The sequence below is a fragment of the Cryptomeria japonica genome, chromosome 1, assembly GCF_030272615.1.
Source record: "Cryptomeria japonica chromosome 1, Sugi_1.0, whole genome shotgun sequence".
Lineage (NCBI taxonomy): Eukaryota > Viridiplantae > Streptophyta > Pinopsida > Cupressales > Cupressaceae > Cryptomeria > Cryptomeria japonica.
In genome coordinates, this window is record NC_081405.1 from 49,977,441 (window position 1) to 50,049,529 (window position 72,089).

Sequence of the window (72,089 nt, forward strand, 5' to 3'; positions counted from 1 at the left end):
CTTTGATGCTCCATCTTTTGTTCCATAGGTCTCACCTTCCTCATATTCAAAGAAACCAAGTCCATTGGTATTCTTTACCGGTTTAGCTGATTCAAGCTTTTGCTCTAGCTTAACAGAACTCTTATTGAATTTGGCAAGTATTTCCTTTGACTCAATAAGTTCTTTGGTAATAGCAGCATTAGATTCCTTCAAGGTTGCATTCTCAGAAATAGCCATGTTTATTTCACCTTGCATTTCTTCCTTTTCCATTTATTTTCATGAAGATGAGCGGCAAGTGTACTGATCTCTTGCTTCAACTTGGAAATCTCATGATCTTTGTCTTTTACTAGATCTTCAGCTTTCCTTCGGTTCTCATGCTCTTGACACATTCTGATAGTTAGTCCTTCAAGTTCCCTTGTTAGGTTGGCATTGGACTCATTCAGTTTTTCAACTTCTTGAACTAGGGCTTCCATGTCTGCTTCATCAGAAGAACTGTTTTCAGTTAGCTCAATCAGTTTTTCAGCATGCTCTCTTCTTTTTGCCTGAGAAGCCTTATATTTGACTTTAAGTTCATCATAGGCTTGCTCAGTCTGAGTGAGCCGATTAGTAAGTTCCCTCACAGTGTATTCCCCCATATCTCTTTCCAAGTGGTTAGACTTATATAAAGGTTGGCTCTAATACCAATTGATTAATACTAAGAGGGGGGGGTGAATTAGTATACCAAAAAATACTGAACTTAAACACTTTATCCGTCTAGCAACAAACCGGTATAACAGTTTAACTAACAAACCGGTTAACACAAATGCAAACCAAACAGCAAGTAAGGCATTCACCCACAAAAGCACAATCACCATAACACAAGAGATTTTGATGTGGAAACCCAAATGGGAAAAACCATGGTGAGATGAAACTCACAAGTAACTATCTGCAGAATAGTAACCAGACCGGTTAAGGTCATACAATGTTCTTTACCAGAACAGATCTTGTTAGGAATCTCAATCTCTATTAGGAGATAAGTTCGATTAAATACTACCTTGTGAGAGGATTTCAGATCCACAGATGTGAATCACCTTGTTAGAGGATTTACAAAGGCTTTTCTGGGCCTACCCGGTTAAGGGTTTCTGACTTGTCAAAGATGTGAGTAATCAACAAGTGAATAATCTAGCAAATAGCACAGTCTGCTTGGTTAGATCTATGATAGCTCATTGCTAATGCATTTCAGCATTACTCCAATCTTCAGTAAATCCACACTCTATTACAACACACAGACTTGATCTTCTCTGTTAAGATCGTACAAAACAAGAACTTATCAACCACCACAAACCCTAACAGCTACACACATGCTAAAACCCTAGACATGATGTCCTTAAAAGGAATATGATTTCATGTTGGTCCAATAGGATTACATTGCAAGTTCCTAGGTTCATTGTATCTAGACACATTTGGTAACACGACATAAAATCACCGTCAAAGTGTCGGTGGATGGTAACTCATCACAAAAATATACTAGTTGGCAACTCATCACAGAGTATTACTAGTTTATACAACTTTACCAATTACTGGTTGGTAACTCAGAGTAATACCGGTTTAACTATTAAATAGATTACCGGTTGACAAAAATGAAGACTGGGAAAATGATAACTGCCGCTTCCAGTTCCTTTGCTCCGTTTCACTTGAGGTCCTCATGCCGCTTGAGATCGGTAAACACTTTTTGCAAGATACCGATAGTCTAAAGACTATAACATAATACCGGTTTGAAACAAATACTGATTGAGCATAACTCATACATACAAAAAGCGATCTCATAGCAAGTGTGTGTCCATCAATGACAATCACAACATAATCATCAAAAATGCCAACATTTTGAGCATTCTTGTCATCCCATTTTAGTGCCTTCAGAGGCTGCTCATCAAGTATTTTCATAGTTGTTTGGATTTTCTTTATTTAATTTGGCATATCATAATTCAAATAGCTCGATAGATGAGCAGTCTTCCATGGCTCACATCATGAGACTATTCCTTCCATCTCGCTTCATGGAGTTGCTTTTACCTTGGCGACTTGATTTATTTCTTCCTAAGGGAAGGAACATGGTTTGCCACTATTGGATCTTCACAAGAATTCGTCCTCGAGCATTCATCTTCAACATTGGAGCTTCTTTCTTATGGGTGAGATACATTGTCTCTTCTTTTCTCTCTTGTGGGGGGATATTGATTGTACTTACGTAATATATTTAGTACTTGGGGGGACATCTTGAGTCCCTCGTGCTTATCACATTTAATTTATTTTTATCTTTTGGAGAGGAGTTTTCTCTCACTGGTTTATCCTCCTTTTCTTTGGTTGTGAGAATTGCATTGCTTTGTACTAGTTTGTACATGAGTACCTAATCAGACCTAGTTGTCGAGACTCACTCATACATACATTTTGCATTCATCATTATCTCTTTAGCTTTTTTCTAAGCTAATCTTAAAGGGGGTGGGAGGGGGGTGACAAGCGATGTTGGAGTATTTAGGACATTTATCTTATTATTTATTAATTAGATCCTTTAATTGATTTTTCACTTAAGATAAACTTAGGGTGCTTTTTATTTTCTAGAATTTGTTTTTCTAGCATTAGTTCTAGTTGTAGTTGAGCTTAATTTACTTCCTACTTTACATTTCTTTAGTTCTCCTAATTCTAGCATTAGGGTTTCATTCATCCTTAATAAGGATTCGTTCATTCATTGTAATTGTATCTCCAATCAATCAAACTGTGCAATATTACAAAATTCTCAGGTTGTTATTGAGCATATAATCTCTTGCTTGATCTCTTTTGTGTGATAGGTGTTTTGCTTGTAGATGGATATTAACTCATGTGGTTGTATCATCAACTTATACATTTACTAGGCAATTAATGTTATTTTATCATCAAACCCCTATTGCCAATTTAACTATTTTGTGAAAAGGGATTGAAAACTATACTCAACAAACTTGACTCACCACTATTGTGCATACATCAAAGATGGTGGGCACATGCATTACTTATATATGACTTGCTTATGGATGCATCATTATGCTTTTGGAGTCTCTAAAAGTCCACCCTCTGCACATGGAAAAGGTACCCTCAATGTGGCAATGATATTTACTTGAGGGAAAATTCTTGCATCTATGGGATTTCTCTCTTTAAGAGGAGAGAGTTCCTTATGAATGATAGTGTTGTGTATACATTGATTGTGTTAACTTCTATTATCAAAGTGTAATGATATTGATGAACATTCTCTATAGCAATGGCTAGTCAAATTGTTCCAAGTTCTAATAGAGTTTCTTGACATTCTCATTCAATGACTAGGATGCATTTGTTTTGTTGTCCAATTCTTTTTAAAACCTCTTCTTGTTTGAAAATGTGTATAAGAACTAGTGCTTGTTTTCTTACTTCTCTCAAGGTAATATTTACCCAATCCGTTTCCACTTGTGGAGACATGTAGGCATGAAATGTCAAAGTGCGTGTAAGAGTGACAACAAGCAAACTTGAGTTCTCTTGATAATGTGCATTTGTTTTTTAATCTTGTTTTCAAGTTGAGAAATTTGTTTGTGATGACTATTTTGCATGTGAAACTCTTTAAAAGCCTTGAGGCTTAAATGCCAAGAGGGCCTAACATTTTTGTCTTTTTTATTTTTATTATCTTTTGTCAATTTTTTGTTTTTTTTAATCTTATGGGTGTATGCAAATGTTGAGATAAAGAAAACTAAAGTACATATGTGAAAAATAAAGTAACCTAAAATGACATTGATTTTTGTCACTTTTTATTAAAACAATCTATGAGAATGTAACTAGCATACACGCAAATGAAATGCAAGGGGAAAAAGCATGAAGTTGTGTTGCACTTGGGGCTAATTGGGGGTAGTCCAACCGGACTACCACCCCGTCACGTAGCACCCCATGTTGCTGGTGTGGCACCTAAATGGCACCAAGAGTTCGGTCAAACTATTGACTACATTATCCCAATTTGTGAGCACTTGAGCTTAGAATTTTTCAAAAAAATTCAAAATAGTTCGGTCGAACTCAGTTCGACCGGACTCACCTATGTGGCAAGTGATGTGGCAGCCAAATCACCTATTTTATTTGTATTTCTGAAACTTTTCACTTTTGCTCAATTTTTCTTTAGGCTGATTTTTTTTTACAAAAATAAAAAAAATACCCTTTTGTAGAGCTCAAAGTCACAAATCTAGAAATATATTTTTTTTAGTATTTTGATTAATTTTAATATAGTTTTTTTAGTTAAACATTACGAGTAGGTTTTTTAAGTTAATTAAAAAGCTGATTAGAAATTAAAAAAATATTAAATGATATTAAAAACAATTAAAATATATATATTTCACTAGATGAGAGAATCTTCTCCAAAAGGGTATAATTTTTTTTTTGATAATCATAAATTTAGTAGACAAAGGGTGATGTTGAATGAAAACTACCAAATTCAACTATGTTGGACTTTAAAATATGATGCAGAGCATCTTGCACATGGAGGAGAATAATTTTTCAAATTTTTATTTTCTGCAAAGATTCTTCTATATTGGAGTAGCGGAGTCATGTTTGACTCTAATTTTAGGCAATTTAAGTGGAATTAAAAGTAATTTACAAAGAAGGCCTAACATCTTTTCCTTTTTTTGGTTCTTCTTTTGGAAGAGTTTATTTTTGGGTGGTGTGAGAGGGATTTTGCAGGAATACTGTCGTAGCTTTCAATGGCAACAGGTTTTGTGTAATTAGGACATTTATCTTATTATTTATTAATTAGGACATTTATCTTATTATTGGGGAAGGGACAAGCGATGTTGGAGTAATTAGGACATTTATCTTATTATTTATTAATTAGATCCTTTAATTGATTTTTCACTTAAGATAAACTTAGGGTGCTTTTTATTTTCTAGAGTTTGTTTTTCTAGCATTAGTTCTAGTTGTAGTTGAGCTTAATTTACTTCTTACTTTACATTTCTTTAGTTCTCCTAATTCTAGCATTAGGGTTTCATTCATCCTTAATAAGGATTCGTTCATTCATTGTAATTGTATCTCCAATCAATCAAACTGTGCAATATTACAAAATTCTCAGGTTGTTATTGAGCATATAATCTCTTGCTTGATCTCTTTTGTGTGATAGGTGTTTTGCTTGTAGATGGATATTAACTCATGTGGTTGTATCATCAACTTATACATTTACTAGGCAATTAATGTTATTTTATCATCAAACCCCTATTGCCAATTTAACTATTTTGTGAAAAGGGATTGAAAACTATACTCAACAAACTTGACTCACCACTATTGTGCATACATCAAAGATGGTGGGCACATGCATTACTTATATATGACTTGCTTATGGATGCATCATTATGCTTTTGGAGTCTCTAAAAGTCCACCCTCTGCACATGGAAAAGGTACCCTCAATGTGGCAATGATATTTACTTGAGGGAAAATTCTTGCATCTATGGGATTTCTCTCTTTAAGAGGAGAGAGATCCTTATAAATGATAGTGTTGTGTATACATTGATTGTGTTAACTTCTATTATCAAAGTGTAATGATATTGATGAACATTCTCTATGGCAATGGCTAGTCAAATTGTTCCAAGTTCTAATAGAGTTTCTTGACATTCTCATTCAATGACTAGGATGCATTTGTTTTGTTGTCCAATTCTTTTTAAAACCTCTTCTTGTTTGAAAATGTGTATAAGAACTAGTGCTTGTTTTCTTACTTCTCTCAAGGTAATATTTACCCAATCCGTTTCCACTTGTGGAGACATGTAGGCATGAAATGTCAAAGTGTGTGTAAGAGTGACAACAAGCAAACTTGAGTTCTCTTGATAATGTGCATTTGTTTTTTAATCTTGTTTTCAAGTTGAGAAATTTGTTTGTGATGACTATTTTGCATGTGAAACTCTTTAAAAGCCTTGAGGCTTAAATGCCAAGAGGGCCTAACATTTTTGTCTTTTTTATTTTTATTATCTTTTGTCAATTTTTTGTTTTTTTTAATCTTCTGGGTGTATGCAAATGTTGAGATAAAGAAAACTAAAGTACATATGTGAAAAATAAAGTAACCTAAAATGACATTGATTTTTGTCACTTTTTATTAAAACAATCTATGAGAATGTAACTAGCATACACGCAAATGAAATGCAAGGGGAAAAAGCATGAAGTTGTGTTGCACTTGGGGCTAATTGGGGGTAGTCCAACCGGACTACCACCCGGTCACGTAGCACCCCATGTTGCTGGTGTGGCACCTAAATGGCACCAAGAGTTCGGTCAAACTATTGACTACATTATCCCAATTTGTGAGCACTTGAGCTTAGAATTTTTCAAAAAAATTCAAAATAGTTCGGTCGAATTCAGTTCGACCGGACTCACCTATGTGGCAAGTGATGTGGCAGCCAAATCACCTATTTTATTTGTATTTCTGAAACTTTTCACTTTTGCTCAATTTTTCTTTAGGCTGATTTTTTTTTTACAAAAATAAAAAAAATACCCTTTTGTAGAGCTCAAAGTCACAAATCTAGAAATATATTTTTTTTAGTATTTTGATTAATTTTAATATAGTTTTTTTAGTTAAACATTATGAGTAGGTTTTTTAAGTTAATTAAAAAGCTGATTAGAAATTAAAAAAATATTAAATGATATTAAAAACAATTAAAATATATATATTTCACTAGATGAGAGAATCTTCTCCAAAAGGGTATAATTTTTTTTTTGATAATCATAAATTTAGTAGACAAAGGGTGATGTTGAATGAAAACTACCAAATTCAACTATGTTGGACTTTAAAATATGATGCAGAGCATCTTGCACATGGAGGAGAATAATTTTTCAAATTTTTATTTTTTGCAAAGATTCTTCTATACTGGAGTAGCGGAGTCATGTTTGACTCTAATTTTAGGCAATGTAAGTGGAATTAAAAGTAATTTACAGAGAAGGCCTAACATCTTTTCCTTTTTTTGGTTCTTCTTTTGGAAGAGTTTATTTTTGGGTGGTGTGAGAGGGATTTTGCAGGAATACTGTCATAGCTTTCAATGGCAACAGGTTTTGTGTAATTAGGACATTTATCTTATTATTTATTAATTAGGACATTTATCTTATTATTGGGGAAGGGACAAGCGATGTTGGAGTAATTAGGACATTTATCTTATTATTTATTAATTAGATCCTTTAATTGATTTTTCACTTAAGATAAACTTAGGGTGCTTTTTATTTTCTAGAGTTTGTTTTTCTAGCATTAGTTCTAGTTGTAGTTGAGCTTAATTTACTTCCTACTTTACATTTCTTTAGTTCTCCTAATTCTAGCATTAGGGTTTCATTCATCCTTAATAAGGATTCGTTCATTCATTGTAATTGTATCTCCAATCAATCAAACTGTGCAATATTACAAAATTCTCAGGTTGTTATTGAGCATATAATCTCTTGCTTGATCTCTTTTGTGTGATAGGTGTTTTTCTTGTAGATGGATATTAACTCATGTGGTTGTATCATCAACTTATACATTTACTAGGCAATTAATGTTATTTTATCATCAAACCCCTATTGCCAATTTAACTATTTTGTGAAAAGGGATTGAAAACTATACTCAACAAACTTGACTCACCACTATTGTGCATACATCAAAGATGGTGGGCACATGCATTACTTATATATGACTTGCTTATGGATGCATCATTATGCTTTTGGAGTCTCTAAAAGTCCACCCTCTGCACATGGAAAAGGTACCCTCAATGTGGCAATGATATTTACTTGAGGGAAAATTCTTGCATCTATGGGATTTCTCTCTTTAAGAGGAGAGAGTTCCTTATGAATGATAGTGTTGTGTATACATTGATTGTGTTAACTTCTATTATCAAAGTGTAATGATATTGATGAACATTCTCTATGGCAATGGCTAGTCAAATTGTTCCAAGTTCTAATAGAGTTTCTTGACATTCTCATTCAATGACTAGGATGCATTTGTTTTGTTGTCCAATTCTTTTTAAAACCTCTTCTTGTTCGAAAATGTGTATAAGAACTAGTGCTTGTTTTCTTACTTCTCTTGAGGTAATATTTACCCAATCCGTTTCCACTTGTGGAGACATGTAGGCATGAAATGTCAAAGTGTGTGTAAGAGTGACAACAAGCAAACTTGAGTTCTCTTGATAATGTGCATTTGTTTTTTAATCTTGTTTTCAAGTTGAGAAATTTGTTTGTGATGACTATTTTGCATGTGAAACTCTTTAAAAGCCTTGAGGCTTAAATGCCAAGAGGGCCTAACATTTTTGTCTTTTTTATTTTTATTATCTTTTGTCAATTTTTTGTTTTTTTTAATCTTCTGGGTGTATGCAAATGTTGAGATAAAGAAAACTAAAGTGCATATGTGAAAAATAAAGTAACCTAAAATGACATTGATTTTTGTCATTTTTTATTAAAATAATGTATGAGAATGTAACTAACATACAAGCAAATGAAATGCAAGGGGAAAAAGCATGAAGTTGTGTTGCACTTGGGGCTAATTGAGGGTAGTCCAACCAGACTACCACCCAGTCACGTGGTGCCCCCTGTCACTGGCGTGGCACATAAATGGCACCAAGAGTTCAGTCAAACTATTGACTACATTATCCCAATTTGTGAGCACTCGAGCTTAGAATTTTTCACAAAAATTCAAAATAGTTCGGTCAGACTCAATACGACCGGACTCAACTATGTGGCAAGTGATATGGTAGCCAAATCACCTATTTTGTTTGTATTTCTGAAACTTTTCACTTCTGCTCAATTTTTCTTTAGGCTGATTTTGTTTTTACAAAAATAAAAAAAATACCCTTTTGTAGAGCTCAAAGTCACAAATCTAGAAATATATTTTTTTTTAGTATTTTGATTAATTTTAATATTTTTTTTTAGGTAAAAATTGCGAGTAGGTTTTTTAAGTTAATTAAAAAGCTGAATAGAAATTAAAAAAAATATTAAATGATATTAAAAAAAATTAAAATATATATTTTTCACTAGATGAGAGAATATTCTCCAAAAGGGTATAATTTTTTTTTGATAATCATAAATTTAGTAGACAAAGGGTGATGTTGAATGAAAACTACCAAATTCAACTATGTTGGACTTTAAAATATGATGCAGAGCATCTTCCACGTGGAGGAGAATAATTTTTCAAATTTTTAATTTCTGCAAAGATTCTTTTGTACTGGAGTAGCGGAGTCATGTTTGACTCTAATTTTAGGCAATTTAAGTGGAATTAAAAGTAATTTATAGAGAAGGCCTAACATCTTTTCCTTTTTTTTGTTCTTCTTTTGGAAGAGTTTATTTTTGGGTGGTGTGAGAGGGATTTTGCAGGAATACTGTCATAGCTTTCAATGGCAATAGGTTTTGTGTTTAGTGGGGTGGTAGGAGGAGGTGATGTAGGTAGCAGGGCAATATTTTTAAAGGCAATAGTTTGTGTTTTCAAGAGTCTTTTTTTTTTTTTATGTTTTTGGTTTGGAAATATAACTTGTTGGTTGCAAGTGTAGCTTTAGGAGAGAGTTGGTGAAGGCTTGTAGAAGCCATATACTACTGTAATTTCCATTGTTGTAGGTCAATGATCAGACCCAAATTATATTGCAGAGTTGTATTGTGAAGCCAATAGGCTCACCTAGTTGTTTAGTAAAGTTGTTCATAGTTTAAATGATAATTTTTGAGTTTGCTTGCATAAATTTGGTATTAAAATACATCATATTTATTGTTATAGATCATATTGCTTGAGTGTTTTGGAGTGTGTTTTAGGTGGTTATTGAGGAGGTTTTGATCCCACTACATCAGTGGTATCAAAGCCAAAAGATTTTGAGTGTGCAGGCAGATTCGTCAGAGGGAGACAACTTGCACTAGGGTCGAGCTTGTGGGTATTGTAAAGATGTATGCAAGAAGAGCCCCACATGGCTGGGGTAGAGTTGGAACTACAAATCCTCCAAATGTCAACCACATTGATAATTTTAGAGCTCTCAGTCGACAGATTGAAGCCCTACAAGAAGATTTTAGAAGAGGATTTGCTCACAGGAGAGCACCTGAAAGTGAAGATGACGAGGTTGGAGAAACCTCAGAAGAAGAAGAAAATGTCGAAGATAAAGCAGAAAGAGAAGCTCTAAATGATCCTTTTGTTAGAGTATTGTCAAGGATCGAGAAAAGACTGAAGATTGAAGTTCCTTTCTTCAATGGGAATTTGGACCCGGAAGAATTAATAGACTAGATATATGAAATGGAAGAGTACTTTGAGTTTGAAAAAATAGAAGACCTAGACAAAGTGAAGTTTGCCAAAACCAAACTAAAAGGACATGTTAAAATCTGGTGGAAAGAAGTCCAAATAGGAAGAGGGAGAAGAGGAAAGAGTAAAATTTGCAAGTGGGATAAAATGGTGGAAATGATGAAGAGACAGTTTATTCCCGTTGATTATGAGTTAGATTTGTTGAGGAAAATGCAAAGACTGAGACAAGGAAACAAAACTATTAGAGAATATAGAGAGGAATTTCGCAAAATTCTAATCAAAACCAGCCATTTTGAAGCGGATAAGGAGAAGATAGCCTATTATCTTAATGGGTTAAAACCAAGCATTCAAGAGGAGTTAGGATTGATAAGGATTTACACCATGGAGGATGCATACCAGTTTGCATTGAAGGTGGAAGAAAGATTAAATAAAAGGTTTGAAAACAAGCAAAGAGGAAAGGGTAGATCTTGTGAAGAGAAGAATGAAGGTAATAATTAGAAAAATCAAAATGAAGATAACCCTAGAAACAACAAAAATCAGAAGTTTAATGACACTTACAATTTCAAAGAACAAAATTTCAGAGGAAGAGGAAGATCGGGTAGAGGATCCAGAAGAGGAGGCTTCCGTGGAACCTGTTTCAAGTGTGGAGAAGAGGGTCACAGAGCTTATGATTTCCCTTATGAAGAAGAAAGAACAAGAAGGTCTGAAAATCAGCCAAGAGCAACAAATGTGAATGAGGAGGATGCTAAGTCAGCACAATCGGAAGATGCAGAAAATAGAGAAATGCTTGTTGCAAGGAGAGTCTTGATGAATGCAGGAGAAGCATCAATTCAAAGGAAGAGTTTATTTCAAACTAGATGTAAGTGCAAGGGTAAGGTGTGCAATGTCATTATTAATAGGGGAAGTTCAAACAATCTTCTTTTCAGAAGAAATGGTGGGCAAGTTGCAATTAGAAACAAAAAGACATCTGCATTCATATCAAATTTCTTGGTTGCGAGATGATCAAAAGGTTTTGGTGAGTGACCAATGTTTAGTTAAATTTAAGATAGGATACTACCATGATGAGGCTTTATGTGAAATTATGTCAATGAGTGTTTGTCATATGTTATTGGGAAGACCGTGGCAGTTTGACAGGAAGGCAATGCATGATGGATATGAAAACATATACACTATGATGAAGGATGGAGTTCGACACAAATTGAAACCCTCAAGTAAGAATGATGAAAATGTATGTAAGAACATTGGTAAATGTTTGATTAATGGAGTTAAAGAATCAGTCAAAGAGGATGGAGATGAAGATTATGATTTTCTCATGCAAGTTGTAGCAATGTTGATTGCATTCCAGAAGGGCAGAATGACAGTTTCAGTGGAGAAGAAAAAAATGGTAAAATTTGATTTTTATGAGAACATTATTGAATCTGATTTGTTTAAGGATGATCATATTGGTATAGGAGAGTGTGTTGAAACAAATAACCCATTGGAAAATGAAGTTATAAATGAGAAAGAAGATGAACAAGTGAAGGGCGGGTTAATGGATGCCCTCTTGCTTGATAAAGAGATTGATGAAGATGAAAATTTTGTGACTAATAGTTTGTTGCAAGACGAGAAAGAAGAATTTATTGGTTGTTTTTTCAATATTAATGTGAAAGTAGAGGAGGAAAAGTTTGCAGCAAAACAATGTCTTTTGGAGGGCCCAAACAAAGAGGAACACGATGTTACAATAGAGAGGGATGAAGAACAAGTTTTTGAAACAATTTTAGGGGATGAGGGAATACAAGTATTTGATTGTTTAACTGAATAGAATGACATTAAAGATTTTGATTTTCCAGAGTTCCCTAGTGCATATTGATGGGAAATGGATTATACAACAAGAGGAAGAAAAAGAGGAAAAATGAAGAATGGGAGAGACATCAAATTACTAAGGAAACTAGTTAAGCATATTCAGGAAGATGAGGCAAAGAAGTGGAGGCAAAATAAACATAGAAATTATAAATGTTTATGAGTTTCAGTCATGAAACATTTCTTTCTACCTTGGGTGTTTGATGTAGAGCATCTTCCACGTGGAGGAGAATAGTTTTTCAAATTTTTAATTTCTGCAAAGATTCTTCTGTACTGGAGTTGTGGAGTCGTGTTTGACTCTAATTTTAGGCAATTTAAGTGGAATTAAAAGTGATTTACAGACGAGGTCTGACATCTTTTCCTTTTTTGGGTTCTTCTTTTGGCAGAGTTTATTTTTTGGGTGGTGTGAGAGGGATTTTGCAGGAATATTGTCATAGCTTTCAATGGCAACAGGTTTCATGTTTAGTGGGGTGGTAGGAGGAGGTGTTGTAGGTAGTAGGGCAACATTTTTAAAGGCAACAGTTTGTATTTTCAGGAGGCTTTTTTTTTTTTTTTTTATGTTTTTGGTTTGGAAATATAACTTGTTGGCTACAAGTGTAGTTTTAGGAGAGAGTTGGTGAAGGCTTGTAGAAGCCATATACTGTTGTAAGTCAATGATCAAACCCATATTATATTGCAGAGTTGTATTGTGAAGCCAATAGGTTCACCTAGTTGTTTAGTAAAGTTGTTCATAGTTTAAATGATAATTTTTGAGTTTGCTTGCATAAAAATGGTAGTAAAATCCATCATATTTGTTGTTATAGATCATATTGTTTGAGTGTTTTAGAGTGTGTTTTAGGTGGTTATTGAGACGGTTTTAATCCCACTACATCAAAATATTATTATGAGAAAAATATACATCAAATTTATTTTTTATTTTTTTAACACTGCATATATATGTCCTCTATTTGGAAAATTAAAATCAGAAAAAAAATAAGTTCATTTTTCGTTTTGTTTGGTGATGCCAACTAGAACCCCTGATTTTCAGCAATAAAAAATCTGTCTTTGAATATATAAAATAAATGTCAATTTTTATTTTTTATTTTTTAAAAAATAACAGACATAAATTTCATTAATATTTTTATATTTGATCAAATTACATAATTTTGAAACTCAATTTAGAAATGTCACTTTTATGCGGTCGAAGTTAAATAGTTTTAGTTGTGTTGCCCACTTCCTTTATAAAGGTGTGACACAACATTGTGCTTTTACCCCAAGAACACTTTATTTCTCACATTTTCAAAATGAAAGGCATCTTATATTAACAATCACGCATGGAATGAGTGACATAAAAGGAACAAACATTCTTTTTCTTCCAATACTTTTCAATGGTTTTATGTGGCTCATGCAAATGCTTCAATACAAATATTAGAAATAATGGAACTCTTTCTCTTTATTAATTTGAAGGCAAGATTACAAAAAAGGTGTGAAGAAAAAGTATGTGCATAGAAACAATCTAATTATTTTGGTAAAAACAAAAGTTCCTTGTGTGAAACTTAGTTTGGTTTTTGTTGTTTTAAATGTCAATTAATGAGGGAAATTCTTATTTTTGTTTACTATTAAAAACTAGTAATCAAAGGAGACACAAAGAAAAAAACAATTTAATTCCAGTTTAACAAAAAAAACTTTGATAATCTACAAAAAAAATCTCACAAATCACTAGTTCACATCATCTTCAAATTCCTAACGATTTAGTTGCTATAGGTGTCAAAAAGAGAAGATTTTGTTTAAAATGTTGATTTCATTGTCAAGTTTGGCCAAAAAGTGTAACCCAATATTATAACTTAACGATATTCTTTGTCTATATCAAGTGGCATCAAAGCTAGTCAACTCACCAGGTTTTTGAAGTGAGAGTCCACATTACAAAGCTCCAATTGTTTCTTTATAGGTGAGATGAACTTGTGATTGTGAAGAGTTGAATTAGAAGGCATGGCTCATAAAAGCTAACCAAGAGGTCAAAGAAATATTGATATAGCAAAAATGTTAAGAGCAATGGTAGCAAGGTTGAAAGAAATAAAGGTAGCACAAAGAATGGGTGTGCATGTTGAAGATGTTAGTGAAGATGAATACTAAGTAGAAGTGGTAGGTCAAGAAGGAAAAATGGAAGACTACGAGAATGAACCATTCTTGAGAGCTATGTCACACATAAAAAATAGATTGTAGATGGATAGTCCATGTTAAAATAGGATTTTGAGTTGTAAAGAGCTCATATAAATGACTTCTAAAATAAAAATGAATTTTGATTTGAAGTCAATATAAGACTTGAAGAAAGTTAAAATAAATAAATAATAATATTAAGTTAAAAGGTCATGCATCTTAAAGGTGGGATCATGTAGATTATAGATGGATATGCTACAAATGTTATCATTGATGTCAAGAAGGAATTTATTGTCCAAGATTATCGTCATTGATGTAAAAGGTGTATGGAAAATTGTTTGAAAATTATTGTCATTGATGTCAAAGAAGAGGAAAGAATTCGCTAAGCCTAAAGACCATAAATCACCATAAAAAAGATAGTAAAATTGATCAACTTCCTCAAATTATAACTTTTGAATTCATTCAAGATGTGGAACATTGAAATCTAAGTATTTTGTTTATTTGTAAAGTCAAAGTAAAAAATTAAAATATTATATGGTTGACCTATTTAAAGGACAACCACAATTGAATTGGCGCTTGAAAGGAGATGATGCAATATTTGTTGGAGTAGTCATCCCTTATGAGGGAATTGAAATAACAAAAATGGTCGACTCTTCCTTATATATAGTGCCACCCTTAAAAAAGATTAAACAAATTAAATACAAACATGTATTTTATGAGATGACTCCCTTAAGTTGCCTTTCTTGGAGCAGCATTGAATTTGAATGAGGCCAATCCCTCATAGTGAGTGCCTTAGATTTCAAGAGTTGCATATAAAATAGAATTCACCTCCCTTTATGAAGTCATATGTCTTTTCATGAAGTCACCCTCTCTCAAGTAGATATATAAGGAGATTATGAAGTGTGATAAAGAATAGCATGGAGAATAGAAGATTTATCATATATACACTAAAGATCCGTGTGTGAAGAAAATTGTAGATCATTCAAGGTAATATTTTATTTTTTGAAGGAGTTATAGAAAATCTAAGAGGACAATTACAGTAGATTTGTAACAGATCTTTTAAAGTGATTTATAGTAGATTTAAGGTAAATGTATATCAGACCTTTCAATTTAATTTAAGGCATATTTATACTAAACCTTCTAAGGTAATTTAAGGTAGATTTGTAGTAGACCTTTGAAGGTGAATTATAACATACGCAAGGAAAATTTAAGAAGACTCAGACTCGTTGTTTGAGAGGTAGGTGCCTTTCAATAGAAGAGATTAGTGTATCTATATAATTTAGTGCTTAGTTGCAGGATTGGTGTCTCCAATAGGTTGGTGCCTGCAAATATTAGAGAGGATTGGTGTCTCGAGTAAGTTGGTGCCTATAAAGTTTATAAGAGAATTTTTCATAGAAGCAATATTTTTTGTGGTTTTCACCCAAAATGGTTTCCACATAAATCTCATGTTATTCTTTCTTTCTCAATTGTTTATGTTGTGAAATTGATATTATTAGAGTTGTTATTTTAAAAATGTTAAAAAGCTTGCCTTATATTGATTTCTCCCCTCTTAATATAAGTGTGTTCTCATTAGGATACTCCATGTTACAATGTGAGTTTGATCTCTAAAGAGATCTTATAATAGATTTCTAAAATGAAAATGTATTTTGATTTTGAATCAATAAAAGAATTCAAGAGAGTCAAAATTTTCAATATTAAGTTGAAAGGTCATACATCTCTATAGTGGGTTCATGCATTGATGGACAAGTGAGGAAGAAAAAATGGGAAGATGCTATCATCGAATTGAATGTTTGTAAAATTGAAGGTTAAATTATTTTAATCAATGCTATGATTTTAGATTAGATTGTGTGACACAAAAACATACACACAATCTAATTCAAAAGCTTAGCACTGATTAAAATTATGGATTGTGAAAATATGATATCATTGGTTAAATTATTACTATTAGAATATTAGCTAAATATATTAAAGTGATTGTAAATTTTGAAACAAATAGAGATGAAAATCAAAGAGTACATGAAGGAATTTTACAAGCTCAATGTCTAGGCTAGTTATGTATAAGAAACTAAAGAACATATGGCAAGGTACATCAATGGACTTAAAATGGTGAATGATATCAATACAATCCTAGTAAGGACAAAGAGGAAGACGATAAAAAAATATAGAAAATATTAAATTAACATTCAAAGGGAGAAGAAGATAACAAGTTGATAATAGCAAAGAGAAACATGGAGAAGAGAATACTATAAAGGAGAAGAGAATACTTTTAGAGGAAGTGTATATTATGTTAGAGGAAAAGGTAGAAGATCTTCACTTATTATAGATATTGAAACATTGGTCATATAGTCTTTGAATATTCACAATTGTAGAAAGCAAAACTAGGAGAGATGTGGCTAGGAATCATATCACTAAAGTAGATGAAGAAAGTTTTTCTTTTACTTGAACACTTGGAGGAATGTTAACATGCTAAGAATCTTATGTTTAAAATATTTTGAAACAAGAAAAGGAGGAGAGGAGCCATTTTAAAGTAGTTTTTTCATAATGGTATGTGAGTTTGGAGGGAAATGTTGCAAAGTTATTGTTGATAGTGGAAGAACAAACGATTTGGTGTCCAAGGAAGCTAAGATAAGGAGTATTAAGTATCCTAATCTATATAAATATTCATGGTTGAAAAAGAAGCATCAACTCATTGTAATGAAGAATGTTTGGTCAATTTTTAGATTGTGCCTATAAAGATAAAATATTGTGCGATAATATGCTTATGGATGTTTGTCATGTCTTTCTAGGAAGACCATGGCAGTTTGATAAAGAGGTTGTATATGAAGGAAGGAAGATTACTAATGCTTTTATGAAGGATGGGATAAACCCTAGTATGAGTTTGTTAAAATAAAATGAAGAGTTTGGTAGTCTACCACAATATGTTTGAATTTTGGACAACCATTTTACATATTGTAACAAGAGATGAAACAAAAAATGGAATAAGTTTCATTGGTGTAGAATTTGTTTAAGAGACATAATGAATATCCTTTCAAAGAGTTGTCAGAAGGATGTATATGTAAGGAATCAAATGATAGTCATATGCAAAGAGTCACAAGGAGGTAATAAAATATTTGAAGAATCCTAAAGGCCATATACAACATGGTTTTTGAGCTAGAGGGTATGTCTTTACTAATGGAAAAAAGGAAAAAATATGTTTGGATCATGCAAGGTCTTGAAGTTCACAACATAAGACTATGAGTTAGAGCTCCCTAATAAAATACGTATCTTGTTAATTTTCAACAAGGTACATTTGCCTCCATACTATAAGGGACTATCAAGCATAATTGTTGAAAAATATTCACATTTACAAGTAGGATGGGATGAGATAGAAAATTCCTAATAGGGAAAGAAGACAAAAGGAAAATCTCTAACAAAGTATAAGGAAGTAGACAAAGACATGTTAAATCAAAAATAAACTTGGGGTCTCAATTTCAAGCTTCACAAAATGTTCGTGTCCCTCAAGCTCATGGAACAATTTTGACTTACTCAACATGTTTTATGTAGAAATATCCAAGCACATAAATGATAATGTGTCACACTAAAACAATGATCCTTCAATTTTGGCTTTGGTTCTAGTTGTGTGTTTTAGGCTCTAGAACTAAACTAGTCATGACTAGCTCTTTTACTCCACACGGTATTCCTTTCCAAACACATTGATAACTATGATTGGTGCATACATGATAGTAATTTCATCCTATGCATTAGGAAATCTTGGTTAGGACATAGGAAATATTCCTCTTGTAGTCTTTGACGCAACCTATTAAAAGTTGAACAAAAGTTACCTCTATTAGGTGTGTCAATTTATGAAACACCTTCACATTGAATATCTTTAACTATTCTTTGACAACACTTTATGACTAGGTGTTATCTAATGGGGAATGGACACTCATTATCTCTAACAAACAATTACTATAGTGGCAACTAATGCAGTGATTACTTTTTGCTTGCATTTTACTCATGCACCCATTCCTCGCTAGTGGCAACTCCTTAAAGGATGGATTATAATTTTTATAAAGGGCATAAACATATATGAAAAAGAGATATACATGTACACGAACAAAATATAAAAGGATAATGAATTGTGTGAAGAAGCTAAGAATATTTTCTTGATAGTCTAAGAATGTGATTGTGAGATTGAAGACAAAGATTTCAAATATTTTCTGAGTTAGTTGATATACCTTATGGCTAGAATATGTACAAGCAAATGACAATGTTAAAGTTTTATCTCTAATTTTTGAATTATTATTAACCCTCGCTACAAGTTATAATTTGAATTACATCCATAATTTCCATGTGATTATAGTCACTTCCATTCCATTGTTTGAAGCAGATACTATGATTGGTTTCCCTTAGGCACTTGATCTTTGTTTGTATCAATCCAACCTTACCAAATTAGACACATGTTCTCAAGGCACTTACTATCTCAAGAGTTTGCATGGAGCTTTGATAGAGATATTAATTCATGATCAACACATCAAGTACTACTTGTTTTGATTATTTGAGGCCTTCTTATGGCATATGTACATACTCTTTCCCATTGTTGGTAGTGGGCCAATGTCCCTTGTGGGGATTCGTGACATGGTTTAACTGCCTCATGTGGATTCTATAAGTGTAGTGGTTGTATCGGGCATTGATAGGTCGATATTTTGGTGTAACGACAACCCTAGCTTGTAACAAGTGGTATCAGAGCTTGTTCACAGGTTCGAATCACGCAGGCCGTGGCGAGTGACACTGGGAGGCGGATTGTTGGCAGTGGACCAATGTCCCTCGTGGGGATTCGTGACATGGTTTAACAACCTCCTGTGGATTCTATAAGTCTAGTGGTTGTATCAGGCATTGATAGGTTGATCTTTTGGTGGAACGACAACCCTAGCTTGTAACACCCATTTCTTTTATTTTGATTGGTCTATAAAATGGTTGGTTTTGTGTTGGTTCTATTGTTACAACTATACTTTAGTCTACGCTTGAGATTTGTCTAAATTGTTAGAGATTACCAATCTAAGAACCCATAAATAGATCACATTTGTTGAGCAATTTTCAATGTTGTGTTTTAAACCCATTTGAATAATTGTACATTATACTCATCCATTGAAAATTATATGTTTTGAGGTATTTTGGCCCTAGAATTTTATACCTCGTGTGCATGTGTCACAACTCTTGCATCATTACTTTGTTCTTTTAGCATTCTACTTCCTACTTATTTTGTTCCTTGTAAAAATTTAGATCACATATGCATGTTTGCAACTCTTACATCTTTGTTTCCCTACTTTGCCATTTTGTTGTTCCACTTCTTGCCTCATTTGTTCTTTGCAAAAATTTGAATCTCATGTGCATGTTTGTAACTCTTGCATCCTTTCTTCTCTACTCCATTTTGTTTTTCCACTTCCTTCTTCTCGTGTTCCTTGCGAAAATTTGGGTCTTGCATGTATGTTTGCAAGTCCTTCATCCTTGTTTCAATGCTTTGTCATTTTATTATTCCACATCCCACTTACTTTGTTTCTTACATCCTTGCTTTTTGTGTATGTTTACAAATCTTACATCCTTGCTTCCCTATTCCACCATTCTACTTCATGCTTCCTTTATTCCTTAGACAATTTTGAACCCCATGTGCATGCTTTTTATTCTTGCATCTTTCCTGGCTTCATAATTCCTCCATACACATGCCCCATTGATCTTTGACCCTTCTCTATATGTTGGCAATTGAACACCAAGTCACAACCTCCACTAGTTTTATGTTGTGCACACCCAACTTTATATACAATTTGTAAACCCTAAATGCAAGTCTAAATTGGAGTTACACCATTTGAACATTTTTCTAGTATGCCTCCTACACACCTTAGCATGTCATTAAAGCCCTCAAATGAATGTGATGCAAAATTACAAACATCCAAGTCAAGCCCAATAATTGATGGACTCTTGAAGGGTATGGCTTTAGATGCAAAGGTCATGTGCTACTAACAAAAAGGGTATTTCCTACCCCATGTAATGTCTATGCTTCAAGAGGATTTTTCCTACCCCATGGTGCTGATAGACTTATAAAGCACTGCGAGGGGGGGTGAATTAGTGATAACAAAAACAATACCAAATTTAACACAGACCGGTAAAAACAGTTAACCAGTTTACTTAAAACTATGCATGCAATCCAAAGTGATATAAAAGCATCCACAACAAGTAAAACATCCACCATAACACAAGTTTTTATACATGGAAAACCCAACTAGGAAAAACCACGGTGAGATGGGACTCACAAGTTAATTATCTGCAGTAATAGGTAACTGACCAGTTAAGGTCTACAAAGTGCTCTGCTAGGAGTGGATCCTATTAAAGATCCCAAAGCCCTGTTAGGATCTATACCCGTTTAGGAGTAACCTCAATAGAGGATTTCAAACCCAAACTAATGGATCGCCTGGTTAGAGGATTTGTGCAATGAAGCTTGTTAGAGCTTACCCGGTTACAGGATTTAACTGTTGTAGTGATTAGAAAACAATAGGTGGTATGATCTATAAATAGCACATCTTTCTTGTATAGATCCTCTTCTGCTCACTCAATACTACATCACTGACATACTCTGCAACTTCTTCAATAAATCACATCAACTCATCACTTGTTTTTCGCATCATAAAAATAGTTCATCACAATGCCATTTTATAGACATTAGAATTCATGTCAGCTTAGGAACCTTATCACAATTTCCTAGGTTCAATGTATCTAGACAATCTTACATAACACATCACATATTACCGCCAAATCTGTTGGTTAGGGATAACTCATCACACATTCAGTGAAACCGGTTGGAACACCGATACCGGTTAAGAGTTAACCACTTCCAAATCATAGATTGATTGTCCTTCATTTGCCTCTTTGTTGATCTCCGCAGTATCTCCAAACTGGTGTAAGTGAAAATGACAAAAACCAATTGTCAATCCTGCATATACCGGTTGTCTACATATACCAGTTTAGACACCTTCAAACCAGTTGGACTTCTCTATACAAATGATACCGGTTTGCAATACTAAGACTTAGGAGTAGTATCGGTTTGTCTTAACTAAGACGACTATGACAATGTGAACATATGTGTGTGTGTATATGTGCCATCAATGAAAACACATAAAGTCATCCATTACAAAAATCATCATCAAGCCAACAGGTGCTTCTCAATAAATCCAAGAGAGATTTCTTGTGCAAATGGTTATAATGAAAAATTAAATGCATTGACTACAAATGACCCTTGCAACCTTACCTAAAGGACTAAACAAAATGTAAATTAAATATGATATAAAAAAGAATTAAATATGCAAAAAAGGTTGGTCTTTGAATAATTTATTTGATTGTAAGTGTCTCAAGTTGATTTACAACATCTATTCATATAATCTAGTCTACAAGGAGAAATAACATGGTTTCTAAATCATAGGAAGGGTAGTCACTAATGTTGTATTTGTAATTGAATGTCTCCATGAAAATTGTAGCAATGAAAAGGAAGATATTTAAACCTAGTTGTTGGTTACCATTTTCTACACTTGTTGATTGTAATAGATGTTAGTAAATATGTGACAATGTTCTAATGCATTGCAAACCTATTATAATTTTTTTCTCTTGTTTCATATGGGTTGTTGCATCTTTGAAGTGGGTTATTAAGCATTTTACTATTATCTAAAATTTGTGTTTGTATGCAAGTATGGTTCCATTTATGATTTGTAAGTGTACTCCCTTCTATTAGAGTGAATAATATCTTGTACCTAGTAAATTCTTAGTAGGGACTTATTTACATGTTAATTTAGGTTCTATGTTTAATTTCTAGAAGTCTTAATTGTCTAGATAAGATCTTATCCATATCTTATCTTTTTTACTTTTAATTGCTTTTTTCCCTAGTTCATGTAATGTTTGTATCATGCTAGTTGTTCATACTACATCACACCTTGTAACACAATAAAGGTAGGGATATCCAATGAAGGACATCCCCGCCTTGCAGCCTATAACACAAAACACCATGCAAGATACTAGCAACCGGTAACACAACACAAGATATAATTGATAAATAGATAAAGAGCAACCCTAACCGATAAAAGTAACACATGATATAACCAGTAACCAAATAAATTAGTTGTTATAACCATTTAGTGAATTACATATGCCTCTAGCGGCTACACATGCTAGACCGTAGCCCAAGATTACAAAAAAATCCTTACAACTCAAAACTATGATCCACAAATCTTTTGCTCAACAAATAAGCCTCTAGAAACAGTCTGCACTGTTATTCGCTGATCCAGACCTCAGTCCTTCTGGACTTCAGTCCCCCCGAACCAGAATCTCTCTGGAAACTACATCTTCGCTTGATCTCTCCTTCCTCGGACCTCCATCCCCTAAAATGATTCTCAAAACTTCCCTTTATACCATCTGCAAGCAATAACAACTCAATCAAGTCGGCCAAAGACCAACCGGTTCATGATAAAACATGTAAACGATAACATGTTGGCCCAAATCGCCAAGAACATCTTCAAATGCATAGAACTTCATACAGACCTCTGGAAACATTGGTCAAGGCCCAAAACAACATCACTCAATGACCGTAAGTTACAGAAACCACCCACAACGTGATTCATCTTTGCTCCACACATTGCAAGACCAACCGGTAAGAACATACCAATACCGAAATAATACTAGATTCGATATCTCACTGGAATTAATTCCAAATGCCATGAATCTCAAATATGATAAAGACAACGAACTCAAGGTGATAAATCCAAATCCACAACGCTAAACTCTGAAACATGAAGAAATGCAACGATCTCCAAGCAATTCCACTGCTAACTACTCCAACCAGTTTGAACTACTCTGGTGCTTCTGCATTAGACTCTTGGGGTTAATTGAAAAGTGAGTCCCATCACTTGATCTGGTTCAATGATTTGTCAGTAGGTACTTGCAACTGCCTCAGGGGTTCGACGACATGACTACAAATTATGATTGCCTCTCCTCGGTGATCTACTGGTCCAACCTGCAGACTGCCTCAGTTCGGCGGTCTATTCAAGTCTCCACCCACTAACTACCTCAAGCTCAAGCTCTAGGTTCGGCGGTCTGCTGGAACCCTTGCACTGCCTCACATTCAACAATCTGAACAAGCTGCCTCAACTTCCTTTTCAACCAACCGGTTCACAACCAGCACTTCCTCCAACCGGTTCATAGCCAGGTCTTCTTCCATCAACAAGTTCATAACCAACTTTGATACCATTTGACGCAGTCAAGGTAGGGAGATCCAATGAAGGACATCCCAGCCTTGCAACCTATAACACAAAACACCATGCAAGATACTGGTAACCGGTAGCACAACACAAGATATAACTGGTAAACAGATAAAGAGCAACCCTAACTAGTAAAAGTAACACATGATATAACCGATAACTAGATAAATCAGTCGTTACAACCATTTAGTGAATTACATATGCCTTCAGCGGCTACACATGCTGGACTGCAGCCCAGGATTACAAAACAATCCTTACAACTCAAAACTATGATCCGCAAATCTTCTACTCAACAAATAAGCCTCTAGTAACAGTCTGCACTGTTCTACACTGATCCGGACCTCAGTCCTTCTAGACTTTAGTCCCCCCAGACCAAAATCTTTCCAAAAACTGCATCTTCACTCGATCTCTCCTTCCTCGGACCTTCATCCCCTAAAATGATTCTCAAAACTTCCCTTTATACCATCCGCAAGCAATAACAACTCGATCAAGTCTGCCAAGACCAACCGGTTCATGATGAAACATGTAAATGATAACATGTCGGCCCAAATCACCAAGAACATCTTCAAATGCATAGAACTTCATACGGACCTCCAAAAACATCAGTCAAGACCCAAAACAACATCGCTCAACGATCCATAAGTTACAAAAATCACTCGCAACCCAATTCATCTTCGCTCCACACACTACAAGACCAACCGGTAAGAACATACCAATACTGAAACAATACCAAAATTGATATCTCACCAGAATCAAATCCAAATGTCATGAATCTCGAATATGATAAAGACAACGAACTCAAGGTGATAAAATACAAATCCACAACACTAACTCTCAAACATGAAGAAATGCAACGATCTCCAAGCAGTTCCACCACTAACTGCTCCAACCAGTTTGAACTACTCCGGTGTTCCTGCATCACCTTGCCTATATAAGTGAAGCTCTAATACATCTGTAATATATCTCATATCTTAATATTCAAGCAAGCTCATTTCTTGCATACTCTCCTGTGGAGGGGACCTTTGTTTTTGTCGGTGATCTTGGAGTCTGTAGCTCCTACATGGTATCAGAGTCATGGGGCCATGAAAACCCTTCTCAAATCTAAGGGTAGAGTTATTTCCAGATGAGAGATCTAGGTAGTTTTTAGTAAAGTTGACTATGCTCTTCTCTTGCATCATACAATGACATGGAGAATTAAAAAACTTGAAAAAACATCGGTTTTGGGGTTCACCTCTTTGTGGGTTTCTATTGTAGGTTATTTTTGGCATGTGTCAGAGGAGATATAAGCTCACCATTAAGTTTGGGGCATCTGAGAAAGTCAAGATTGTCTTTTGTTTCATCTAACTATAACATTTTTGCCAAATTTACAAGGGTTTCAAGATGGAGGAGGTTACTATCTCTAGGAGGTAGCTAATTTTTCAAAGCACTTTGGGTCAAATCAAACCCTTCCATTGCATCGAGAAAGCCTAGGAATTATAGGAACGCATGTCAAATTGTTAAATTTTGACACATTCACCTCAGGGCATCAAAGGAAATTTTCGGGTAGTTGCCATGATTGATATCCCTATGGTTTGTATAGTTGTACGACTCTATATTATGTAGGCGCTAGTCGTCCTGATAAAAAATACGATTTCCATTTAGTTTATTTCAACGTTTTTAAAAATAAATATTATTTTTTAAATATTTATTGATTTGTTTTTAAACCCAAGATTTTATATTTCATGGCTTTTGTGGCTAGCACCAAGCGCCTAAGCCTAATTTGGGGGGCATGCAAGAGTTGTCACCCCGCCATTACTTTGCCTAAGTGACACTGTCTGCAACAAGAGGCATAAAATAGTTTGAATTTTTTTATCTTGTAGTCACATCATTGATTGAGACTTAGTGCCTAGGGGCTTAAATTTGGCCCTCTTCTAAGATTTTTTGAATACGGCATAACTTTTCACTTCCATATTATTTTTTTTGCAATTATTGAAAAGCTGGTTTCATCCTCTGTGTAGTGGTATAGGTTATTTTTCTAGATTCTATTGCAACTGAATTTTATTGTAGACTAAAATTGTTTTTCCCCTTTTGGACTTCCAAGCTCATAACTTTTTTCTAGATTGTCTAATTTTCGTGATTCCAACAACATTTGAAAAGTGACTAGGAGATTTATCATTATGTCTATGCACTTTTTCGATATTGAGCCCTAGGTATAATTTATTTAGTTTTGACAATTTTGACATATTCACTAATTACTTGGACATATTGTCTCCTAGATAAGTTCTTCTTATGGAGGGGGCTTCATTTTCAGTTGTGCTTCATATTTGGGAGGTCTCATATTAGTTTGTATCAGAGATTTATTTATTTCACTATGTTATGCTTGTGGCTCTAACGGTTGAATCAAAGTTTGATGTTCTTACTCCTCATAACTATCACACATGGAAGGTTGGAATGAAAAGGTGGCTTTGGTCTAAGGGTTTGTGGTATACTGTGAATGAGCAACAACCTACCATTACCAAGGAATATGAGAGATTTCTCATAAGAACAAATGTGATGAGGGTATGGGCTTGATTTGTATGCATGTTTATGAAATGGTGTTCTTCCACATTGAGGAGTGTACTACTCTCAAATAGGTATGAGATGAGTATAAGGATATGTTTCATTTAATTAGTGAGGTACATGCTATGCAACTGGAAGTAGAATCGACATCTCTTTCCATTGACATTTTCCCTGCCATTAAAGACTATTTTGTCAAATTTAAATCATTAAGATCTCAATTGGTTGGTTGTGGGAAAGATAAAATTGATAAGGAATGCATATTTATGATTTTATCCAAGTTAAAACGTTCATTTGCATACTTCTCTACTTCCTGTTATTCTACAATCGATGGATTAGGTGTTTCATTTTTTATGCCTTCTTTTGATACATTTTGTGATAAATTGACTAGAGAACAAGAAAAACTCTGTCAACTTGATGCTTCCTAAGAATCGAGATCTAATTGCATAATCATCCACAAATTGAAGGAAAGAAGAAGAACTAACCTAAGACAAGATCTAATGAACCTTCCACCTCTTCTTAAGAGAACTAGCCTAAGAAGGAGAAACCAAAATGTGGCTATTGTAATGAACATGGGCACAGTGAACAACAATGCTATAAGAAATAGTTAAAAGAAATGAAGCAGCTTCTTAAGGAAAATAATATTGCTTTGCCTTCTCAATATTCTAGTTCATCTTCATCTCAACATTCATCTTCTACACACACAAGTTGAATGGGTATTGCAAATGGGGATAATAAGATGAAAGGTAATGCTCTTATTTTAATTGATGTTGATCGATCTATTGGATTGATACTTGACTTAGGTGCTTCAGATCATATGACCGGATTACTTAACTACCTCTTGTATCTTAGGCCCTCATGGACAACTAAAATATTGATAACAAATAGTGGTTATTTTGATGTTTATGCTATAGGGGATGTTCATATAGATAACGAAAGTTTCAATGATGTTCTTTTCATTTTAGAATATTCCCCATGATCTTCTTTTAGTTTATCAAATTGCACAAAGTGGTAAGTGTATCGAATTCGGTCTAGATTCAATTTTCATTCATGATTTGAATAGTAGACAACTTGTTGCAATGGGAAGAGCTAATCACGACGCTCAAATCTACACCTTCTCCCATTTTGCTCCTGATGGTGAGTGTTCTAAGGTGGATTCTCCTAGAACTAGTGTGGGTAGTAATTTAGATGATGATATTGATTTTGTGAACCTTATCGTTATCAACTTTTTGATGAGGTTCCCACCACCTCCTTAGACTTCAATGATGACTTAGTTTTTAGATCTTCAATTGAGCAAGATATCTTTTTTTTCTAGATTTGTCTTTTCAAGATGATTTCATGGCAAGTATAGTAGATTGTTTTGTCATTCCAGTTATGTATATTTAGAGGACATGTTTGAGAGGATTTCTCTCCTCTTTGATGACTCATCTTCTTTGGAGATAGTTCTCGAGTTTCCACATCCTTTTTCTTCTCCCTTGATTGGAGTAACATCTGATTTTGTTGAGAAATATTTGGAGGCACTTGATTAGTTTTCAGAGTTTCATTTTTGGAGGCTTCTTCTTGGAGTTGGAGTTTCTTCTTCATCTGCCAATGGACTTCTTTCTTCCTAAGGGAAGACTTATTGTTCGTAGGCATTGGATTCTCTGTCTTTAGACACTTTTCAATGGCTTTGGAGATCCTTCATAATAGGGGGGCTAGGTAGTCTCCATATTTCTCTCCAATGGAGGGACTTTTGCATTGTATATTCATAATGGGTGTAGTTCTTGGGGGTATTGATGAGATCTCCATACATGATGCATTATATCACTCGAACATTATCTTTTGCATTCCCTTTTGGAGAGGGGCTTTTTCCCAAGTGGTTTTTCTCCTTTTCTATGATTATGAGAAAACACCTCTACATGGGTACCTAAAAGGCCTCATTGTCGAGACCCATTCTCGCATCTTTGCATTATTTGCATAATAGTTCCTTCTCCTTAAGAGGGTGTTAGAGTGGATAATGTCTTGTACCTAGTAAATTCCTAGTGGAGACTTACACACATGTTAACTTAGGACCTAGGTGTTATTTTTATAAGTCTTAGTTGTCTTGATAAGATCTTATCCATATCTTATCTATTTAATTCTTATTTACTTCTTGCCCTTAAGTCATTTAATGTTTGTCATATTAGTTGATCATACTATACCACTTGTCTATATAAACAAGGTCATTGTACATTTGTAAAATATCTCAAATTTCAATATTCAAGCAAACTCATTTCTTGCATGTGCTCTTGTAGAAGACATCTTTGTTTTTAGAGAGTAAGCATCAATCAAAGAGGAGATAAACCAATCAAAGAGGAGATAGACCAGATATATTCCAATCATATTTAGTGATACAAGGAATAATATATCTTATGCTATCTTTAAACAGATAAAAAAATCCTTTTTGAGGATCATGCATGTAAGAAAAGCTTAGTTGATTCACTTAATAGGGAATAGTATTGTTGTTATCTTTAGGTGCATAAGCGAGAAGGTTCTCATGCGCTTATTTAGATGTCTTAAAGGTCTAGCTATAGTTAACACTAACATGAAAACTAGTAACAAATTTTGGAGTTCATAGTGCATCGAGTATGGTTGTTAGGGCCTTGAGTTTATGCCTTCATTTCTTTTTAATTATAAGACATGAGAGAACAACCTATTGCCTAGCAAGGCCTAAAGTTAAAGAATTATCCATCCTTATCACTTTACCTATTATTGTCCATCCCCAATCATAAGCTGCAAGCCATCCACCTTAAGTTGGCATCCCTAAAATTTAAGGGATAGATTATCTTTAGGGAATTGTGTCTTAAGTTCGCTATTCACCTTAAGATTCATCCAAATTGCTAGTGGGACACTTATGAAACATGCATGCCACGCACTTAAGGCTAATCAATCTGTATGCAAGCTTTGGTGTGTGAGTTTTGACAGAGCCATGTGCTTTATGTTAAAATAAATTTCATCTTCTTTACATCAGAAAGTTTTCACATCTCATGCTAGCAAATCTTGCAATGAAAAAATTCAATTTATATCTGTGGGGCTAAATATTTCTCTTGATTACAGATAATTCAGCTGTAAGAGCCTGAACATAATCCTTCTTTTGATACTGGCATAAGTAACAGTGGGCAGAATAGGTTGCAGGTTTATTTTACTGCAAGTATTTCATATATGATGAATTGTACATGAATTATGGCTTCCCTTGATGGGCTTTTATGCAGCTTCTTTCAAGAAATCATGATGGAAAAGCCTTTATAGGATGAACAAAATGAATATTAGGGAATCTAAACAGTTGATGTTGGAAATTGATCCTAAAAGAATTTGGTAAAGAAAAGATAAAAGAGTAAGTAAAGTCCCTTAGTGATTTTGCTTTGAAAGATCAGGAAACTCTCGAGGGCTGTTACTTGACATATACCTAGGGGACAGATTTACTTTCTCCAAAGCCTTGAGACGGAGCTCCGCAGGATAGTCTGCAACACATAATATACGTGGACCAGCTCCAGTAGACCACTTTAAAGATAGCTGTTTCCCAAGCTGATATGATTGCAATGCTTTCTTCGAATTAAGTCTTCTAAGCAATAATTCCCTAGGCACTGCTATTGAATGATCTTCAAGGGCTTTGTCTGACAAGCTCCTTTTGTAGCGAACTTGCTCTTGATTATCTTGGCAATTAGTTGTTTTATCTACACCATGAGTGCCACAACCTGTTGTTTCCTTCAATGGTCCTTCTGTAAGAGGGATGCATTTTGCATAGGCTTCCTCGTATGTATCCACACACTGATCATCTGAAAGCCCACTACCAATTTCTTCTGGTTCATTGGTTTCGGCATGATGACACAAAGTACTAGCAGCAACTTTTTCTTCTAGCAAGCTATCATTGACTGTACATTCCTTCTGGGAATCTATTTTTTCTATTTTTTCACCTAAATACAACCTGTCTATCCTTGATTCCAAGTTTGGACCATTTTCAATTTTTGAGTTTTTTCCAAGGCGGAAAGATTGCTCGTCTTCATCAGCTGGGCTCCTCTGTAAAGGCCAAAAGAAGCACAACTTAGGTCAAGGGAATGCAACATAAACACTGAAAGACTAACGAATACCAATATTGCTTATACCAACCTGCACATCAGTGAGGTTAACATTGTTTTCCTCTAGAAAACTGATGAACTCATTGAAGTTTTCCTCAGTTGGAAGATAGTGTCCACTGTAAGGCCAAATAGACTGCATACAGAAAGAAAATAGAAAATTGATGAAATCACCAAAAATTACTCTGTTTTCTTATTTCCTTAAAAAGACAATGAAGAGAAATAATAGAAATAGCTTTTCACAGTAGGAACATGTTACCTTGAGAACACCTTCATCTACAACCAATCTTCCAGCTGCAGATGTTGCTCCTCCAGCCAAGAAGCTAGAATGCTGGAATGTGCCCCTCATTTTCTGAATAGTTAATTATAAAGGTATGAAGTATTAATAGTGAGTTGATGTTACTGCTAAAACTCCAGAAAATAAGGTTTTAATCGAACAATACAGAGCATTATAAACACAATTTTTAATAAAACTCAGACACGTTGATCAATCTATCTCTAGATTTAGTGACTCTGAAATACCTGACCAACATAGAGATTTTTTGATGTGCTCAAAACAAATATCCACTTTGATCCTTTCGCTGTGTCAACCAGCTGACCACTCTGCTTGTATACAAGCTTGCCGTTATTGAATATGACCTCATACTGCTCCCTTTCATTCTGCAAGACCAGTCAAGTTATACTTACATGAGATTAGAAAACAATAAAACATGTAACTAATATGTCTCTAGTTGTTAGACAATCCGAATTATAGTCAGACAGGATTCCCATCTTCACAAGATTTGGCACACAGTTATGCTTGATTGGTAATACATTTCGTTCATGATTGTGTTTTACAGTTTAATATGCACATATACAATACCGGCAAGACAGACTGAGAAATAAGACCCAATCAAAATTTAGCACCTATGAACAAGATCCAAGAACTTGAGCATAATTTTCCTATATAGTATGATTAATCCCAATAGCAGAGTAAAGTTATAAATCACGCAGTTCATAGGGTAATTCTAGAATATATAACAAAATAATAATCCAACTGAAAAAAGTCTAAAATAAGGAATGAAAAACAGAAATGCTTACAGGGCCAAGATATTTTATGCACTGTTGTTGCAACTTGCCCCTGGAGCAACAGAGAAGATTGAGATCCTTACCATCTCCAACATCTAGCCTGCATTAAATTTCTTCTTAGAGTGAGAAGAAAAGTTTTAAAAGTATACCAAATCTAGTTCATATAATATGCCCTGCTAAAGTGCTTTGTATTAATAAAGCTTCGTAATGCAATTGAAGCTTGAACTCCAATCACAAAAAAAAATAAAGTTGGACTGTTATATACTTAGATAAGTCAAGGATATTAAACTTTCATTACTCCATCCTCAATCAGGATGTTTGGATAGAAAAATATGTTACTTGCCCTGTGGATATTCAATTAGTTAGAATTACTAGAAAAGGTATCATTGGTGTTTCACAAGACAAAACGATGTCAACCAAGACAGAAATAACTAGCTAAGGGTTCTAAATCTGCAGAGGGTGATCTTAAGATTCCACTAGATATTTTATTCTGTAGAGTAATATTTGACTCTTTAGAAATGAAAGTTGAAAAATAAACTAACCAATAGAAAAAAGGTTGCACTGTATCAGTATCAAACCATGCATCATAATAGAAATGTAGATTATGTCCATAACGGTGTCGTGGGTCAATCTGCATTATAGAGAAACAAACATCACAATAACATGTGAGCAACAACCATTTTAGAAGTAATCCCCAAATATAACTTCAAAATTAAGTAAACATTTACAATTTATTTTATATTAGTCTTTAGATCATTGAAATGTTGCATGTTCTTCCTTTATTCTAGATTGCAAGAAAACAACATTGTATAGAGTAGCAATCCCCATGATGCCCCTATCCAAAAGTAGACTCTTGTAAGGCATTAGGCATCAGAAACTTACAGCCTCAAGCCAGTGCTGGAAAGCTAGTTTTCGAGCCTTGTCATCCTTAGATAAGCCCTTGCCAACCTGTGGAGGAACCATTTATGTTTATTTTCATTTCCCAAATGCAGATTTTAACGTGTTCTATTTATTTGGTAATGAATGCCAAAAAAAACTTAAACTTGAGAGTCCCTTGTAGAATTATAATGTATTAATGGAACCATGACAGGAACAGTAACAGAACCACAAAGTAGTACTACCTTTGCAGCCTTTATTCTTGCTCGTGACCAGCGAGAAATCGCAGTCTGTGGTTTCTCAATATCAAAAAATGAAACAGTACTCCGCTTAAGGGTCACAAAATCTATTGCTTGCCACCTGCATTTTGAAATCGACAGTACTGTCATTCAAATAGCTAAAGATAAATGGTAAAATATTTCATTTCTAACAAATTAAAACACGTAATTTAGGAAACTCCAATGTTTACTGTTCCTTATCAAAACTGAAGCAAGGCAAGTTTTCAATTCCAAATTATGAAAACACAATTGAAGCACTAAGATATCAAGGTCACAAATTTTGATACAAACCAGAGCTCCTCAACTACCACAGCACAATCTGCAAGATTCCGTCTTGTACGATAACTCTTATAAACTTTCTGTAGTTTCACTGCAGCCACTTCCTCTTTGAATCTAGGTAATCCCTCATAAGAAGTTTTACAAGCTATTAAATTGGAACTGTCCAAATTCCTGGAAGATGCTTCTGAATCCTTGGCCTTGGTAGAGTTTTCCAAATCTAGGCCTTTTGAACTAATGGACTCCAATGATGCTGTATCTGTTGGGCTCGCTTTGAAACTAAGGGACCGTAGACAATTTGTTTCTCTGTTGCTATCTTTGAAACTAATGGATCCAGATGCATTTCTTTCCAAAATTCTGCTTTTGATACTAAGGGATCCAGATGCATTTCTTTCCAAATTTCTGCTTTTAAAGCTAATGGATCCAGAGGCATTTCTTTCCAAATTTTTGCTTTTAAAGCTAATGGATCCAGAGGCATTTCTTTCCAAATTTCTGCTTTTAAAGCTAATGGATCCAGATGCAGTTATTCCCAAATCTCTAACTTCAAAACTTAGAGATCCAGATGCAGTTCTTTCTAAAACTCTGCTGTTGAAACTAATGGAACCCACTGCAGTTGGTCCCAACTGTTTTTCTATGCATCCATCTGATACATGGTTTCCTAATAATGTTGGGGTTTCCTCAGGCGTGGAAAATAAAATCCCCATCCAAACCAACAAACTTCTTTCTTGAGCCGCTGGGAATTGATGAGCAGTTTATAATCACTGTACAGAGACGAATTTTGATTTCTGTCAAAATGAACATATAATATATTAGACTCCACTATTCCAGGTGAAAAAAATGGAAAGAATGAAAATACGAGTCCATTACTCACTAACATGATCAGAATCAAATTTCTCTATAAACCAAGAAAGTAAATATGATAAGAATCTACTGCAATATGTTTTAAACCGGGGTCCCTATTTTCTTAGATTACTTGGAAAACAGCCATTGTATTACAAGCTCCTGCATTTCTGAACCTTAACTACAATATTTTTAGAGCAATGCAGGACTGCATCAGCATACACTAGAAAAGTTATGGCTCTCCGTAGGCATAATAGATTGGTATAAATATCAAAGATTGCTAAAAATCATGGGAGCTAATTTTTTTAAAGAAAAATACATAATGTTACAAAATGTACGCCTTAGGGAGCCAAACCTAACCACCATAACTTGGGTGTATTCACTCCTTTGCTTTCTGTGTAAGGGCCACGGTCCCATATTTCACGTCAAGCATAAGGTTCTCTCTAAATGGGTTGGAGCCTGCGAAGTGTAAAAGCTAATTCGGGCGTGCCCTAAAAAACTCTGTTGCATTGTTGCAGGGAGGGTGAGTCTATAACATGCCTCATGCCCACAATATTAGATGTATGAAAAAGGCACCCACAAAAGTTTCGAGGCATGAAAAAGAAATGCAAAGCCATGCTTGAAGGAGGATTCCTAGAAACGATGACAGGCCAACATGGTTGGTTTTGTTTTCCACTCATTGCAAACAATGCAAAGCCAGTCTGAAAAGCTCCCCTGCAAGGTCGATCATCTGGACCATGACTAGAACCATTTCGCTATTAAATGTAAATCCACACCAAAAGACCAAAATGGGTTCCTCTGTGATTCAGTTCTAACTTTTTGACTTATAGCTTCTACGCAGCAGAGATTTTATACTTGCTCCAAGTAGAACAAGCCACTACAGTATTTGAATTCAGATCATTTTACTTGTAGCAGTAAATCCAAAATACATGGAATAGTTGATAATGAACGAAAATGTGAGAATCTAAAAAGTTTAAAATTTGAAAAGTGGATGATTGCTTCTGCCTGACAACATCGATGGTGATGTTCAATTATCTCCTAAAATGAAAGGCAGAAAGGAGAAGCAAAAATGACACAGAGATAGGTAGGATATGTTTAGTTAGAAACACAGTTCGCCTACCTACAAGCGAAAAAATCTTTGGGGACATGCATGTATGCTAAAATACCAGAAAATTCTCCTGAATTCGAAAAAGAAATATCTAATTCTATTGGGCAAACAGATTCAAGGCAAATGTGCATTCTATGGGAATGCAGAGAAAAGCATAAAAAATGGGGATTCTCAATTTTGGTATTTGTCTAATGTATATCTAATGCAAGAAATTTCTGCATCACTCATATGCAGACAACCATATCATACTATTATGATCTGAGATTGAGTAACTAACTAGCAGCCATATTTAAGTATTTGAAAAAAAACCATAACCAACCCAATTGCATTACACTAAAACCATCATCATTCTCAAGTGAAAAAGGAAGCAAGAGGCGGTCACAGATTGATTCTTACCTCTCAAAAATCAGTATGGTCGAATAGAGATTTCTTCTTTGTTGCTTTTCTCTGATTCAACAAACTATAACTCTCCACATCTCAGGTTAGAAAATAATGTATTTCGGCTTATGGGCAGAGGATATAATATATACTAGTATTTATATAGCAAAACTAGCACCAACAAGTAAAATTTTGAAAAATCAAGGCCAATGGGAGGGATCGGAGGTGGCACTGGCAAGCCAGGGCACGTGGTTTCAAGATTTGTGTCTGTTCAACCACGGTAAGTAACGAAATTGGACAGTAATTGCATTTGTCCGCACTTCCTGTTTTTTGGTCCGCCTAATACAAACACGTTAAGGACAATTGAATTGAATATGAAGAAACCTGGGAAGGATTCAAAATCAGGAAAATTTCAGACTTCATGTCCAACGACTTCTTACTTTTCTTGTTATCGTGGATACACCGCTACAGTCATGGTCAAGTTCAAATCTAAAGTAGTGTAGACCACTGGAGTTTTTACGAGTTACCCTGGACTTGGAATATGGGCTGGCATTGCAGTTGAGGTTAACGTTTATTTTATTAATTGCTGATTAACTGGCAGGTCGGCTTTGATTGCTGAGAATTTCTTGTCGGTGGGCAACGTACATCACGCACGCATAGCAAGATTGAAAGGGCAATATTGGGTCGTCGTTGTATAAAGTAGTACTGCTAGTATTGGTGGCCATTTGGCAGAGCAGTTTCTTCGTGGTTCCTAACCTGCCTTAAAATAATACAACTAAAACTCAAAACTATATCTATTTATGGGTCTACAAATGACTTATAATAATATGGAATTAGGAGAAAAGTATCAATAGTGGATGGCGTTCCAATAATCAATCATTTCTTGTGCATCCAATCCCCCAAATACTAATTTTAAAGGAACAAGAAAAATTATAATGAAAAGCTCATTAATAAGTTTCACATGTACCAATAGCAGATCACTTTTTAGCTTTTTTATCCATAATTGGTCCATTTGTGCACCAACATTGAGACATTTGTCCACAAGTTATTGGAACATCTTTAAGTATGTATCGAGCGACACTTTGAAATGTGTACTTTTTGACCCTTGTGCGCAAAGCTGATCCCACATCGTGCATTGTTACTACCCAAAAGTCAGAACCTTACCTATAAGCAGTTAAGTTGCATATAGAGACAACAATAAAAAAATCGTCGAAATCTGATGTACCATTTAGGATTTGTGGGTGCACACAGTTAGCTTAACCACTACTAGTACGCTTCCCCTACTTCTTTATGGGTCTACAAATGACTTATAATAATACGGGACCACCTCATACTGCTTGCAAGATGCACACAATTGTGCTACAAACGAGACATACATAACTATCTTGTACTCTTTGCAAGATGCACGTAATTGTGCTACAAACGAGACGTACATACCTTACCCCGTGCATGATTTGAACTTGTGACCCCAGTTTCAAGAGTACAAGTTCTCCACCAATAGGCCAACTCAAATGAACAACAATATGAGATAGCATACATCTAAATCAAGAGTCGTTCTTCAATAAAGCACCCGTGTGCAAGAGAATTTTGTTTATCAAAGTCATCTAAGTGTCGAACATAGACTAAATGCACCTCTAGGAGTTTTAATCTTGGTGGATGGTTTTTTATCACATACCATCATCCTCACCAATTGTGATATTTTGACTTTTGTTGTAGGCTTTGTTAGAATTTGATATATGTATTAATAAGTATAATGATGAAATTCATGTCGATTTTTTATTTGGTTTTCGATTTATTTATGCAATTGTGTATTAATAAATGATATATTTTTTTTGTGGAGTTGGATCATTCTCTAATCTTTCACCCTTTATTTTTTATAGACATTTGTATTCATTTGGTCTAATCTCGTGTCTATTTCTGTATATGTTTTCATTCACTTAGCATTTATTGCATCCTTCATGTCTAGGTACTTATTACCCACACAATGATTATCATTCCCTTATCTTGAGTCAATCTCATGGGTGTGTGGTTGATCCTTTACTTGTGAATCTAATCCTCAGATATCAAAAATTCAAATTCAAATTCAAATTTTGTCAACTCACACCTTTTTTTTTTTTTTAATCTTTTTCATAATCTAATTTGGTACACATTTTGTAATTATTGATATATAGACTTATTTAATGATATTTGATGAGCACGCGATTATACTAAGAGGGGAGTGAACCGTTATAATACCATCTTTTAAATTTTCAAAATTACTACCACGAGCATATCAGTTGTACAATATCATCCACACAAGATACAACAATTATGCAACACGGGAAGAACACATGATTTATAAGGAAACCCTTACTAGAGAAATCCACAACAAAATATTGTTTATACAATCTTGTCTTACAAACTTTGTATGCATCAACCCACGGGAGACACCAATCCCCTCTTATATGATTTGTAGGCACCAACGCATTAGAGACACCAATCCCGACTAAGCACCAGCTTACAAAGAGACACCAAGATCTCTTTTTATGGTAGGCTCCAACCTCTTATGTTCTAAAATTCTTCACAAGTATGCTAAAATCTCTTCTCAAATTTGATCAATATCTCTTCACAAATATGCTCAAAACTCTTCTCTAATATGCTAAAAAACTCTTCACTAATTTGCTAAAAAATTCTTCACAAGTCTGCCTTGAAATCTCTCATGGATCTTCTCATAAGTCTCTCATTATCATACTAATATGTCTGATCAGATCTAGTACGCAAGTCTACTCAAATCTACCATGCATGTGCTCTAAGTTGTCTTCATAAATCTACTATAAAAGCTACTTGAAAGGTTCGCTATGAATCTACATTGAATCACCTTGAAGGTCTACCTTAAATCTATGTTAAATTGCCTTGAAGGTGTACTATAAATTTGCATTAAATAAGCCTTGAAGGTCTACCTTAAATATGTTATTAGGTCTGCTACGAATCTGCTATAAATCACCTCCAAAAGTCTTCTATTAATCTCCTTGAAAGGTCTACTACAGATCTGCTAATTGAGAATATACTTATGCTCTAAAGCTGAAAGATATTTTGTTAATTACAAAATCTCTTTACTGCAACTTCATCTTTTATTTATACCCCAATCATGCCTTTTCACTCGAGAGGTCAACCTCAAATGAAAATGATAATTTTAATTTAATTTCACCAGTGAGGTTGGCCAATTTTTGCACATAAATAAATAAAAAATTAATTCCCCAAGTATTTATTTTACCAAGGAGATAGGCTAGCTTTTTCATATAAATAAATTTATTTTATTATTAATATATAGGTCGGCCAACCCTTAAAATTCAAGTATTTATATTTGAAACTCAATGAGTATTTTCTAATCAAACCTCTTTTTACATTAATAATAAATAATCTTGACATTAATTCCCCTTTGACATCAATGACAACAATATTTCCAACAATATCCCCCTTTGTCATTAATGTCAACCTTGCAATCAAACCATTTGTGAATGAAGGACAAACTTAATGCTCTTCCTTTCTCTAATTCTCCCCTTTTCTCTAACTCTCTCCCTTTGACATCAATGACAAAGGGATTTCTAATACTCTCACAAATAATCTCCTTCTTTCTATTATACTTCTGCTTGACATTAACAATATCATTTTCCTTTTTCCAATAACTCTCCCCCCTTATGAAATCAATGACAATGAGATTCTTATTACCTTCATATAGAAAATGCATTAGTTGATTTATCTTTGAATTTTCTAATCCACAAAGCTTGTAATATCTTGTAATGATTATATCACGCTAAATTCATGCGCCTCCTCAAATTTTTGCATGAAGTGCATTTTGCACAATCATAGATTCTTCCTTCTCATTATTTTGCTATTGTTTCCTTCTATATACTTTTTTAAACTTCCTTTGTTTTATCTAGGTTCTATAAGACAATGTCTAAAAAATCTTGCTTTATGCCCATAGCTATTGTGTTTGTAGCATATGACATTATAATCTACAAATGAAACAAAAGAATTATAGTTCCCTCTTTAAAATCCATAAGGACTTCTATATTTGTTCTAGCCAAAATCCCTTGTACGAGTCCTACAATCTTTTACTCTATGACCAAAGAGATTGCATAGATAACAATAACCATAAAAGAAACTTTGGAACCTAATAAAATATCGTTGTCTTATTAGGAAGGACTTTCTAAACTTGTTCATGTTAATATTTGGAGGAGTGTTAATCGTTTTTGGATCCTGATTATTCTTCTTGCTACTTTTACTTTTGTTAGGGCATTTTAGGCTTCAATACACCTTTTTAGTTCTTCTTTATTTGACTTCTTTGGTGTATTTTTTGAGTCTTCTTTATTGGGTTTTTTTATTTTCTTTATAACCAATTCCTATCTTATTAAATGGCAACCTCTGTTAACTTAATATATCATCCAAAATATCAATTCTCTTATCAAACTTGAAGCTCTTGTTCAGCTTGGATGATGTCTTTTCTAGTTCCTTTCTCAATGAAACATTCTTGGACTCTAACCTTTCATAATATTCTTCCTTTACTTTCAATCAATATTTCGTCTCCTCTTCAACCCTTTTTGCCTCTTCTAGATGAACTTTCAGATCTACAATCAATTTTCTTGATTCTTTAATACTTTGTGTGATTTTTTCTTTAGCTCTGTTATCCTCTTGGATTCATAATCCTTGTTTCCAATTTCTTTTCTTATGTTTCCTAATCTCTCTATAAGCATAATGAATTTCTTCTTCAAGATCCACTTCCCTTCCGTCTTCACCATGCACTTTCTTTTAATCTTTTTTTTTTATATCCAGATTCTCTTCTTTTCTTTCACTCATAAAGTTATCTTCACTCAAGAATATCATCTTTCACTTTTGTTGCTATGTGTTCCATTTATCATCCTATAACTTTTTCTTGCTCCTTTGTCATCACTTGCATTTGGTTTTGTTTGTTGATTAATGCTTTTCTTATTGTGTTTTTTTATTATTTCCTTTTCTTCTTGCCATGTGTCCTCCTTGAGATTAACCTCCAAGTAGTTAAATTATTTTTTGAAGGAATCAGCTCTGATACCAATTGACAAGCACACAATTATATTAAGTGGTGGTGGGGGGAGGGGAGAATCATTATAATAGGTCATCATTTACTTTTTCAAACTTAATACCATAAGCATATCAACTGCACAATATCATTCACATAAGATCTAACAATTATGCAACACAAGAAGAATACATGATTTACATGGAAAAGCTTACGAGAGAAAACCACATGAAAACATTTCTTTGATAAACTTGTCTTACAAACTTCATAGGCACCAACCCTCATGAGACACAAATCCCCTCTTATATGATTTGTAGGCATTAACCCACTAGAGACATTGAAGGGCACACAAAATCAATATATTCCAATTTCAACTTAGTTAAACATTATTTGCCATTAATAACTTCTCCAAACATGAACGTTAAAACATCAATGCAACTCTTACAAATCTTCTTAATGATGTAGTAATTAAACAACACATTAAAACACACATCCACACAAAGAATGCCAAATATACATGGAAATCCAAGATGGAAAAAACCACAATGAGAATATCTGCTCGGATCTACTGCCCAAATTTAGCCTCACAAAGATAATACAACATGAAATGGACACCAACTTACTAGAGACACCAATCCCAATTGTGTTTGCAAGCATCAACCTATTAGAGACACCGGTCCCTAACACAAAGATATAAGCACCAACTCAATAGGTAAGCCATTAGTCCTACAAGAATACAAAGATGAGAAATGCAAACCTTCAAGACTGATAACTCATCTAGTGCTTGATCTTATCAACCTTTAGACGCTCTCCCACACTGCATGTGATTTTTTATGAAAACACACAATGATTGGAATGCAACTCACATTACACCAAATCTAACTGAAAAACAGTTATTGTAATAATTACAGTTGTTTGAAGCCCTAATTACATAGCATTCCAACAACTACTCCTTCCTAGGAGAGATCCTGGATCACTATTAATATGCATTACAATTACAATTACATTCATATGTCAGCCCAAAACATAGAAACAATATATGTAAGTTGATCACAACAAATTCCTTAACCAAACGTGTAATAAGCCATGAATGCTACTTGAGAAGAAAGAACACACTATGTGGTTCCCAATGTAGCCCTATCTAGTCTCAACAATCATCCACAATCTACCTCTGATGAGCACACACTACAAACATTTTCCACATCAAATTGATACAACAACCTACCTAATTAACTAGCACAATGCCCCTTATGCCACTTTAAACTTTTTGTGTAATGAATGTCAATTTTAGAAAAACTCTGGAATAAGATGAAACATGTGTAGACATACTCTCTTTTAAAATTGTAGGACGTAACTTACAATTGTGAAGAAATTTAGAACATAACAAGTTACCAGAGCAAGCTAGGTAAGTTACCTCATACATTCCAAATCATAATTCTAGATCACTTCCACTAACATGAATAGATGCAATATGATACTATTGATATTACTTAATTGATTCCATCACCGTAGCTAGTGATAATACTTCTACAACTCAAAATGTTATGATATGACATGACACTGTTATGCATTCTTCATTCTTTTGGATTCCATCACATTAATGATAGAATTGACCAGCACATATGACACTCTCTTGACATCAAATACAATAATGACATCAATGACAACATATGTTCAATAGACACCAATCCCCACAACTGAGTGCCAAATTAGCAAGAGACACCAATATCTTCTTATGGTAAGGACCAACATCTTTTGTTATAAACATCTTCACAAGTATAGTAAAATATCTGAACTCAAATTTGATCAAGATCTCTTAACAAATCTACTCAAAACTCTTCTCTAATATGCTAAAAAAACTCTTTTCTAATTTGCTCAAAAAATTCTTCACATTTTTATGTTGAAATATCCCATGAATCCACTCATAAGACTCTAATTATCCTACTCATATGTCTGCTCAAATCTGTTGTGTAAGTCTGCTCAAATTTTCCATATAAGTATGCTCAAATTTTCCATTTATATGATCTAAGTTATTTTCATAAACCTAATATAAAAAAACTCCTTAAAAGGTCTGTTATGAAATTTTATTAAATCACCTTGAAGATTTACCTTAAGCATGTTCTTAGGTCTCCTCCAAATTTGCTATAAACCACCTCCAGAAGATTTCTATAAATCTCCTTGAAAGGTTTGGTAAAAATCTATTAATGGAGAATATACTTTTACACTAAATTTGAAAGATATTTCATTAATTGCATGATCTCTTTACCTCGACTTCATCTTTTATATACACCCCAATCATGCCTTTTCACCCAAGAGGCCGACCTCTAATGAAAATAATAATTTTTATTTAATTTCACCAAGGAGCTCGACCAACTTTTGCACACAAATAAATTTATTTTAATCTTCCAAGTATTTATTTTACCAAGTAAGTCAGGTAACTTTTTCATATAAATAAATTTATTTTATTATTAATACACAGGTTGGCCAACCCTTAAAATTCAAGTATTTATATTTGAAACTAAACAAGTATCTCTAATTAAACCTCCTTTGACATTTGTAAGGTGTTGGAATTTAGGGATTCAACACCTTGAGGGATGATAAAGCCACTAATATCACCTTGAACAAACCTTACATTAAGGAAAGATAATTTGATTGATCCAATCCTAAATTGACTGAATTCAATTCAGATTAATCCTTTGCTTGTTAGAGTTGAAATTGAATTGTAATTAGGGTTAAGTTGTAATACTATATCTAGTGCAAATAATGGGAAACTAACAGTAACAAAATATTTTAGATATCACTTAGCTGTAAACTAGGATCTGAGGATGCAAAATTGATCGGAACCTATGTGAAAAGATTAGGTCGAATTGTAGAGACCAAGGGGAGAAGGTCACCCTGTTCCTCCAAATATTGGGGGTAGACAAACTAGATCTTTTTCAGATCAAGATGACACACAAAATCCACTGTCAAAATATCGTCAAAAATTATCGGGACCAAGGGGACCCGGTTGTCTTGGTCCTCCACTTTTCGTGCCTTCAAAGTCTGAGCCCGATTGTCATCATCTACACTACATGATTTCTCACTCACGGCTCCTGAGATAATTTTATGCACATGGAAAGAAAGAAATAGGGTTGTCGATGGGGGTTTTCCTTAGTTCAAACCCCAACTTTGGAATTAACCTTGGATTTAAATAGTAATTGAAATGCTAAAGTAAACATTGTATCATAATACCTCATATCTACAATGACTGATTGAAGTTGATGATGCAATGCTCTTTAGATGCGATCACAAATGCTAGTGCAATAAAATGACTTGATATAACAAGAACATGACCAAATCAAACACACATGATTGCATGAGAATTGATGTGATTTTCTCCATGATTCTTGAAGAATATGGTGGGATGGAATGTTGCCTTGAATGCTTGAGAATGCTTGATGATGACTGCTTGGTGATACATGAATAATGGGGTATGAAGTGATAAAGCATGGATGGAGTCTTTGATCTAAAGTGAATTGATAGGATGTCTTTATATAGGTTTCCCTAGGTAAATTACAAATTATGTTGACCTCCAATGGTCACATTGAGGCACATGGACCAAAATCCATTGGGGAGGGAAAGTGCCCTATCTTATTTAAGTTGGGCCTATTTAAGGGAGACCATGGCACCCAAGGCACCCTGAGCACCCTCGTCCTCCCAAAACAAGGCCAACAAGCAAGCAAACATGAGTGAAAGTTCCCAGGATGGGTTCTACTTAGCCATGCACCAGGGTGACATCAGATTTGGAGTAAAATGGGCCAAAACGAGCCCAGGGAAAAACTAGGATAGGACACACTCAAGTAGGGGCACAAGAATGAGGTGTGAATTATATGGATTACAATTTATGATGCTACAATGTCAATAATAAATTATCTCGACATTAATTCCCCTTTAACATCAGTGACAACAATATTTCCAACATTAATTCATATTTGAGAATCAATGACAACCATTCACATTAATGAGCATTTTTTAGAAGAATGCTTTAATTGGTGCAACAAAAGAAACAATATTTATTTTAGAATTGTCATCATATACATTTACATTCTTTCTTGTTGCTTATCAGTCTTCAACGCAATGATAAAGACAATCTCTCTATTGGGTAATTGATGACATAACATCCTCCTTAAGTCATTTTAAAGTATTTAATTCCTTGACAATAAGTGAAGAGAAAAGAAAAAGCATGGACACACATCTAATCCTATTCGATCAAGAGGCTCCATGATATATTCACACTCAGAAAATTGACCCAAACTCATAAAGTCAACCGATTACAAATTTAACATATTGTTGTAACTTTAAGATAGATTTTAGATATAAGGGAACCATTTTAAGTCCCAAGACAAGTGGAATTTTATGTAACAGAAATCTTTTCCATATGCATTGCTCCTATAGATAAGTACACTAATCCATTGCATTAAATTTCTCAAAATAGAATTTAATATACGTCTTTCTTAATTCCCAAATACAACATTAATTAATATAGACTAATTTATGTTGATGTGTATGTGCATGAATTAATTATCCCACATAAGGCTTAGGGAATTTTATTTTTCTTTATACTTTGTCGAATCTATACGATCTTATGTACCATCCTAGGTTTTCACTTTAGAGCTTATACATTTTCTATTTTATGGTTTTAGATCTATACTTGATTGCATTATCATCTTTCAAATCTTGTTGATATTTTGATCTTATTTGTTCTTTTTTCATCATCGTATCTATTCTCCCAAGGTTTGTGATTTGTTGTGTGCTATCACTCTTACCCTACCCATCTTTGATCATCTCATTATGATTTCACCTTCAAATTTGAAAATTGATTGAACTCTTAATGTACATAAAACCTTATCTCATTCTTATATAATTTATCTTTGTACATTAAGGTTTGAGACTGTATTTTATTTGCTACATATTTATTATGGATGTATGTTGGAATGTTTCCTCACCAAGCTCACTTCCTATATCACTATAATTTTTAGTGATGAATCTTTTGTGGCCTATGATCATGATAACTACTACTTGATTCTTATATGCACCCAATACTCTAAGGATCTTGAAGCATGTGATTTTGTACTCAGAAATCCTATCTCATGATATATTTTCATATACATCTATAGATTTGATTTCAAGAACTTGTCTTGATTTACCTCTTCTTGAGTCTATGATGTAGATATACATGTTTCACTATCACTTATATATGATGATGATGATGATGATGCACCTTCTTTGTTGTTGAATGCTTGTAAAGTGTGAAAATTGAACCACTATGAAGGGTAACTAAACCCCTCGAGAATGTGAGTTTCAACTCTCCACTCAAAACAAACCCACGGTAATAACAACCTCTAATCTTGTTCACTATTTAAGATAAAGCTAATTTATTCAACTATGCTAATTATCTAGATTGTTTAGATGACAAAAGATGAAATCACAAGTCTTAGAGGCCTTCCATGCAACTTAGTGAGTTCTCTATCTAGGATGAACGCATAGGTATAGGACGATAGAGAAATGTGCAAGTGTTGTATATGTATAGAACACAAAGGCTACCACAAAAAGATATAGAACAAACTATATCACATTCTAAAGACTAAACACTATGAAAACACCAAATGTAGGAAGTATTGAACATAACTAAAGTGATTAAATGACAAGAAGAAAGTGAAGAGATATCACCAAAAATCACAAATAAAGCTCCAACAAGGGTGACGATCTTCTCCACTTGAACTTACACACATAAGACCAAAGAAAAATATTTGTGAGGAAGTGTTAAGAGTTTTGCCTCAATCAAACCCCCACTTTGTTGTTTTCATCTCCATAGACAACCTTAGACAAGATTGTAGACAAAAAGACATAAACAAAATATGAATTATATGCTAATAAACAAGATAATAAATGAAAAGAGATCCAAAGAGCTACCACCCTCAAAAATAAAAGAAATAAATCATGTTGGAATGAAGAACAACAACAACCTTGAGACTGTGAAGCTCCACGAGGTGTCTTGATGATGGTAGAATTAAAGGTGGTAGAAGCTGCAAGTAAAACAATGCAACAATGGAGCATTAGTGTGTTCTGAAAATGTTCAAGAAGTTCAAAAAATGCAAGAGAGATTAAATAACAACCAAGACAGAAGGAAAATGAATAAAAAGGGTGTTCAATCACGAGTCTTGCTTGTTATTGACGTCAAACTTATTGGTCTAGAAGGGACACTTAACCAATTCCTGGGTCTGAAACTAGTTCTAAGTTATGTAGTTGATATAAGGGTGTGCAAGAGTTGTGCGGATGTATGGAAGATATTAATAGATTCTTGTGATAGAAAAATAATGATATATAGAAATATCTCTAAAGCTTTATCGATGTTTTATGCATACCAGTGTTGTCTTTCAATATTGCCTGACTATTTTGGTGAACAGTTTGTCATATCTTTTCGATTCTGTATATGACGAGTTTACATCAAATGACTTCGGTTTCAGGTTAGTAGGCATAAGTGTATACTCTATCTATATCTTAGTTTTTCAAGTGACTATGAGACTTACAATAGAAGTGATTTTTGTTTGAGTTCCTCAGCTTGCCTGTTGGTGGAGTCACACGAACAATGGTTTTTGGTCCCTTCAAATCATACATTGGAGTCATACATGGTTTTTGGTCCGCATTGAAGTTTGGGAAAGTTATGAGTGGTATTAGCATTTGTGGTTGACCTGATTTTCTTTGGTTCAAGTGGTTGTGTGTGGTTGTATGAGGGCTACTCTGAAAGTATCTAGAAGGTGTGTTAGCATAATGTGATTCCTCACACACTTATTTTTCCTTCTCCCTTTACCTCAAAGATTTCTTTTTGGCCGATGGTTTTTCTTGGATACGTTACATCTCCCTAGGCCAACCTAGTGGATGATATTGAGATAGTGATTAATATATATAGGAGACTAAATCATTGTATTAAGAGTGAAAAGATATTCGAAAAAAAAAGGGCAAAAGGTTCAAACAAGCAGAAGAGCCAAAACGAAGGCTGTTTCAAAAGGGTATTGAATTGTGAACTATCTTTAGCATTCCAAAAAATGTCTCTTTTTTACATCTCAATGTTACATAAATTATTACATTGTATCTTGCCTTGAAGAGGTGTTATTTAACTAGTGCAAATAAATATTGTATCTTGTTCTAAGGTGGTGCACCTTAGCCTGAAATAGGAATGATAAGATAATCCCCTCTTCCTATTTGAAATGGAAAGGAATTGATTGAATTATGTAGTGCAAAACTGAAAAAGAACTAATTATAACTTGAGATCGGAGTATGGGATGAAGCTATGCACCTATATCTGGCAGTAATATGTGGAGACGAAGTCGCCCTATGAATTTGAGGAGCCCGGACCATGGCGGGAATGTACACGCTCCTCCGAAAAAATCCGCGAAATGAAAAGGGTTTTTCTGCCTGTGCAAATGGAGCCTGAATCCAAAAGTACAGTTGCACACTTGCAACCTACACACGGAAAAGAGAGGAAAATGGGTTGGGATTGGGGGTTTGCCTTTAGGTCAAACCCCAGTTTTGGAAATAACCAAATAAAGAAAGAAAGTACTTGCAAGTAGATTTAAATGAAAAAATGAATTGTAAATCACCTCAAGTGAGGTTGTGATAGCAATGTTGATAGAAATGTTTGTGTAGAATTGAATGTTCGAATCAATCTCCTCTTCAATGGTTGAATCCTTGACTTGGATGCAACACCTAGCCTTGAAGGGAGACTTGAGAATGCTCAATGCTGGAAAAGAATGCTTGAATGCTTGATCGCTTATGCAACTTGACCAAATCCAATCTTATCCCACGTATGCAAATGAGAGGACAAATGCCTCTTAAATACATGTTACTGATTTTGATTTTCGTCATAGACCGACATCGAGGGAGTTTTCCCACTCACTGCACAACCTACAATGCATGCTCTAGGAAAGGTCCTTCCCTAAAATAGGGCAAGGACATGGGTGCCATGCCCCTGTCCTGGGAGGACAAGGGTGCCATGCCCCTTTCCTAGGGGGGACAAGCGCGCCACACCCCTATCCTACTCCTTTCTCGAGGGCAGAGTGCATATAGGGTGGTGGGAAGCCAAGAAAGAAGTTGATTCCGAGGGTTGAGTAGCCTCTAGTCTCGGATCAAGCTAGAGGATTCGATCTCGCATGCATGAGGACCCTAATGCAGTCAAAAATTGCTAGGGTAGAAATTTTATGACACTACATATATAAAGTGAGTTTTCTTCTCACCATGGTTTTTCCCATTTTAAATTTTCCACATAAAATCTTAGTGTTCATGTGTTCTTTGATTTGATTTTTTTTCATATATAAGCAAGTCATTATTTAAGATTAAATATTTTGAATTGGTTGATTTACCCCCTCTCAACAATAGAGTGTTCAACAATTGGAATTAGAACCAGGTTCCTATATAAGCAGTTTAACCATTGAGGTAGATTCAAGATTTGAACACTACATCTAAAGAAGAGAATATGGCTCTGGATCAGTGGAATCCTGAAGCTATTGTTGATATGGAAGGAGAACTAAGATATGCTTCGACAAATCTAGATGAAAGTATAAAGAAATGCAAGAAAGAAGAAGAAAAGTTTGTCTATCTGAGAAAATTACTTGATGAAGGAAGAAAGACTGTGGATGATCTAGAAACAAAGCTAAATGACAAGACTTAAGAATGTACCAAACTTGGAAAGGAAGTGACTATGTTGAAAGAGGAATTGAAGGATGAAAAATAAAATATTGACAAAGGATGAAGCTTAAAGGTGGTTGTGAAATGCTTGATGTGATATTGAGGGCTCAAAAATACAACAAAGATAAGGGCAGACTCGAATTTAATAAGGGTGAAAGCTCCAAAATTCCAAGCAAAGAAGATAAAAGAAAGGGAAATATCAAGGATGGATTGATGAACAATAATGATGATCAACTAGGGTTTGCATAGGTCAAAACAAGAAGAACTTCAAAAAGACTCATCGTGTCCAAACTATGTACTCGTCAAATTTCAATGGTAACTGTTTCTCATGTAATATAGTTGGGAATAAAGCTAGTGAATGTAGAAGTTAGGTCAAATATCAAATGTTTAATGGTCGATGTTACAATTGCAATAAATTTGGACACAAGACTAATGCGTACAAAAGTTGGGTAAACTGGAATAGATATGGATATGTTCAATCTTTCAAAGGATATTCTTATTTCTGCAACATCTATGGGCATGAGGTTGTTGAATGTACTTCTAAATTTAGAAGGAATGGGAGTACAAATAGAAATAGGTCTCAACAAGGTCTAGTATGTTATAGCTATAAAAAAATTAGACATATTGCCAAACTCTATAGAGAAGGGAATGGTTCAGAAAAGAAGACTAATATTAAAATAGAAAGGGAGAAGACACAAAATATATGGGCAAAGAAATCTGACAAAAATCTAGCAATAAAGACCAAGGATGGGTCCACACCTACTATTGGTGTTGATTCCTCTTTTGAAAACTAATACTGACATGCACATATCAAGAGGGAGAACTGAATGCAGACCTTATGTACCCACCCTTTTTGGTTAGGATGTTGAAATTCTTTCAGCGTGATAGAGAATAGGATTATATGTTTGAAGGTTACCGAAAGTTTTAGTTGGTCCAGAGTGTCGACTATGAACAACAACAAAACACAATATTAAATTTTTGAGTTATAACAAAAAAATGCATTTATGGCGATGTAAGCATAGTTGGTGGATACTGCGAATAAATTGGGATGACAAGTTCATCTTTTTCACTTGCAAACTTGCTATCTTGTGTGGCCTTGCTTGCTAGAAAGACTGCCTATGCAATTAGTGTGATTGCGGTACGTGCATGCAAACCCTTGTCTCAATGTAGTCTGATAAATTGAGGAAGATGTGTTGGTCTATTGTCATTGTTGTCATTGATTTCATGAATGACATGTTTGATATGACATGTATGTATGTAGTTCAGTTCGGAAGTTTGCTTCACATATGCAATATCTCTTTATTATGCAATGTGTGTATGCACAGCTTCGAGGTCCGGCATTCACCTTTACCAGAAGTTGTTTTTGGGTCCAGTCTTATCTGGATACGATAAAAGAAGATGTCTCAAGATATTTTAGATCCAGTCCTATCCGAATATTCTGGAAGCGTTCTCTACAAGGCATTTAACAATTCAAGATGGAAGTCAACACCGTGTGAAGATATTTTAATTGTTGTAGCATGTGGAAAGTTTGGTCTCGCCCTTTTTAGTTGAGCCGACTTGATAGTCAGATAGATGTGGATATATATTGCCATATGTGTTGCATATTAGATGCATCGTTGTTGAAGAAAACTATTTTGTGTACTAAATGTATATGCGAAAAGACTGTGGATGTATATTTTTGGTGTGGGAATCAAGTACAATGAATGTATGAGACAACTTATGTACTTCAAAGGAATTGCAGCTCATGCATATGACAGATGCAACTATAACAATTAAAATTTTGTTATCTGGTTGTAGGCCATTTTTTGTATTCAGACAGTGAGCCACACCTTGTATCGTGTAACCGGTTACATATTACATCATTCTTGAGAGAACTATCTCTCCATGGTTTTTACCATATTGGTTTTTCCATGTATAAAATCTGGTGTTATGTGTATTTCATTTACTGCATGTAGATTATGCTATGTGATTGGTTAGTTGGAAGTTTTAATAAGTTCAAGGGAATATTGGTTCACCCCTCCCCTCTTTGTATTCTAGATATTCAACAATTGGTATCAGAGCCAAGTCCTTTCGAAGAGTTTAACCACTCAAAGGAGATCCAAAATGTTGAACTTATTGATTTAAATGAAGATTTGAGAAATGCTCCTAAAGAAATTGAGGCGGTAGAATCTAAAAACAAAGATATAAAAAGAAAATGTCCAACTAGAAAATGAATGCATCAAGAAGCTAAGAGAGAAGATCTAGAAGTTTACAATAAGGCATAAAGAAGTCAGTGAGGAACTCAAGCAAGCAAACAACACTATTGCAGATCTATGAAATAAAAATGAGGATGATGAGAAGACCAAACAACACCCGAACAAAATTATGAAATGCAAATCAGAATAATGTGAGAAGCTAAAGCAAGAAGTGACATCTCTAAAGGTAGATCTAGAGAAAGAAAGGAAACAAGAGAGAAAGATTGAATCTGGTAAATCTGATAAAAAGGATGTTCCAAAAACCAAGAAGGAATCAAAGGATAAAACCAGTGAATGTTCACATTCCATAACTGAATCACCTCCATTAAAAGAAGAAGCTACCAAGGAAGAAAAGGGTAAGTCTCTGGTCAAGTAGCAGGTAAGTATGAAAAATACCTCCTTTAATGGTTCTTGTTACAAATGTAATAGAGTAGGACATAAGGCAATAGAATGTAGAAGTAGTATGAATCAAACTTCTAATCCATTTTTTGGTAGACGTTAGACATGCAATAAATATGGTCATAAATCCAATCAATGTAGGTATCCGGTTATAAATCAGAATAGATATAATTACAATAGAGGAAGATGTTATACATGCAATATTATTGGATACAAAGCTAACCAGTGCAGGTCAAGACAAAATCTGGTGAGCATCAAGTGTTACAACAACAACAAATCCAGACATATGGCAAGACAGTGTAGAAGAAATGAGATTCAAAATCCAATTAATCCAGTAAAGAAGATTAATGTGGAGGATGTAAAAGTTGAAATGAAAAAGATTTGGAGAAAGAAGGAGACAACAAATGCATGAGCACCCAGCTCCGGTGCAAGCACCTCATTTGGAAATTAGAAAGTTTGCAGCTTTGGCCTAGGGGGTGTAATCTTAAAGAATATCCTTATCACCTACCAGAGTAGTATGAAGTTGTAATACTGACAGAGAAGAAGTTCGGTTATCAATTTCATAACTCATCATAGGATCTGGCAGGTTGTTACGAAAATAAAAAAATGTGGAAGACAACTCATGCCCATTTAATGTGAAGTTCTACATAAAATAATATAAGGATAGTGCTTCAATATATTTCACTTCAATTTGAATTAAACAAGCAATTAAGAGTATTGAAGGCAGTCAAGGCGATCAACGAGCTTAGGGTTTCTTCGGAAAAGTTCGATCAAGGTTTGCATCTTGTAGAGTTGGAGATCATGGCCACTCCTATCATAGTTGATGTTGCCTCCAAGCCCCGACTTGTATTCACAAAGACGTCGTACAAAGAGATAGAGACAAATCCGATTGGAGCCTTCTTGAACATACCCATTGGGGTCGTTCTGGTGAAAGATGTTAGGTCCTATGTCCATGTCAAGCTCGAAGAATTTGGTCATCACAGAAAGATGCTAGATTTGTGGACCAAGAAGATGATTAATGAGCACAACCAAGTTTCATGATGGATTTATTTGGTTAGACCAAAATCACCTCATAACCAAGGATGTAATGAAAGTCATTACTGGTTTGAGTGACTCCAGTGAGATCTCTAGACCAAAATCTTCCAAGAACAAGATTATCATGGACTTAACCAATGCAACTTTTGGTAAGAGCTATTTAGCCATTGACAATGTCTAGAATCTAGCGGTTAAATATCTATTAATGATGTTCGAAAATAAAATCTATTTCACAAACAGGGAAAACTCTATTTCAGCCATGACAGTTCACATGGCATATGAGATGGCGAAGCTAAACAAGGATTTTGACCTTTGTGAAATCCCGTGTTAACAATTTTTGGAGAATTTTGTTCAATGTGGGAAGAAGAAACACTCTTTCAAGTTTGGAACCATAGCCCTGTGTATTTAATTCTATTTCTTGGAGGAATTACTTTATTGAGGTAGGGTTTTCTGGTCTCTAGACACTCTGGTAGCCCATCAGATTGTAGACAAGCTTTGAGGATTTATCAATGGCAAGGCGAGAGATGATGAGTTTGTAGCCTTCTTTGCCATTTTCCCAATGAATATGCAAAGTAGGGACAAGATCCTGAAGAAAATCATTACTAATTACAAGAACGATATTACATTTGTACTCACGACTAACTAATACTATATGAAAGTGGTGGTGCCTAGAAAAGTTTATGTCCCTCCATTCAAATATGAGGTGAATTCTGAAATAGTTGAAGGTGCAACCAAAGTTATTCTAGAAAGTCTGGTTGATGATGATGGTATGATGAAAGAATAAGTATCTGGTAGATTATTGAGAGGGGGGGGGGGGGGTGAATCAGTAAACAGAAAAACTGATACAAACTTCCCAATCTCAAATTGAAACTCACAAAGTAAAGTTATCAGTAGAATATTATTGTCAAGATCAATACTCATAAGAATACTCAACATCAACTGGTTAACTGTTATAACAACTTAACAGTAAACAACTTTAATCTTGTAATATCCAAATGCTTAATCATATATCAACACACTCCATCTCTCAATGCTTCCAGTTATCATGCCTTATCAAAAGTTAATCAAATCAAAAAATAAGATCATAACCACAAAAACATTCACCACTTGACACAAATGTTTATACGTGGAAAACCCAAATAGGTAAAAACCATAGTGAGATGAGTCTCACAAGATAGCTATCTGAACTCTTCTGAAGTTCGCCCTGTTAGGAGCCAAGCTTGTTAAATCTTTTACAATAAGTCTTGTTAAGAATTGATCCTGTTAGGAATCACCTGGTTAAAGGATTTACAAATGCCTTGATAAAAAGAAAATACCCTTTTAGGAGTAACCTCAGTAGAGGATTTGAGAATCCAAGCTAATGGACCACCTTGTTTAAGGATTTAAGAAGTAACCAAGCTTGTTAGATCTTACCCGGTTAGGGGATTTCAATTCTTCTGTAATTGTTAGAAGACAACAGGTTTTCCTTGATTTGTCTGAATAGCACTACATTTGCTTGATCAGATCCTTTTAAGCTTCAATTTGCCTTTACTCAAATTGCAGATCCATTCTCTGGTTAGGCAACCACACACTCAATTGATTTATGCCAACACTTTTCCAACACTAAACAAAACAACTTCATCGACCTTAAATAAAAATCAATTAGGTCGGTAACACAATAAAAACCTAATTCTCTCATAGAGATTACAAACAAATTGGTTCAAGTGTGACCGATGGATTTACATAGCAATCTATACACATTCTTCAAGAAAATTCCAACCGCTCCATGATCACCGCTTCATCGGACGTGTAATGCATCACGTGCTTTGCATTAGATGCAATACACTTTTCTCATTTCCTAGACAATCAAACAAACACGCCAAAACAATTTGAATTTATCTTCTTACAATGATCACACATGTCACCATTATTACCGCTCAATAGATAATAAACCAACATAACCATTTCAGCAAACTTAATCAGTTAGGGTTTAACAAAAACAACTGATAGGGTTTACCGGTTACATAACATAGAAAGGGTTTAACCTTATACACCGGTTACCGGTTTAACCTTATACATCGGTTACCGTATTACAACATCTTCCTCAAAGCTCTTCCTACCAGTTACAAGATAATATCAATAATAACAACAATATCACCAATATCAGAAATACCATTACCGGTTCAATTGACATCAATGACAACATAACATATCATTAATGTAATCTTCATGCAAATGCCAACAGATGAGTCTCAAGATAGATTTGGGATTGCAGATGAAAAATCTTTGCAGGTCCGTCTAGAGCATTCCAAGAAGGATCGTGAAAAGGCAGTGAAAAAGGTAATTCAAGAATCCATGGACAAAGCAAAGTTGACTGAGAAGGAAATCAATGAAGTTAGATGTTTTGGAAAGCTTGGTGCATCTAGAACATCTAATGTTTCTCAGAAGGAGCTTCCCTCATCAAGTTATCTAAAGAAGAAAATTGAGATCAAAAGGAAAACCATTGTTCTCGAATCTAGAAGAAGAGGAGGATGCTAAATAGTACCAGATACATGTCTGGAAATCCAAAGGAAAACAATTCGAGAAGTCGCTTAATGCAAAAAGCCTATGTGAATCCCTCGCACAAGGTACAAGCCCAAAAGAGGTATGTGGTCTTTATTTTGAGGCTAGTGTTGAGGATCAAAACAATATCATCAAAAAAATTCTTCTTTATTGTGTCAAGTATGATGTTGTATTTGATCAATTAAGAAATATTATTCCAAATGAATTGTATAATGAGTTGATGAGGATCAGGCCAATAGCTAGGGAAGAGGAACAACTCATTAAGGATCATGTATTTGAGATGGTTGGTTCCTCTCTTTCTCATGATAATAAGGCTATACTTATTGAGGCATGCAAGATTGAATTGAGAACTAAGAGAACCCTAGATAGTCTTATGATTGGTGAACCCAATGCCAAAGAAAAACATGAAAATAAGATCATGGAGTTTGTAATGTCACTTGCTAAAAACCTTAGTCTATTCCCTTCTTTTGATTTTGATACCTCTACCAATATGCTTGAATATGTGTCAGTTGAGTGTGTTAACACCCCTGAAGTTAATCCCACTATTAACCCTGTTAATAACCTAGTTGATGATGTGCCTGTCATGGATAATTCTATGGATAATGTTTTGGACAATGGTATGGATATTCCTGGAACCTTTGAGGTTTCTCCGGATAACTCTGAGTCCAACAAAGGCAAAGAGATTGAAGGTTTTATTGATAATGAAGTGACTAATAAGCCTGAATAAAATGAACTTGAATCCAATATTCCATCAGAAGATAAAGCAGATAATCTGGAAAAGAAGTCCAATGTACAGTTATCTATAGTTGGTGTTAGTTTCGGTACATCTGAAGATGTTTGGAAGAAAATATTTTCTTCTCCTTTAATTCTTCCACCTATCACTTCATCCATGCAATTAGTTGACTTTTATAATGTTGATCATGTTCAAAAGCTTGAGATTGGGGAAGCAGTTATTTCATCTACTAGGCGGGATTTTTGAAAGAAAGACAAGATTGTTGAAGATTTGTTGGCAGCACTCCATGTTGCAATGCTTGAGTATTAAATAAATTCAGACACTCTCAATACAGAGAAATAAAAAATGTTAATAAGTTCTTTAAGTAGTCACACAGATAAAATAAGAGAAAAGTATGAAAAGGATAAAGCTGGTGATAGAGAAAAACTCTTGCAAGAATTTAAAGTTTAATGTGAATTGGCACATCTTCATCTTTTATAGCTTATATCTCAAGGCCAGTCCTATTTAGAAAATAATTACATACTATTTTCTTTCAGTCTACAGTGGTCGGATGCCACCAAGGGCATCAACGATGAAATGAACATTATTGAAGATAAGATCCGACAAACACAAGCTAATTTCAAATTGTTTAAGGACTTATTTGGCTTCGAAAGATCAAATATTGAGGAACTCTGTGAGAGGTACTATGAATTGAAACAACAAAGGGATAAATTTATTGTCTCGTTAGGCAAATTGAGAGACTTGAGCAATGAAAGTGTTTCCTTTATGAATACAGTCCTCTCTCGAGCCACTTAGTTCACATACTTTGTTCTCGGTTCCATTCAAGAGGCAAAGCAGTTGCATGCATCCCTGTTGGTGCACATTGAGTTTCTGACTAAAGCAATTTCTCACTAGGATAAGCACAAGGACGCTTGGACTGCTCATGCTCATAATCTCAAGAAATCCTCTAGATGACAATGGTTGTCCCCTTTAGTAGGACTTTTAGTTTAATTTATTTTTGCATTGTTTTTAAGCTTTTTAACCCTTTGTCATTGTTGTCAAAGGAGGAGTAGTGCTAGTGTTTCTAATCTTTATGTCATTTTCATGCAAATTCTCAGACAATTGGTATCTCGGTTATTATTTCAGCAAACTTATATTGTATAACCTTATATTGCCATCAATGACAAAGGGGGAGATTTTTGGCCAATTGTCATTGTTGTCATTGATGGCATGTATGTCATGTTTGATCTGCCAATGTATGTATGTAGTTCAGTTTAGAAGTTTGCTTCATGTATGCAATATCTCTTTATTACGCAATGTGTGTATGCACAACTTCGAGGTTCGATATTCACCTTTATCAAAAGTTGTTTTTGGGTCCGGTCTTATCCGGATGGGATGAAAGCATACGTCTCAAGATATTTTAGGTCTGGTCCTATATGGATATTCTTGAAGCATGTTCTACAAGGTGTTTAAGGATTAAAGATGGAAGTCAACACCGCGTGAAGATATTTTGATTGTTGTAGCGTGTGGAAAGTTCGGTCTCACCCCTTCCAGTTGAGCCGACTTAAAAGTTAGATAGATGTGGATATATATTGCCATCTATGTTGCATATTAGATGCATGGTTGTTGAAAAAAAACTATTTTATGTACTATATGTATATGTGAAAAGACTATGGATATATATTTTTGTGTGCAAATCAAGTACAATGAATGTATGACACAACTTATGTACTTCAAAGGAACTGTAACTCATGCATATGACAAATGCAACTATAATAGTTCAAATTTTGTATATTCCATTATCTGACTGTAAGCCATTTTTTTTTGTATTCGGACAGTGAGTCTAAAATGGTAGTGAGCTACCCCTTGTACTATGTAACCAGTTACATATTACATCATTCCTGAGAGAAGTATCTCTCTATGGTTTTTCCCATATTGGGTTTTCCATGTATTAAATCTGGTGTTATGTGTCTATTTTAGTTATTGCATATAAATTATATTATGTGATTGGTTAGTTAAAAGTTTTAATAAGTTCAAGGGAATACTAGTTCACCCCTCCCCTCTTAGTATTCTCAATATTCAACAAGATGGTCACTCCAATTGTTATTGACCCCGAGTTAAAGCCATGATCATTTCTCAAGACCTATATGTATATGGAAATTGTGAATGATAAGGAAGGTTCGTTCTCATGGGTATCGATTGATTATGTCTACACTGAGGATGTAAGGGTGTATATTCATGCTGACATAGAAGAAGTAAGCCATTTTAAGTTATATTACGATTGGGATAAGATTACTTTAGGATAATTTAAACTTCAAAGATGAGTACATGAGCATTCCAACATTAGGGTTAAACATTTGGAAATAATTCCTTGATTTCACCCATGACACTACGTGGGTAAAAATTATTTTGAGCTAAATTCATGAAGATATCATGTATCAGGACAAACCCTACAAAATCATGAAAGAATCTATTAGGGATTTAACTGGGCTATGCATGAACGAGACAATTCTGGCTAAGAAGTTGGTAAAAAATGAAACTATTGCTACCCTAACTAGGTCTAGGTCAGATGGAAGAGCAATGAAGATTGAAGATATAAAATACCTAAGAGTCAAAATTTGTGACCAAGTGTCTAGTCTACAAAGTGTACTTTCTAAACCAAGCGGTTTGGCCAATGCAACAATAATTTAAGTAGCATAGATTAGATGGTGGTTGTTGGTGAAAGATTCAACATTTGTGATCTCTCCTGTGACAAGAATTGATAGAGAATTTGGAGAAAACAAAGAGAGGTAAGTATGCATTTAAATATGGGTCCCTGATTATTTGTCTAGCATTTATATTTTTAACTGAACTTCTTGGAAGGGATAATCACATTTGGGACAAGTCTTCGCCTATTGCAACATAAATTAGGCAATACATTAGAAGATTTGGAATGGATACCAAAGCATATAACACTACTTTCTTTGGGTGGTTGAAAAAAATTTCAAGACATTATGCAAGAGAGAGAGAGAGAGAGAGAGAGAGAGAGAGAGAGAGAGAGAGAGAGAGAGAGAGAGAGAGAGAGATTTCCTCTAGATGTGGTCTGAAAATACAAACACATTTACCTTCTTGGTAAGTATAGATAATCATTACATTGAGGCAGTAGAGTGTAAGACAACTTGGATTCTTGCATTACCATATGAAGTTTCAGTGGAAGAAGTAGAAAAAAAAAGCTACCATTATTCAGTTGGAAAGGGATCCCAAGGGCCTCGGTTTGGTACTATGGAGGAACTTGAAGCAAAAATGAGAAAAGAAAAACTTGACAAGGGACATGATAAAAGTATGAAGAAAATGTCAAAAGACATTGGATTAAGGACAGTATTAAAATTTTTTCTAGATTTTGTGTTGTACTTTAGCCATTATGGGCCTTGACATTATTGTTCTTTTGGAAAATCTTTGTAATTGTAGTATACTATAAAGTGCTAACATTGTAATATTTGGGGGGTACTGTGGAGGAACTTGAAGCAAAACTAAGAAAAGAAAAACTTGACAAGGGACATGATAAAAGTATGAAGAAAATGTTAAAAGACATTGGATTAAGGACAACATTAAAAAAAATTCTAGATTTTGTGTTGTACTTTTGCCATTATGGGCCTTGACATTATTGTACTTTTGGAAAATCTTTGTAATTGTAGTATACTATAAAGTGCCAACATTGTAATATTTGGGGGAGCTAATTTCTAAGACTAGTGAAAAGGGTGGGGTTGTATTGGTGTTCTTGTGTTATCTTTCTTTCAACATTTATGCATCATAGATCAAACAACAATTCCCATTATAACTCCTTACAATTATTTTGAGTAGAAATCATGCATGAAAATCTACTTAAGAAAATTTGGTTTGCATAGGATAACAATAGGATTGGAAACTAAACGTACTATAGATGCATAAATTTCTAAGTGATTTAATAGATGTGATGAAGCATATGGAACTTTGTGTTCATTTGTTTCTCCTAAATTAATTTTTCGTATTGAATCCTTGGGTACCCCTAATGAAAGATGAAAAAAGTTTGAAACTTTATTTGGAACTCAAGACTTGATTAGGGATCATATATTGGAAAATGAACTCATAAGTCTAAGTCCAAATTTTTTAACACAATCTAGGATTTCTTCACAAAATTTAAATTAGGAAGACTGCATTTAAAGTAATGTGGAATCAAAAAGAAAGATGGACAAATAATTCTTAGCATTCTCTCTAAGATAAGTTTTGAATATTCAGTATTTGTTTCTACCTTCTATGCTACTAAGGGTGCACTTGGGACTCAATTTACCATGTGATCTGACCAATCTCTACTATATACACAAGGTTGGTACAATATATCAATGCACCCAACTCAGTTGGAATGCCCAAATAGAGTAATCTGGTGTCCTAAGTAGAGACTTATTTAATTATTGACTAGGGACATCTTGGATGATGTTGGCAATATATGTGCAACAAAGGATTCTTAAGCCTTCTATCAGTTGTGTTAAGGGAAATACTAAGTAATGAAAGCATGAACAATAATAAAATTAATTAATAATAGTTCTAAATAAGTAATAGTAATCCAACTAATGCTTTACATAAATAAAACTAGCTAAACAAAAAGAAAGAAATGGAGAATTACACTACCTCAAGTGGCCCTTGCTTGAGGAAATGCAATCTCTAGAAATAACAATGCACTAACTTAGAGTGTAATAATCATTTCTTTATTTTTATTCATCGCTTCATAATAATAGCAACAATAATATTCATGTAATTACGCAGAGAATCTAGAGACAAATCTAGTCTACATCATACATAGATGTTCAACTACTAAATTAATCAAAAGTGAAAGAAGAAGAAGTTACTCAAACATATTTCTGTTTTAAAATAGTCTAAGAGAGCAGGGCATTTAGTTCTTTAGAAATAACCTAAGATGTGTCATTCATCTCTAATGTTAAGGATGACTTATTGAAAAATGAAACTACAACTAATTCTAACAAAAGTCGTAGTCTAGAGTGGACTCTTTATTCAACAACAACATCAAATCAAGAACGTGCACAAATGCATTGAAACAAAGTTATGAGGCATAACCTCATCATTATTCAAGCTACTACAATTTCTCTCCATGTTTAATTGGTAGACAAAGTTAACTAGGCTTCAATACAACCATGTCTCAATTAATGATCATTTTATTTCTTCCATCCGAACAATAGGGCAAGTCTTCCTTTAGTCATGGGTTGATTGTGATCCCTTAAGCTGCATGTTAATTCCTTTAGATAAGCATTCATCCACATAAATTATCATTTATAACATATTAATGATATATCAATTATAGAAAACCACATAGCATATTAATATGTTAACATCACATATATATCATAACTTGATGAAAGTACAATTCAAAACATAGTTAAAACATATAATGTCTGATAAAAGTAGCAGTAAACAAGTAAAATCATGACAATCCTAGGAATCATCACACATGTCATTTTCTTCTCCTCAAGAAAACTAGGGCCTAAGATTATATCCTAAGACATCTAACTTGTATCCTATAGACTCAGTGACTCCTGAAAGTTGTTGAAAGTAAGAGCCTTTATCTTCTGTGATCTACACTCATTGTTCCCTTTCCTTTGTCATATCTATCACCTACCTCCCCGACCAAGTGGTATCGAGTAAAGAAGGAGAGGAGGATAAAACATAAGTGGAATATAGGGTGGTTCAATATCCTTGAAGGCCTTAATATACCCACATGATTTTAAATTAAAGGCAATAAAATTATAAAGTTAGTGTGGCTCCCAACGTTTAAGTTTTAGGGATAATTATACCCACCTATTCTAGCAATGTACCATGCTCTTCTCCTTACCTATTTCATGCATAAAATTTTTAAACATGAGGTAATTTCTCCTTACATTCATCAATTTTTATAGCTACCTCTAGTTTATTGGTCATCTGAACCCATTCAACCAGAATTTTATTGGGGTCAACTAACTCAACTCTAACAATCAATGGAAGTGACTTCTCTCTTTCTTGATAGATTTGGTGTAGTTCCTCTGTTTCTTGGTCATTCAAGTAGGATGTCAAATCTTTCAACTACACATCCCCCATATAAAGAAAAGGGTTCCAACCAATATTGTAAGGAACTACCAAGTTGTAGAGATAAAATTCACATATCTAATATTATGTATGAGGGATTGATCTCGAGTATGTAGGGAGAAAGGACCTTGGTGTAATAATGGAGATGGGTGATATTTTGAGTAACTAGCTAATACAAAAATCCTTAAAAAAAACTAGATATAATGCATAGACTCTATAAGGGGATCTACAATTCTTATTTTGATCTATAGTTAGTTTATTGACCGTTGTCTCTTTTTCTTCCAATTATGCTTCATATGTAACCTTGAGTTCTCTCTTTTTGTTTTCCCATTGTTTTTTGTGCAATAAGTTTCAAATGTTCTCTCTATAAGGCAATAAAAAGGGTGAATGCAGTGAGAGGTGTTGGTGCATTCTTCACCTTAACAATTGGGAGTTTCTTCTTTAGCAATCCTACAATAGCAAAATCATCAAAATTTTTGAATCCTTCCCCTTCCTTCTATTGGAGTGTCAATTCTGTCTCCAACTCCTTCACACTTTCCTTTAACCCAATCTCTTTCTCCATATTCTGCCAGTTGTTGTTCTAAATATTTGATCTTTTTAAGAGTTTCCCTCAACTCATCATTCTTTTCTTTCCCTTCTAGGGAATTCTCTAGACTAATATAAATGTCAGCCCCTACATCAGTTCCATCGTTATCATCACAATTCCCAAATTGGGTGTATTATTTCTTATTGCTTTAGGCTTAGTGTTTTGGTAGGCTTATGTTTTTCCATAAAAGGGTCATCATCATCAATTTCATTCTCAAGATCACACTATTCTTAGCCATTTTGTATATCTTCCCCAATGGTTTCTTTTTCTAACATCCTTTCATCCTCTACAATTGACTTGTGCTCCCTAAAAGAGTGTTCCCTCTCAGAGCGAGTATCAATATTTACAGTCTCTTGTTTAGGAAATTATTGTTTCTATATAGTCCCTTTTCCTATGAGACAACTAGAACATCTTTCAATATTTTGTGGCTCATGAAGCTTGTTTTACTCTTGATTCTTTTGTTGGGATTGTTTTCCATCCCTTGGGGTCTTAGACTTCCCTTTAAGTTTTTCTTTCTCCAAACCTCTTCTTGATACCGTCTTGAACTCCTCCTCAGACTTCTACCCTTTTGATACATTTTTTTCAAATTTTCTGCCAATTCTCTATTTCTTACATTTTGTTGTTGAAGAGGAGGTAAATTATTTCCTTTTTATTGTTTCAAGTGGATTTGGAGGTGTAGGATTTTGTGTCAAGGATGAAACAGGGGTTTCGCTAGAAGCTGCAGGTGACTTTTTTTATGCTAGTGGTGAAATTAATGGTTCATTGTTATTGTTAAGTTCTTGTTCCAATTATTCCTTCTCTTGTTCCTTAGGGATTTGGGTAGGTGGCACAAGAGGTGTTAGGTTTCCCTCATTATTTCTTGATTCATTTCCTACAACAGTTTCAACCTCTCCTACACTCATTAAAGCCTCAACCCTATCAGACTCTTAAACCCTATTATCTACATTTGTTTGAACATTTTCGAAGAGCCTATTTTGAGTTTTGTCCCACTCCTTGAATTCCTCACATCTAATAAATAGAAAATGGAAAAATAATCTCCTTTTTACCAAAAGAACAACTAAATAGTGATGGGAAAAAGAAGAAATTTTTCTCTTCTTTCTATATTCAACAATCATTATAGTCAACATATATGATGAAAGTAATTAGGTATGTTGACTAATTTGTTTTTAAAAATATGACTCATTAATTTGAAATGGTATAAAGCAAAGAGTGTCTTCCATCGTAGCTAAAATACCCGATTATCTAATATGCTACTTTTATCCATGGCTAAGGCAAAGAAACCCATTTAGTGCTCTGAGAGGTTTAGTCAAAGGTTTCATGCAGATGGGAAAATTCTGCTCTTTCTAAAACAACATCTACAAACATTGGAAACTCCTCTCCAATCTGTGGAAGACCAGACACCTCAAAAAGGACAATTTTTAATGCATCAACCTTCAACCCATTGATAATTGCTTCTTATTGCAGAAGGTTGCTGCAAACTGCTATGTCATCTTGTCATCATACTGTGCTAACCTCAAGAAGTAGTGTATTCATCCTAATCTCTCAAAGAATGGTAGAGACTTAGCATTCAAGAGAAACATGGTGTGTTTAGTGGGTTCTTTCCTAATAGGATCACCACCCATTTTGCCTCCATTCTTATCTTTTTGATCTACCCTTTCCTTTTCTTACAATTGTAATTAAGATATTCTTCCTTTGTCAACACTTTCTATACCATATTTCGTACCTCAATTTTTTAAATTAATTCCTTGGATTGCTTGATTTTGGAACTTCTTCTATCAACTTCTATTTTTTTCTTGCCCATTCATGTCCATATCCTCTCATATCATGAGAAATCATATGATTAAAGTGTCTACAACTGGTTCACTCTTATCCAAGCTATAGACTTTCCAGATGCTACCAAACTCCATCAAATAACTGTGAAAATGTTGGTATTTTGATGATAATTAGTTATGATTGTCATTGATGGACACACACTTATTTAATGTTTGAGTTATTCTCAACCAGTGGTTGTTCCAATCGGTATTGTATGTCATTAATATGTATAGGCTTTATTTGTTGAAGACTATCGGTGTTTTGTAGAAGATGCTTACCAGTTAAAGCATGACCGAAGACCCCAAGTGGTATGAAGATCTCAAAGCGGAATGAAGACCCCGAGCAACAGTTAATCTTTTGATCGGAACACTATGTTCCAGTTTTCCAGTCTTCACTTGTCAACCAGTAATCGGTATACTTTGTTAACCGGTATAATTGTAATGTGTGATGAGTTATCATCCACCGACACTTTGGCGGTGTTTCTGTGTCATGTTACCAAATGTGTCTAGATGCACTGTACCTAGGAAATTATAGTCTAATCTTATTGGACCGACATGAAATCAAGTTCCTATATGAGGATATCTTGTCTAGGGTTTTAAGATAGTTGTAGTGTGCAAATGAAGATAAGGTCTGTGCGAGAAAAGGTCTCTCACAAAAGAGATAGAGAGTGTGAAATATAGAAGACTGAAGTAACGCTGGAATGCATTAACAAGGAGTTGCCAAGGATCTAATCAAGCATTTTGTGCTACTATCTAGATCATTCACTTGTTGATTACTAATATCTTCGACAAGTCTGAAACCCTTAACCGAGTAGGCCCAACTGAGCCTATTGAAAATCCTCTAACAAGGTGGTTCACAGTTGTGGATCTGAAATCCTCTAACAGCGTAGTCTTTAGCAGGACTTATCTCCTAAGAGAGATCTAGATTCCTAATAGGATCTGTTCTAGTGAAGAACGTTGTAAGGCCTTAACTGGTCTGGTTACTATTCTACAGATAGTTGACTTGTGAATTTTACTCACCGTGGTTTTTCCCATTTGGGTTTCCACGTCAAAACATCTTGTGTTATGGTGATTGTGATTATGTGGGTGAATGCTTTATTTTCTATTTGGATTTTTTATGTTTTAACCGGTTTATTGTTTAATCTGCTACACCGGTCTGCAGTTAAACTACTTAAGAGTTTGTTTAAGTTTTTGGGCATACTAATTCAGCCCCCCCTCTTAGTATTCATCAATTGGTATCAGAGCCAGCCTTTTTATAAGTCTAACCACTTGGAAGGAGATATGGGGGAATACAACATGAGGGAACTCATTCACCATCTTACTAATTCTGAGAGAGCCTATGATGAACTCAAAATCAAGTATAAAGCCTCTTTGGCCAGGAGAAGAGAATTTGTTGAGCAATTGATGAAATTTACTGAAAATAACTCTTTTGATGAAGCACACATGGATGTCCTAGTCGAAGAAGTGGAAAAACTAAATGAATCCAAAACTAACCTAAGGAGGGAGTTGGAAGGACTGACTATCAGGATGAGTCAGGAGCTAGAAAACAGAAGAAAAGCTGAAGATTTGGTAAAGGAAAAGGAGCATGAGATCTTTAAGTTGAAACAAGAAATCGGTACCATTACCATCTATCTTCAGGAGGGTAAAGAAGAGAAAGAAGAAATAAAGTTGAACTGAATACAATGATTTCTCAAAATGAAACCTTGATGGAGACCAATGATGCTCTTTCCAAGGAACTTGCTGAGACAAAGGAGATACTTGCTAAGTTCAACCAGAGTGCTACTAAGTTGGAGCAAAAGCTGGAATAAGTGAAGCCATCAAAGGATGCCACTGGACTTGGTTTCTTTGGATATGAGGAAGGTGAGACCTCTGGAACCAAGAGTGATGCACTAAAGAAGCAATCAACACCTAAGAACAACAATAGGAGTAAAGGTAAGCAAAAGTTTAAACCTGTTTGCTTTAACTATCTTAAACAAGGACATACTTCCAATGTATGTAGGAGCAAGGCTTACAATAACTTTCCTTACTTTCAAAACAATGTGGCTAGATTTGGTAGATTTAATGGTCACTGTTATGCATGCAACAAGTTTGGGCATAGAGATTTTGAGTGCAGGTCGGTTATGAACAACTCTGGAAGTTATCCACCAAGAGCTAAAGGAGTTGTCCCTGAACTTCCTTTAAACAGGAACCCAAACCAGTACATAACCTATGACCACTGGTCAAATGGTTATGAAGTGACAACCAGTTAGAGAAAAACCTATTTAATCTATCGTGGTAGTGGTCACACTGCTGCAACATGCAGAAGGAAGAATGGAAATGCGAACACCAGACCATGGAGAACACCTGGAATGGTATGCTATCATTGCAACAAACCGGGACACACTGCCAGAACATGCATACTGAGAAAGAATCCATCGGGAGACATACCAATCAACCCAGAAGGGAAGATTGATGTTGAAACCATTCAAGCGGATATGGATAAAACTTGGAAAAAGAAATCTGAAGAGAAGCCACAAGATGTACCAGATTCCGCACCCAGTGTGAAAATCCCTGAACCGACAAACTGAGCTTCGAAAAGCTTAGGGGGAACATATCGGTAAAATGTTTTGAACCCCCGGAGTATATCAGTAAAGTAACTTTATCGGTATTTGTTACCTATCAACCGACAGAAGAAATGAAGTGATAAAAGGTAAAATTAGGGTTTGAACCCTAATGATGATGCATTTATTATGGTAGGTGGGAGCATGTTTAAAAGTGACTTGTGTCATCATTTTTACTTACCTATTTTCAAAGAAGAATTTTTCTAAGCTTGAGCAGTGCAACCAGAGCAATTTATCTTACATTCGAAAGAATTTAGAAAGGAATCTTACACAAGATTTAGTAGTCACTTCAAGCTATCAATGTGGAAGTCAAAGTGGTAAACAAGCTTCCGAAGAAGTGTTTTGTGCTTGACATTGACAAACCCTAAGTTCAAAGTGTGAAGGTATTTCTCGTTGAAACATTCTTGTCATTTAGAATCTTCTAGATATGGCTTCTGCATCTAAAATCCCTTCTAGTTCTACTAAACCTAAGGATGCACCTGAGCTTCTTAAAAAAAAGATGAAATATAATGCCCTATCTCAAATTCCCGTCAGAGTCATTGTTGAAGGTGATGTTTCAAGATATATTGATTGCAAACTAGAAGACCTAGGGTCCCTAGTGATTCACTCCCAGTTGAGTCTGTTATGTGGAGACAAGAAGAAGATTAAACTTGAATATAGCATAATAGAGAAGAAGAAATTAGATAATGTAGTATATTTTCTCGAAGAATTTACAAAAGAACACATCAGGATTATCCTTAGTAGGGTTCATGGTGATAAGATGTACCTTGAGCGAACCCATGATATTACACCAGAGGCAATTCATGTCGTGACCGGTTTCTGCAATGTTGGGGAAGTCTTCGTTCTTTGAAAGATCACCAAAACCAAAGTGACAGAGCTCATTGGCTTTGTGAGTGACCAACGGGCAATGACGGTCAATGCCATTAAAGATGATTTGGTGAAATATGTATGCATGGTAATCGAGTATAGAATATCCTATGCTAGCAGAATGAATTATGTTCCTACAGCTGCGGTGCATGTCGCTTATAGGATGATAAAGGAGAATGCAGAATGTGACTTATGTACCTATATGCATAAATAACTCATAGATAACCTGAAGTTGATCAAATCAAACAAAACCCTGAGATTTAAGTTTGGTCAACTACTTGTTAGTTTATTTTTCTACTTTCAAGGATATTTTCCTGGAGTCGGTGATGTTCAATGGTCAACTGACCTACCAATTTCTAGACAAATAAAGGAGAGTCTGCAAGTAGTAGGAACTGCATATCCGGAGACTCTAAACATATATTTTGATGAGTTCAAACTAAAGATGAACTAGAGAATGAGAATATCTGGTGATCTAGTTAAGAAATATGAAGATGACATCTGTTTCACCATCAAAACAGATCACTGCATAATGGAGGCGGTCAAACCCAAAGAAGATGTAGTTGGGCCTATGGGGTATGAAGTGGTGAATGATATACTGATAGGGTATGCCTCTACCCTAATTTCTTCACCACTAGATCCCAAGAAAAAGAGGACCGATACTTACTTAGAAAGGATCAAACCTATCGAGGTACCAAAGCAAAAAAATAATAAAGTAGTATCATCGGCATCGGCACTAGTTACATCTGCTTCCAGTCCTAAAGTGACCAAAAGGTCACCAACAAAAAAGAAACCAAAGGCTACTCCGACAAAGGTATTCGAAAGAAAGAGGAAAACCAGGAATAACTCACCAAATTCAAAAGTCGCTAAACTGGAGGTAGAAATAAAGAAGACAAGACAATCAAGCAAGAAGATGAAGTCAACCGATAATGTACCAGCAACCTCTCCACCAGTAATTTAGATATTTCCTCTTACAAACCTATGACACGTTGTCAAAGGACCATAAAGAATATTAGAAGAAAAGTTCTTGATGATTTAAAAGAATATTTTGATGATTTCAATGATAGTGAAAAGGAGGATGTTGAACAAGAACTTATTAAATATTTATGTATTAATGATCAGTCACTTCTGAAATTAAATCAGTTACTTCTAAATATTTGTATGATTCTTTGGACAACAAATGGCGCATTTCCATTGAAAAAGAGCAAGACATCAGGGAGAAAGTTTTTGCTCAATATTTTCTAGATGCCTCTAACTCATAATTGTTTGAAATTATTGATAAGTACAAAGGCATTTTCTTCATGTGAAGAAAAAGACTCCAGCTACTCGGAGGCAAAACTTCTGAAGTGGAAAAAGACACCCATTTGCAGGTTAAAGCTTCTGTCAAAATGCACCAAGTATCTAAAGTTAATCAACAGGCTGAGCAAGAGGCTGACCTATCCACAACCAACCGGATGAAGTCCTTGACAGTCTGGGTGAAAGAATGGCAAAACAAAATGAACCCATTAATGTTGATGCACTAGATATTGAGGATATCATTCCAGATGAGGAAAAAGTTGAAAAAGAGAGAATGGAGAAAGAAAAGGATGAGAAAATGGATAAAGAGAAACATGAAAAAGAGAAAGTGGAGAAAGAAAAGAAAGAGAAAGAGCAAGTGTAGAAAGCGAGACAAGAAGAAATGAAGAAGGAAGAAGAGAAGAAGAAGGAAGAAGAAAAGAGGAAGGAAGAAGGAAGAAGAAAAGAGGAAGGAGGAAGCAAAAAAGGAAAAGGAAGAGGAGAAAAAGAAAGAAGAAGAGCGGAAGAAAGAAGAGGAGAAGAGGAGAGTGGAAGAGGAGAAAGTGAAGGTTGCTAAGGTAGCCCAAGAAAAGGAAGAAGAGGAGAAGAAAAGACAAGCGGAGATCAAGGAAAAGGAAGGAGGTCAGACTTCGAAGGTAACCGAAGATCAAGCCACGCAGGTTGATTCCACTGGTCCCACTGACTTGACTCTTGCCTATCTAACTCAATCGGTAGATGAGACTGAGCTACTACAGAGCATTCAACTAGCGCAGGAGAGATTGGAAGAACAAAGGAAAAAGAAAGAACATGATGTCATTTAGTTTGCTGTTGACACCCTTTCTAATCTAATCCTCGGTACTAACCTCCCTAGTATCGATTCCTCACTGGCCAAGCTCAAACTTCTTTGCACAGTAGTGGATGATCAGTTACAATGTTTGGAAGATGTTGCCCAGGCCACTGCAAAGAAAAACCATGAAAAGGCACTAAAAGTTACCTTAGTAAAGCAAATGGATGACGACTAGACATGACTACTTAAGCCAAAAGATGATATACATTCAGCCATGGGTGAAGGTAACTTACTCTTGAGTAAAACCTGTCAACCTCACCTATTTTGTGATGATTCTCTGAAACAAAAGACTCAACTCCAATCAGAGTTACAAAAATATATCGACAACTTCAAACTACCCTATGATCTATTCACAGTATATGGACAAACTGTTCATACTCACCAGCATCAGATTGTGAAGGTTGACTCAAAAATCTGCAATCGGACTCGAGATCTGCAGGAGCTCCAGTTGCTACTATTACCAAAATTGCAAGTTCTTCATAAATGTTTCCTGAACTTGGAGGCTATTACTGTGACACCGGAGATGAGCACCATCGATGCAATGGAAGAATTAGCCTTCCAGATGAAGACCGGAAGTGAAATTGTTGCCTCACTTCTTGAGTCATGGTCTTTCGACATGAAAATTTTTATGCAAAACTTTAAGTCTCTTTTTGAGAAGTTTTACTCTTTATTGTAATGAACATCTACTCTATTTTCATATTATGCAAACAAAAAAGTGGAATATTTTGCATTACTTTGTCATTGTTGGCAAAGGGGGAGTAGTGTATTAAATTTTGGTGAGTATTAACATTTCATGCACATACTTGTAATTTTTGCAAAGGGAGTAGTATATATGCTTTGGGAGAGTAACTTTGATTATGACATCTATTTTTGTTTTGTAAAGCACTTAGATGTCAAAATTTTCCTAGGTGTTGCCATCAATGCCAAAGGGGGAGATTGTTGGTATTTTGATGATAATTAGTTGTGATTGTCATTGATGGACACACACTTATTTAATTTATGAGTTATTCTCAACCGGTAGTTGTTCCAACTAGTATTGTATGTCATTAATATGTATAGTCTTTATTTGTTGAAGACTGTCAGTGTTTTGCAGAAGATGCTTACCAGTCAAAGCATGACCGAAGACCCCAAGCGGTATGAAGATCTCAAAGTAGAATGAAGACCCCGAGCGGCAGTTAATATTTTGATCGGAACACTATGTTCTAATTTTCTAGTCTTCACTTGTCAACCGATAATCGGTATACTTTGTTAACCAGTATAATTGTAATGTGTGATGAGTTATCATCCACCGACACTTTGGTGGTGTTTCTATGTCGTGTTACCAAATGTGTCTAGATGCACTGTACCTAGGAAATTTTAGTCTAATCTTATTGGACCGACATGAAATCAGGTTCCTATATGAGGACATCGTGTCTAGGGTTTTAAGATAGTTGTAGTGTGCAAACGAAGATAAGGTTTGTGCGAGAAAAGGTCTCTCACAAAAGAGATAGAGAGTGTGAAATATAGAAGACTGAAGTAATGCTGGAATGCAATAACAAGGAGCTGCCAAGGATCTAATCAAGCATTTTGTGCTACTGTCTAGATCATTCACTTGTTGATTACTAATATCTTCGACAAGTCTGAAACCCTTAACCGAGTAGGCCCAACTGAGCCTATTAAAAATCCTCTAACAAGGTGGTTCACAGTTGTGGATCTAAAATCCTCTAATAGGGTAGTCTTTAGCAGGACTTATCTCCTAACAGAGATCTGGATTCCTAATAGGATCTGTTCTAGTGAAGAACGTTGTAAGGCCTTAATCGGTCTGGTTACTATTCTACAGATAGTTGACTTGTGAGTTTTACTTACTGTGGTTTTTCCCATTTGGGTTTCCACATCAAAACGTCTTGTGTTATGGTGATTGTGCTTTTGTGGGTGAATGCTTTATTTTCTATTTGGCTTATTTATGTTTTAACCGATTTATTGTTTAATCTGCTACATCAGTCTGCATTTAAACTTCTTAAGAGTTTGTTTAAGTTTTTGGACATACTAATTCACCCTCCCCTCTTAGTATTCATCAGAAAAATAATTTCAAAAAATTGGAGACAAAATAAATCATTACTACTACTCCCCCAACTTAATGGTTTAATTTATCCTCAAATTAAATTCGAGGTAAGTAGGAGTGTGGATGACTAGAACTTATATTGAATAATGATAATATGACAAGTAAATATGTAAAGTCACATGCAAAATTGCTAAATTGATTTAAAATCAATGCTATAATAAATGAGATAATGTGAATTTTACGTTAATGAGATCAATTAAATTATTTAAGACATATGTGGTGAGTTGGTGATAAGCATAGTAAATGGGACATGATGCTTGTGTAATGTGGTTGATGTAATAGATAGGATGGATGTGAGGATAGAGATAGGTTAAAATATTCTACAAGTTGAGGATGACAC

General features: G+C 34.7%; 1 protein-coding gene across 1 annotated transcript; it reads right to left on the reverse strand.

The window, feature by feature from the left end:
• Positions 1–28,998: 28,998 nt before the first annotated feature.
• Positions 28,999–35,557, reverse strand: LOC131060256 (IQ domain-containing protein IQM5). Its single transcript, XM_057993430.2, has 10 exons — positions 34,914–35,557; positions 32,585–33,354; positions 32,261–32,375; positions 32,022–32,087; positions 31,682–31,770; positions 31,152–31,239; positions 30,594–30,731; positions 30,331–30,423; positions 30,106–30,207; positions 28,999–30,015 (listed from the first exon to the last, which is right to left on the reverse strand). Exons 2-10 carry the CDS (start codon positions 33,271–33,273, stop codon positions 29,347–29,349), a joined length of 2,049 nt encoding a protein of 682 aa, XP_057849413.1. The 5' UTR covers positions 33,274–33,354; positions 34,914–35,557; the 3' UTR covers positions 28,999–29,346.
• Between the last annotated feature and the right edge of the window lie 36,532 nt (positions 35,558–72,089).

Coding starts and splice junctions, on each gene's coding strand:
- LOC131060256 (XM_057993430.2), bottom strand. CDS start 33,273: ATGGGGATTTTATTTTCCACGCCTGAGGAAACCCCAACATTATTAGGA. Junction 30,424..30,593: donor AAAATCTCTATGTTGGTCAG/GTATTTCAGAGT, acceptor TTAACTATTCAG/AAAATGAGGGGCACATTCCA. Junction 30,016..30,105: donor TTAACCTCACTGATGTGCAG/GTTGGTATAAGC, acceptor TGGCCTTTACAG/AGGAGCCCAGCTGATGAAGA.